Here is a 72,089-nt window from a genome sequence, read left to right on the forward strand (position 1 = left end):
GCCGATCTGGTCAGTGTATCTTCATTACACCCTCTGCTCTGCTCTGATCTGATAGTTCTCTTCCTTTCAAAGGCCTACATTTGAATCAGCTGTGGTCTACACTAACAATAGCCATTCTATTGTTATCCCTGTCAAATACATCACATCCCAGCAACAGTGTGTGCATGTTATTGTCTTCGGTTTCTTTTCTTGGCAGTCTGGCACCAGCTCTGCATATCATACCTGAATGAGACATTGCATCGTGTTTGCCACCAAGTAGGCCTGCAGCCGGTTGCAAGGAACCCCTTAGTAACAAATAGCCTATTATGGTTCTCTTTACTTAAAGCTGAAGGATGTAATTTCTGCACCACTAGTGCCACTAAACAGAATTGCAAAAATAACAATGTTTTCTGAATATGACCCCCACCTGCTTTTGATCGAACAAACAGACAGTTTGTTCAATTAAGTTACAAATTTCAGCTTTAAAGTGTTTCTTGCAACTGGACCCTGCACAATATAGCTAAACAAATTATATCTAATTATTTCAGCCTTTTATATATCTTAATAATTATATATTTGCTCTGAAATGGCTTAAAAGGCTGATTTTTTCCAATCAGATTTCACATTTCAACCATCAGCCATTCTTTTCAATTAGATCCAAAATGATCAATTTAAGAGGTAAAATTACATAAAATATTTAGTTCAAAATAGTCAAGCCACACTGTTTTTCACTACGATTTCATTTATACAGGCTTACACAAATATAACAATACTTAGTGGCATATTAAAACGATAGTTAACTAAATATGTTTTTACTGAATCATGTTGGTACGTTAACATGGTGAAATGCCACGCGGGTTTCCAGTTATGACGCAAACAAATAGTTGAATCAGACTTATGAGTCGATTCATCGTGGACAATTACTGAATCAAGGAAATTCTAACTTCTAATTAGTAGTAGTGTTTAGCTAGTGAAAAAATCGATGTGTTTGAACGAATCTTTTAACTGAACCGTTCTCGTTCATGTCCATTGTTTCTGCTGTGAACGACTCAACGCTTAACAAATCAGTTGAATGATTCAATGACTCTTTCATAAGACATAAAAGACACTCAGTTGTCGCCACCTACCGGCATAAATCCATTAATCAATGACCAATCTTTCTGGTGAACGGATTCAACAGACTGGATTCACTGAGATGAATCAAAATCCCCATCACTAATAGTTCGATTAGATAAATATAGCATTCTGTTGCAATTGATTACATTTTCAAGTGGCAAGAAACGCCTTTTCAAATGCTTTAATAGCCTTTAAAGAGGTCATGACATGCCCTTTTTATTATTTTAATTTGTTCCTTATGGTTCACTTATAATATAAGTAAAGGTTTTTGCACAAAAAACAGTCATATATTTGTAAAACATGATCATTTTCCACCCTAATTCTTTGTCTCTGTCAGAAACGCTCGGTTTTGGTGCTGTTTCTCCTTTAAGACTTGGCAACGCCCACTGTTCTGATTGGCTCTCTGCTCTTGACTGATTTTCTCTTTCTCCTTGCCATCTCACTGCTCACCTACTGGGTGGGCTACGGACTTGATAAGGTAAAGTAGGCGTTGATGTGTTGTGGAGGCAGTCAGATTCAAATGACTAATTTACGCTGTGATTGCGGTGGTAGAAAGCTTATTCTCGTTGGATACATACTGTATGTCAATAGATCACGGAAAATTTGAATCGTCATGTCATGACCCATTTACAGCCATACGCCTGATGAAAGTCTAGAGTGGGAAGATATTTAATTTCAATGACACTATGAGCTATGTCTGCTGTAATGCAGATGTTATGTCTTCTGGTATGAATACTGCAAGTGGGATGAATTAGGGTGAATTTAGGTAATGTTTTTACATTTACATAATGGTCAATAAGTAGCCCAATTTATCTTAATTCACCTTAATAATGAATATACTTAAAGTAAAACACAGTGCAGTCAAAAAGATCACAATGGAAAATACTTCCACAGCAAAAGGTTTTGTCTCTTGATATTTATTTTAATATGTCATAATATGTGGTTAAAACTGCTCAATTACACCTACAATTAAAGGAATATTCCATGTTCAATACAAGTTCAGCTCAATCGAAAGCATTTGTATCATAATGTTGATTACCACAAAACTTATTTTGATTTGCCCCTCCTTTTCTTTAGAAAAAGCAACAGTGAGGCACTTACCATGGAAGTAAATGAGGCCAAACTGTAGATGTTAAAATACTCACTGTTTCAAAAGCATAACCACAAGACGTAAACAATATGCGTGTTAACATGATTTAAGTGTGATAAAGTTTCTTACTAACCTTTTCTGTGTAAAGTTATAGCCAATTAAACCCTAAAACCCTAAAACAACCATAAAACAACTATTTAACTTTACAGCTGAAATAATACAGTTTTAACAGAAGAATGAATGTAAAGTGCTTTTATAAAATTATAAGCTTCAAATTTCTGCCTTTAAACCTTTAAGCTCTGAAGGTGTTTTAAAGTGTTTGGTATCATTGTAAAGAAAACTTTTCAGTTTTTTTAATGATATAGATTATGATACATTCTGAGACTCTCAGCCTAAGAAACTGCTGAAAAATCACAAAACATATTGAGCCATATTTATTTTTCTAATTTGACATTATATATCTCTGGGTGTAAATAAGGTGGCTTTTGTTTTGTTTCCAATCATGTCAGCTGTATCTGAGAAAAATGTTGTGTTGATATGACAACAAAATCAAAAGTCATAGCATTAAAAAATAATTAATCATAGTCTCCAAGTGTCCAAAAGCCTCTCCAAATAAATAAAACATAATAATTGTACATAAGAACTAATTACACATGCAAACACGACAATGACTAAAAGTTTGCATAGCATGCAGACATGATTTTAGTAATGAGATTTCACAGAATGAGTTTCATTCTGTGCCATTTGAGTCATCATTGAGACTGTGTCATTTACTTGGTGCCATCTTCTGGTGACCATATGTCACATTGTGCTTCGTGTGGAATATCTAAAGATCTATGCATTTGATTACCTTGTGTGTGGGCTCGTTATAAGCGAAAACACGGCATATAAGCAACACCAACATAATGATCAAAGACATATACTTAGCTATTACTCGCTATATTTTTGTCTGTGAGTAAAACAAATAGGCTTGTTGTGTTCTACTCTTTGAGAGCTTTCCAGCGATATATGACACTATATGGCTATTTGATCAGTTTGATGTTTTTACTGATTGCAATAATATGTACAGTGCCAATATTTTTAATAAATTATCAAAACAGATAACTTCTGATTTTCTGTAAATTTCAAAGCACTTGTTCAGTTTTTGGTCATAATGTCTGCATGCATTGGAAAGTAAGAATTTCTAAGCTTTCAAACGATACCCATTTTGTGTTGGTCAAGACTGTAGTTGTTAATATTTTGACGATATGGGCCCATCTGAGCTTAAATTAAACATTTCAAAAATTGGCCCCATTCACTTCCATTGTAAGTGCTTCACTGTAACCTCGATTTTTGCTTTTTTTAAAGACAGGGAGGGACGAGTCTAAATTATTATTTGTTGTTATTAATATTATGCCACAAATGCTTTCGATTAAGATTAACTTGTACTGAACCCAGAATATTCCTTTAAATGAGCCGCACATTGCTAATCTTTGTCATTATTAAAGTTTTATGTATTTTTAGCTATTTACAGTGTTGCGCTTGTCAGTTTCGTTACAGCGACATACTAAAGATCATCTCTTAAACTTAAAAAGAGTAAAGTTGGAGTTGGGGTTATCTCCAGTGCACCTACAGAATTAGGTGGTAATACATAAATCCCAGTTACATTGCTGTCAATCAAACCAAGAGCGAATGCTCTTCCTGGAATGTGTGTGTGCGTTTACACTTTTCAAACTATAGCTGCCTAAGTTTATGAGACTTTGATGTTGTCATGAGCTTGTGTATTTTCGTCCCTCATCAACGAAGCTTTATAATACTGGAAGAAAATATGTTTGGCTGACCCTGGGAAGTAGCATGCGCTTACACAGCTGTTGTACTGCTTAATACACTAATAAACTAACTACAGGTCTTGAGACTTAATGCTATACAGTATTCTGCAGAATATATCCACTATATATGAAGTTATAAACCTTCAGCATACTATACTTTGCATACTTAAGCCCCATTATACCATACATGAGTGCTATAATGAGCTGTCAACATTGGGACAATATTACATACTGTACATGCAGAAAATATAACGAATATATATGCCAATATGAGCTTTATAGGTCAACCCTGTTTTGCAGGTATTAAAATAATATATATATATATATATATATATATACGTAGGTTGATCTTTGCCTGAAACTTTATGTGTAATACTGAATAATCAGTAACTACTGAAATAATGTCATGAATGATGGGAATGTTGTTTATGTGTCAACATGTCAGGAATGTACGCTCTGTTGTGACCATACATTATAACACAGTGCTGTTATCCAGATTAAGTTTAGTAGTGTTAAAAGTTATAAATACTTCTATATTTAAATGCAAAATAATGTATTTATGGAAAGTTCCTGCTCATGAATCATTTGACATTTGTGTTAAATACAGTAGGATTTTGTACAGTTTTTCCTTCAAACCTAACCCTTATTCCTTTGCTTTAAATTCAGTTCTCAGAGCAAAGTAAATGTCATATTATGTAGTCAAAGGGGAAATTCTAAAACTATTTTAAACAGAATTTTGCTAACTCTTTTGAAATTATTATGCGTGCTTTTTATGACTTAATATTAACTGAGAATATTTGTACTTTTAAAAATGTACTGTATTTGCCACACCGCAGGACCATTTAAAAGGAGTGTTGGGTGTAATGCATTACTAAGTAATTAATTACTGTGATTAAATTACTTTTTCATTGAAAAGTAAAGTAAGGGATTACTCTTGATCACTCTTGATCATTTAATTACAGTTACTTCTGATGTAATTGTGTTAAATACTTTATAGACTATAGAACAATTCTATATATATAAAAATAGCGTATGTAAAATAGAAATTTAACGTAAAATGTTAAAATATGTTTTCTAATTTAACGCCGCCCCCTTAAATTCTTTGGCCAGTTCATGAATAATTTATTTGATTTTATATGATTTATTTAACAGTTTCATGTCTATCCTTGTATTTTTCATCCAGTCAAGGTTGATAAGGGTTTATAAAGTAATTAGTAATAAGTAATGCAATTACTTTTCAGACGGAGTCATTAGTACAGTATTCTAATTACACTGTAGAAGATGTAATTAGTAGTTAGTAATGAATTACTTTTTAGAGTAACTTACCCAACACTGTTTAAAAGTAAAGAGACAAAAATGCTTATTACAAATTGGTGAAAAATATTTAAAATAACTAATATTACTTATATGACATTTTCATAATCCAAACATTTTATGGCTTGCTACTATCAAAACAATAAAAATGTACATGCGCTAAACAGGCAAAATAGAATTAAGACCGTATATGGTCACGTTTAAGAACGACGATTACGTAGCCAGAGTGGGGGCGTGTCTGGATAAACCAACGTGGAACAAAAGGGGGTTTCATAGTCATCTTAGTTGATTAATTAATGGGACCTCATGAGAAAAGTATAGATATTACATCATATTTTTTCTCACTTAAATCTCTTACGGTGTGCTGTTTGTTACGGTTGATTTTTGCCAATCTTTATCTTTCCCCTGTGACCCCCTCACTTGTGAAATGGTCTGGTCCGAGTAGGCTTGCGGAAGCGCCGCTGATATCCGGAAGTTTGGGCGGTGGTTGAACACGGTGGAGGATTCAGCTGTCGATCTCGTTTGTTAGGTGAGACGTTTATTCTTATATGATTTAATCTATATGGGCTGTTTTCACGCAGGTTGTTTCATTTCATTATTAAGTACAATTTATTTTTATATAGTTACGGAAAACACATGCGCGCAGAGTGAATAGTCGAGTTAAACAAAACCTTTTTATTTTTTGTTTATTTAAGCATGTTATCCAGTTGCAGTATTTATTGAAGGAACGCTCTTAAAATATGTATTCATCATGTTATTCATTGTGACAGTCTCTTGATTCCTGTGTTATTACTCTAAACATGATACCTGCTTTAGGCCCTAGGATTGGGATCTGCCCTCATTAAATTAAATGTGCTATAAATAAATCAAATGGGTCGCAGATGTAGGCTATGATTGATTCAGAGAGCATCAGTGTAATGGATTATTGGTCACTGGTCAAATGTTTGTGTTTGTACTTTTGAAATTAAGCCCTTGTACCTGTTTGATTTTTATGTTGCAACTTTACAAGGCTCATCAGTAAGGATTTTATCTTCTGAATATTGCCTGTAGTTTAGAATTATTATTTTTTTAAATCTATTTTTCCATTAAATGTTAAGTTCTTTGCAACAAAATATAAGGTTTCGTAATTTGTAATAATAGCTGGAATTTGTACTGCTATAACGCCACAACAGCTATGCATTCATAAACAAACTTTTGCTAAAAAGTTCTCCAAATTTCGAATTGTTAATCCGCTTGATATTTTTATTGTGACAAATTTAAATCCGCAGAATTTCACATAAAACCTAATTAAGTTTGCAGCGCTTTAAAGCACAGGTACAAGATCAGTGCGGGATAAGTAAACTAAATATAACTAAGTAAACCAAGGGGCCGTTTACACGACAACGTTTTCAACTACAAACAGAAAACTTTTTATGCATTTTGGCTGTTCGTTTACACGACAGTGGCGTTTTGGGGCCTGAAATCGCAAACTTTTGAAAACGGGTTTCAAAGTGCACGTTTTTGAAAACGATGCCATTATCATCTCCGTGTAAACATACAAAAACGTGAATTTGTGAAACGATGAGGTCATGCGCACACGTATTACTCGTTCTGTCTGTAGGCATGCGCGCGAGTACTTCAAAACTACAATGGCGGACTACAGGACTGTGTTTATGCTGCTCAAGATTTTGTCCAGACAAATTGCTCGATGCTTTCGCCATCTTCATTGTTTGTATTCAACGCTCTGTGGAAGAATGCTTATGTGCGCAGGCGCGTAGTGTTTCTTTACCAAGTGACATCACCAACTACTGGCCTGGCATGCATAATGCAGTGCTTTTAGTCGTTTTCGTGGATCCGTGTGAACGGGGATCGTTTTGACAACGTTGTCGTCTGTACGCGAACCTTTTCAAAAACGCAAAGGAAAAACGTTTCAGTTTTAGTACATCGTTGTCGTGTAAACGTACCCTAAGTATACTTAGGTTGTCCGCACAGTTTGGTGACGCAACTTCAATCATCTGCGTGGACTGTCTGCGTGCGGCTCAGATTTTCTCGACAAGTGGACATGCATTGTCAATGAATCCTTCGGTTGTCTGCGTTGCTGATCAGAACACACATCGTATTCATGATGTAAATTTCGTCATCAGCACAGTCTGCTCGGCCCAGATTTTCACGACACATGGATAATCCATGTCTGTGCGTGACGTTGGCGCATGCACCTGCCGTTGACTGTACAAAGAGATTATCACAAAACAGTCATTGTACGCATGCTTTAGAACGTGTTCGTATTTGCTCGCAGTCAAAAGACTATACTTTGAAAGGCAACACAGTCGACCGGGCATGATACAATCCAAAGTGCAGAAAAGCAAAGTATATTTGGGCCTTTAAGGCTAAAGTATTCTTTGGTTGTCTGTGTTGCTGATCAGAACGCACACCGTATGCGTGATGCAAATTTCGTCATTAGCACAGAGTGCGCAGACTGTCTGCGTAGCCCAGATCTTCTGGAAATGCAAATAGTCTTCGTATGTGCACATCGTCGAACACGTTTGTATTCGCTCGCAGTCAAAAGAGTATACTTCGAAAGGCAGCGCAGTCGACTGGGCAAGATTCGATCTGCAACACAAAGAAACAAAGTGAACCCGAGCCTTTAAGGCCAAATATATTTCGCTTGTCTATTTTGCTGATCAGAACGCACCCTGTATGCGTGATGCAAATTTCGTCATCAGCACAGTCTGTGTGGACTCTGTGTGCGACCCAGACAGTCCTCGTCTGTGCGCATCGTCGCCGCATGCGCTTGCCGTTGACTGTACTATGAGTATCACAAAGTAGTGTGCATGCGTTGAATGCGTTCGTATTCACGTACGTTCAAATTCGAGTATACTTTGAAATTCAACGCAGTTGACCGGGCAAGAATCAATCCATAGCACAGAAAAACTAAGTGAACCCGGGCCTTTAAGTCCAAAATATACTTCGGTTGTCTGCGTTTCTGATTAGAACGTGCACAGTATGCATGATGCAAATTTCATCATCAGCAGAGTCTGCGCAGACTGTCCGCTGGGCCGTTTTCTCGACACGTAAGGGTGCCTGGGTAGCTCGGTGGTAAAGACACTGGCTACCACCCCTGAAGTTCGCAAGTTCGAATCCCAGGGCGTGCTGAGTGACTCCAGCCAGGTCTCCTAAGCAACCAAATTGGCCCGGTTGCTAGGGAGGGTAGAGTCAAACGGGGTAACCTCCGCGTGATCGCTATGATGTGGTTCGCTTTCGGTGGGGCGCGTGGTGAGTCTTGCGTAGATGCCACGGTGGATGGCGTGGGCCTCCACATGCGCTATGTCTCTGTGGTAACGCGCTCAACGAGCCACGTGATAAGATGCGTGGGTTGACGGTCTCAGATGCAGAGGCAGCTGAGATTCGTCCTCCGCCACCCGGATTGAGGTGAGTCACTACACTACTTAGAGCAAATTGGGAATTGGGCATTCCAAATTTGGAGAAAAAGGGGAGAAAATTCTCGACACGTGGATAGTCCTCGTCTGTGCCAGTGTCAGTGCATGCCATTGACTGTACTAAAAGAATATCACAAAGCAGTCGTAGTGTGCATGCATCAAACCTGTTAGTGTTCTCTTGCGGTATAATTAGTATACTTTGAAAGGCAATGGGGTCGAATGGCCGGAATTCAATCCAGAATGCAAAAAAGCAAAGTTACCTGGGCCTTGAAGGCCAATGTATCCTTTTGTTGTAAGTGTTGCTGGTCAGAATGGGCACCGTATGCGTGATGCATATATCGTCATCAGCACAGTCTGCGTGGCCCAGATTTTCTCGAAACGTGGATAGTCCTTGTCTGTGCGTATCGTCTACAAAAAATGTATCACAAAGCAGTCGTAGTGCACATGCATTGAACGCGTTCGTATTCACTCGCGGTCAAAACAGTATATACTTTGAAATGCTGACTGCTCGACCGTGTGCTAGGCAATCTGGAACATGGAAAAACAAAGTGCCTTTATTTGGATTACGTTAAGGGGTGGTCACACTAGGCCTTAAGCACGCAATTTTTTTTTCCCGGACAACGCAAAGGGCCGGTATGTGATGTCATGAGGGACGGCTTCTGGTGCAAGTAAATAATACATCACAAAAAACAGGTTATTTAAAATGTTAAAATATATTGTCTACTCACTTTCCTGCAACAATAAAACATGCAGCTTTGAAATATATATTCTTTGTATTGATCCAAGGGGTCAGCATGTGACTTCTCTATGTTCTATTCGTTACGTGTCCTCTTGTCATCCAAAACTTTAACTCTTGTACACATCGGAGCTTATGTTTCCGGTCTCCTGCTTTCAGATGTGTTGGAATGGGAGTGAATGGAGCGCGATGTGTAGTGTGACCACTCTTTTATACTGGAAGACTTGCTATATATAATAGACACCAGCAAATACCATTCTTGCTACTCTTTAGTGCTAGCTGGCGCTGAAAGATTATAACTGTTGCTTGCTGATGTGAGGCATCTTGCTTTTAGGGAAGAAATGTTTCTTCGTTATCTTTAAAATATTGTTTTTTCTTCATATGACTAGTTTTCTCTTGCCCTTGTTAAGATTTTACATTCTTTACCAGAGTTATGATCCTATGCAAACGTTTGCTTTTACCATTGGATTCCATGTCTTTTATATTTTGTTTGTTTGTTGCTAAATGCAAAATTCAGACAAAACTCTGGAGTTCTGTAAATGTAGGAATTCATTAGCATTTGAGCTTGCATGTGATATTTACCTTGTTTGTTTATCTTGCAGCTAAAGCGCAACTCAGCCGAAATGTCGAGCAAATATCGTGCCAAGGGAAAGGCCCCCAAGAAGCGCCCCCAGCGCGCGACTTCCAATGTCTTTGCTATGTTCGACCAGTCACAGATTCAGGAATTTAAAGAAGCGTTCAACATGATTGACCAGAACCGTGATGGCTTTGTAGATAAGGAGGATCTGCACGACATGCTGGCGTCTCTCGGTAAGGTTTCACTGGCTGTCAAGACCACTATCTGTTGCCTTTAAGGGACATTTCACCCAAAAATGACAATTCTCTTATCATTTACTCACCCCCATTCCATACCGGATGTGTTTGGCTTTCTGTTGAACACAAATGAAGATTTTTGGAAGAATATCTCATCTCTGTATGTCCTACAGAGCTGAGGTATTCTTCTAAAAGTTTTAATTTAATTTTAGGATGATCTTAAACTGGGGAATGTGTGGCGTAGTGGGCTAAAGCACATAGGTGGTAACCAGAAGGTTGCTGGTTCGATCCCCACAGTCACCACCATTGTGTCCTTGAGCAAGGCACTTAACTCCAGGTTGCTCCAGGGGGATTGTCCCTGTAATAAGTACACTGTAAGTCGCTTTGGATAAAAGCGTCTGCTAAATGCATAAATGTAAATCTTACCCTTTAAGTATTGGGCATTAGTTATAAATAAAAAAAAATAAAAATTTCTCTCAGGATGATTAAATTCATATTTTTTTCACTCTCTTTCAGGTAAGAACCCAGCAGATGATTATTTGGAGGCGATGATGACAGAAGCTCCTGGGCCAATAAACTTCACCATGTTTCTCACTATGTTTGGAGAGAAGCTCAATGGCACCGACCCCGAGGAAGTCATTCGTAATGCTTTTGCTTGCTTCGACGAGGAAGGAACAGGTAAAAACTTGTCTTCAATCCATGTGGGTCGTTGACAAATAAGGTTGTTGGAGATAATAAAATCTTTTTAAAAATCTAGTCTAATCGTGTCCATTTTGGTTTCACTCGTGAAAAACATTCAAGCATACCTAAAAAAAAAATGATTTAATTACTTTAAAATGTCAAGTGGTGTAACCATTAAATAAAAGGTATTACAATATGTTCCTTGCTCCTTAAAAAACACGTGAGTGTACACAATGTAAATATTCATTTCTAAAAAAGTTTTTAAATGTATTTTTCAAGGTAAAAATATCATACATTTGAGTCACGAATATCAAGATTAAAATGTGTCTATAAAAATGTCAAAATGTTTAATACTTAAAAAAAAAAAAAATCCACAAAGTTATGATAAAGTCTTAACGGTTTTGTTGTATTCCGGTCATTTTTACCCAGACGAAAAAAAATGAATCCAATTGGAATAAAATTCCTTGACATTGTTCACACATGGTATCTGAAAACACGCAAAAAATTGGACAATTTTCTATCACTCAACAACAGAATGGCTACCTGCATGTTGGTTACACCACCTGACTTTGATTTGGTGTGCAACAGTTTTTGAAACATAAATAATGCTAATATCAATACTACTTAAGCCAACATTTCTCATTCAAGAATTTCAGCTTCTAATGAGACTTTTATTCCCTTTTTTTAATGTCTCTGGATGGTTACACTGCTTAGATCTGTTTTACTTTAACGAAAAAATATCAAAAGGACTTTGAAAAAATCAATTGAAATCATGACAATTACAGTGCATCTGGAAAGTATTCACAGCGCTTCACTTTTTCCACATTTTGTTATGTTACAGCCTTATTCCAAAATGGATTAAATTCAATATTTTCCTCAAAATTCTACAAACAATACCCCATAATGACAACGTGAAAGAAGTTTGTTTGAAATCTTTGCAAATTTATTAAAAATAAAAAACCAAAAAAACATCACATGTACATAAGTATTCACAACCTTTGCTCAATACTTTGTTGAAGCACCTTTGGCACCAATTACAGCCTCAAGTCTTTTTGAGTATGATGCTACAAGCTTGGCACACCTATTTTTGGGCAGTTTCTCCCATTCTTCTTTGCAGGACCTCTCAAGCTCCATCAGGTTGGATGGGGAGCGTCGGTGCACATCCATTTTCAGATCTCTCCGGAGATGTTCAATCGGGTTCAAGTCTGGGCTCTGGCTGGGCCACTCAAGGACATTCACAGAGTTGTCCCGGAGCCACTCCTTTGTTATCTTGGCTGTGTGATTAGGGTCGTTGTCCTGTTGGAAGATGAACCTTTGCCCCAGTCTGAGGTCCAGAACGCTCTGGAGCAGGTTTTCATCTTTCCCTCGATCCTGACTAGTCTCCCAGTTCCTGCCGCTGAAAAACATCCCCACAGCATGATGCTGCCACCACCATGCTTCACTGTAGGGATGGTATTGGCCAGGTGATGAGCGGTGCCTGGTTTCCTCCAGACATGACGCTTGCCATTCAGGCCAAAGAGAACAATCTTTGTTTCTCATGGTCTGAGAGTCCTTCAGGTGCCTTTTGGCAAACTCCAGGCGGGCTGTCATGTGCCTTTTACTGAGGAGTGGCTTCCGTCTGGCCACTCTACCATACAGGCCTGATTGGTGGAGTGCTGCAGAGATGGTTGTTCTTCTGGAAGGTTCTCCTCTCTCCACAGAGAAATGCTGGAGCTCTGTCAGAGTGACCATCGGGTTCTCGGTCACCTCCCTGACTAAGGCCCTTCTCCCCCGATCGCTCAGTTTGGCCGGGCGGCCAGCTCTAGGAAGAGTCCTGGTGGTTCCAAACTTCTTCCATTTACGGATGATGGAGGCCACTGTGCTCATTGGGACCTTCAATGCTGCAGACATTTTTCTGTACCCTTTCCCAGATCTGTGCCTCGATACAATCCTGTCTCGGAGGTCTACAGACAATTCCTTGGACTTCATGGCTTGGTTTGTGCTCTGACATGCACTGTTAACTGTGGGACCTTATATAGACAGGTGTGTGCCTTTCCAAATCATGTCCAATCAACAGAATTTACCACAGGTGGACTCCAATCAAGTTGTAGAAACATCTCAAAGATGATCAGTGGAAACAGGATGCACCTGAGCTCAATTTTGAGTGTCATGGCAAAGGCTGTGAATACTTATGTACATGTGATTTTTTTTATTTTTAATAAATTTGCAAAGATTTCAAACAAACTTCTTTCACGTTGTCATTATGGGGTATTGTTTGTAGAATTTTGAGGAAAATAATGAATTTAATCCATTTTGGAATAAGGCTGTAAAATGTGGAAAAAGTGAAGCGCTGTGAATACTTTCTAGATGCACTGTATAGTAGAGGTGTATTCATTTAATTGTGTGAATTGCATTTTTTGAATAACTTGACAATAAAATAGCACCCATTGCATCACTGAATCTACTTGCGATTTATCACCAAATATAACAGCAATCTCCTGTAACAATACATCGAAATAATTAATCAGCCTTTTGATGATATTTGATGTATATCTCGATCAGCGTTTATTTATGGAACATTGATTCTTTCTCTCCTAAGGCTTCATACAGGAGGACTACTTGCGAGAACTTCTGACCACTATGGGTGATCGCTTCACAGAGGAAGAAGTTGATGAGCTCTTCAGAGAAGCACCCATCGATAAAAAGAGCAACTTCAACTATGTGGAGTTCACCCGTATTCTCAAACATGGAGCCAAAGACAAGGATGACTAAACAGAAAACAAGCCCCTGTCTTCTTCCTTTTAAAATCCCCTTTTAGGCTAGAGGAATTCTGTGCTGTCCCTTGGGAACCTGACCTGAGCTCTATTATTGCATGTATGTGAGAATGAAAAGTGCACTCTGTAAAAATCTCTTTAGAATAAGACCTAATATATGAATGGGTTGTGATGTAGTATCACAAAAAATGTTGTCACCTTATTACTAAAATCAAAATCCAACACGTGACTGCGCATGATAAAGTTATTCTCTTTGTGGTGTTTGAATTTGGTTCGTGCAACGTTGAGGTTTCAGTGTTTATTATTTTTTCATATATGCCAGTTTTAACAAATTACACTAAGGTTTATGCTTAATAGGTGAAGGTGTTTCTAGGTTTATGGGTCTGAGCGATCATAACTTTTTCATATATTTTGTCCATGTCTAGACTTTTTATAATGGAGTGGTACTTCTAGTTTACTTAAAGTTAGTCGGTAAGTTGTACAATCTCAAACCTCTAAGACAGTGTCTCATTTCTCTTTAAAACTGGAAAAAATAAAAACAAATGTGACAGTGTTACATTTTAGCTGCATTTGAGCTTTTCATGGCCTGAGCTAACTGTGTTTTTACATTTTATAATATAAAATATTTTGAATAAATGACTCCTAAAACAGTGTTTATTGTGGGGTTTCACTTTTGGATGTTGTTAAAATTGTTAATCTTGATGTGAACTTGATCAAATTATGAAAAATTACCTTTGAATGATATCACCAGGTGTTTAGTGTATGCTGGAAGATGCAACTGAACTTTCATCTGGTAAAAAAGCACATCTTCAGAGGGAATGTTAATGCAGCAAAAAGCAACGCCATTTACGCCCGATTGAAAAACTCAAAACTTGCAACACTTGTCCAGTCAGATTTTTAACACGCACACGCTTTCAATGCTGATACTAAATCTCTCATTTTGTCTTTTCTTTTTAGCACGCCTTTTAAAATCATGCCTTTCCTGGTATGAACATTGAACTGTCAGGAAAAAAAAAGTGGAAATATTCTTTATTTGTTGGTGTCGTGACCCCTGACTGAACACCTGTACTATAAAGGCTATATAAACTTGGGCATAAATAATGCTGAACAATTTCTTCACCAGAGCTTGAAATAGGTGTGCATCATGTCTGCCATGATTAATGCAACAACGCTGTAGTTAACAATAACATGAATATTTATTAACAGTAATATATTAATTATTAGCATTAGTTGGTCATAAAATGTGATCTCATCAAAGTTACAAGTATAGACAAACACAATGTGCTTAAGATAACAACACACACAATTATAATCTTTCATGTCTGTATTGAAAACATCCCATTAAGCATTCACAGTGCTGTGGAAAAAGTAAGTGAACCCTTGGATTTAATAACTGGTCGATCCTCCTCTGGCAGTGATAACATCAACCAAGCGTTTCCGTTAGCTGCGGATTAGACCTGCACAACGTTCAGGAGGAGTTTTGGACCATTCTTCCTTACAGAACTGCTTCAGCTCAGACATAATCATAACATGTCTGGTGTCTCTCTTGAGGTCATTCCACAGCATCTCTATTGTTTGTTTTTTTGTGTGTGTTTTTTTTTTAAGCCATTCTGCAGTGGATCTACTTCGATGTTTAGGGTCATTGTCCTGCGGCATCACCCAACTTCTACTGAGCTTCAGCTGGCACACAGCCACTCTGACATTATCCTGTAGGATATCTTGTCATACTTGGGAATTAATTTTTCACTCGATGATGGCAAGCGGTCCAGGCCCCGAAGCAGCAAAGCAGCCCCAAATCATGATGCTCCCTCCACCGTACTTCACCGTTGGGATGATGTTTTCATGTTGGTATGTGGTGGACCTTTTTACACCATACGAAGTGCTGCGTGATCTTCTCAAACAATTCAACCTTAGTTTCATCAGTCTACAAAACATTTTTCCAAACTTGGCAAACTTCAGGCGCACAGCAATGTTTTTATTTGTCAAGAAGTGGCTTCCTTCGTGCCTGTTTAGTGTTTTCCGTATAGTAAATGCATGAACAGAGATGTTAACCAGTTCCAATGATTCCTTCAAGTTTTCAGCTATCACTCTAGGGTTTTTTTTTTTTTTTTACCTCAATGAGCATTCTGTGGTGTGCCCTTTGAGTCATCTTGGCTGGACGGCCACTTCTAGTGAGAGTACCCACAGTACTAAATCGTCTCCATTTATAGACAGTGTGTCTAACTGTGGACAGATGAATATCTCAGCTCTTCAAGATAACTTTGTAACCCTTTCCAGCTTTATACAAGCAACAATTCTTGCTCGTATGTCTTCCGAAATTTATTTTTTGCGAGGCATGGTCCACGTCAGCAGATGCTGCTTGTGAATAGCAAACACAAAATGTTTGAGTGCTTTTTATAAGTCAAAGTAGCTCTAACCCACACCTCCAATCTCATTTCATTAATTGGATGTAAGGTTTGCCAAATCCTGACTCAAATTAGCTTTAGGGGTTCACTTACTTTTTCCACATCACTGTGAAAGTTTAATGGGATGTTTTCAATAAAGACATGAAAGATTATACATGTTTGTGTGTTGTTATCTTAAGCACATTGTGTTTGTCTATACTTGTGACTTTGATGAAGATAAGATCACATTTTATGACCAATTAATGCAGAAAACCAGATAATTCCAAAAGGTTCACATACTTTGTTTTGTCACTGTATGTTCATATTATAATATACAACTAACAACAATAATAATATAATTATAAATATGTTAGTAATTGAATAAATGATCAATACCTTTATTATTACTAAATTATTTTTATTTATTTTATATATATATAATTAAAAGTACATGATTTATAACATAATCTAAATCCATGAATATGAAATATAAAACATATATAATATAAATATAAAATGTGTTCTTATCTCAGACTGTTTAATACAGAGTATTATGCAAATATCGTAAATCTGAAACATTTGCTTCACATAAAAAAAAATAAAAAATCCAATTCTTGAAAAAGTAAAAACAAAAACAATAACGAGGGCGGAGTCTCGCCACACTCTTTCCCCGCCCACAAAAACGTAATGACCAATCAGAATTCAGCTTTCAGAGTTCATGCGCAGTAGTTACAGGACCATGCCGGGTTTGTGTGATCTGCACTTCGCTGGTGTTTCCGAGGTAACTGTGTTTATTTGATTACATTGTTCAGTATTTGTGTATTACATCATGAAACGATTACTGTGTTCCTTTGTTGTATCGTTGAATGGTCACTGTGGTTTATTCTCGATTTCACGCGAACACTGCTCTATAACACGACTTCCGCATGAGGTACAAGGGCAAAGCGTGTTTCATGGAGCTTTCATGTAGTTAGAAATAATGATAATTTTCCACTTTGTAATTTTTTTAAGATTTGTTGGCACAGCGTAACCTCACTACTATTTCTCAAGATTCATATGAACAAACACGAAGAACTCGTGCATTAAAGTGAAGATTTATTAAATGCTGGTACTTAAATCCCCCCAAATTTTTCAGGACATGGTTATTTAATATTTCACTCCTAATTTAAAAGAAAATGATATGTTGCGTAAAGAAAATAAGCTTGTTTTAAGGACCATTTTTGTATTGTTTTCATGACAATTAAGCACCCGCACATGTCTTTACTGTAATGGGAACAATTAGATTTTATTTATATAGACAGTACACGGTAGCAGTTGTTGTTCTGCCTGTAATTTATTAAAGTAATATATCTAATGAGTAAAGTAATCAAAAGTAAAACATCAACTTGCATTATAATAATGAGTATTGGGAGGGAGTGCTTAATTGCCATTAAATATATATATATATATATATATATATATATATATATATATATATATATACAGTTGTGGGCAAAAATATTGGCACCCTTGGTAAATATGTAAAAAGAAGGCTTTGAAAAAAATCTGCATTGTTTATCCTTTTGATCTTTCATTCCAAAAAAATCACAAAAATCTAACATTTAATTGAAGTAAAACAATTCAGATTTCTCATTATTAAATAAATATTTTTCTCCTAAACACATTGGCTACAATTATTGGCACCCTTTTATTCAATACTTTATGCAACCTCCCTTTGCCAAGATAAAAGCTCAGAGTCTTCTCCTATAATGCCTAATGAATTTGGAGAACACATGGCAAGGGATCCGAGACCATTCGTCCATACAGAATCTCTACAGATCCTTCAAATTCAGAGGTCCATGTTGGTGGACTCTCCTCTTCAGTTTAGCCCACAGACTTTCTATGGGGTTCAGGTCAGGGGACTGGGATGGCCATGGCAGAACCTTGATTTTGTGGTCAGTGAACCATTTTTGTGTTGATTTTGATCCAACCAGGGCCTATTTTAAGCTTTCTGGCAGAGACAGTCAGGTTTTGATGTTTTATTTGTTGGTATATGATAGAGTCCGTGACGCCATGTATCCGAACAAGATGTCCAGGACCTCTGGCATAAAAACAGCCCCACAACATTAAAGATCCACCACCATATTTAACCGTGGGCATGAGGTGCTTTTCCATATGGCTACCTCTCTGTGTGCACCAAACTAATCTCTGGTGTTTGCTGCCAAAAAGCTCTATTTTTGCTTCATCTGACCATAGAACCCGGTCCCATTTGTAGTTCCAGTAGTGTCTGGCGAACTGAAGATGCTTGAGTTTGTTGTTGGATGAGAGCAGAGGCTTTTTTTCTTGAAACCCTCCCAAACAACTTGTGATGATGTAGGTGATGTCAGATTTTTATTTATTTATTTTTGTTTTACTTTCTGACCCAAAGACCCAACTAATTTTTGCAGTTCTCCAGCTGTGATCCTTGGAGATTCTTTGGCCACTTGAACCATCCTCCTCACCGTGCGTGGAGACAATATAGACACACGTCCTTTTTCAGGCCGATTCTTAAGATCTCCAGTTGATTGGAACTTCTTAATTATTGCCCTGATGGTGGAAATGGGCATTTTAAATACTTTGGCTATTTTCTTATAGCCACTTCCCATTTTGTGAAGCTCAACAACCTTTTGCTGCACATCAGAACTATATTCTTTAATCTAACCCATTGTGATGGATGACTAAGGGAATTTGGCCTGTGTGTTACCTCATATTTATACTCCTGTGAAACAGGAAGTCATGGCTGAACAATTTCATGTTCCTAATCACCCAGGTGTAATAAAAATGTAAAATATGAATGGGAATATACTTCCCCCAGATATATTTTACTCATAAGAATTTCTAGGGGTGCCAATAATTGTGGCCAATGTGTTTTGGAGAAAAATATTTATTTAATAATGAGATGTTTCCCCTCTTTCAATTGTTTTACTTAAATTAAACATTAGATTTTTGAGAATTTTTGAATGAAAGATCAAAAGGATAAACAATGCAGATTTTATTTTCACAGCCTTTTTTGCTCATATTTACCAAGGGTACCAATATTTTTGGCCACTACTGTATATATTAAAATCTAAATGTCTTAAATAGGCTTTATTCTTTTTGCCAATAATAATAATTCTTCTTCTTTTGTCTTTATGGTCAAAGGTTATTATTACAGTTTCAATGTTAATTCAGTCAATCATGCAGCATTAATGGATATCATACCAGTATCTCAGAAGTCAAAGTCTGCTGGTTTCAGAGTGTTTTAGATGGTTTCCCTCATCATGTAACCTATGGGTAAGTGCCATTTTCACAACCGGCACGTCCATTTTAGCCATTTTGTTCCACATTAACATAAGATCAAGAAAGAATAAGAATTAAATATAACATGTTCTTAAGTGTGCCAACCCTTCTACATATTGTGGCTATTATTATAGCTTATATATATATATATATATATATATATATAATATAAGAAATACAATTTGTTATTAATTATAAATAAAAACCATTGGTTTTTCATATTGCCGTTTTCATGCTTATTACTGATATGCTGATGGTTTTAATTTGGTCAATAATTGGCTGATAAATATTGGCAGCTGATGCATCGGTGCATCCCTAGTTAATTTTGTTATACATTTTTCCAGGGCTTTGCAGATGTGCATTTCTGAAAACTTCCAAAAACTAGATATAGGTATTGCACTAAACGAAAAGCCAAGTGTCGCTTATTTTTTTTTAATTAGTATTATTATTGTTTTTATGTCAATAAATAAAGGTACATTTCTAGTTTCAACATTATTTGTACTTAAGATCTTTTTTTTTTTGGACAAGAAAAAATAGGTTTTGACCCACATTTGGTTTTCAGCCGTTAAAAATGGGTAAAATGTAACAATTTACAGATCGCTGGTATTTAACCTTAAAAATGAACATACTTCGGAAAAACAACTAAAAAGTGTTTACTTCCCATTTGTGTACTCACATAATTGGCATATAATGCAACAAGGGGTGCTGAAGTCAACTAATTTTAGTAAAAGACCTACTAATCTCTGTGTTAAAATAAAATAATGATGCTGCCACCTTTCTTAGGTTATTTTTTTAACCTGTAGTTTTGCTCCAAAATCATTAGCGAAAATGGTCATTTTGACTCCCCTCTACAAAATAATGGATTACTCTGTAAATATTGATCCATTGCATTTAAAATTTTAGCTTTCATTATCATTTATGTTTATCATTTATAACCTCTGGTTGAGTTGACCCATAATAAACATGTTCTGTCTTTTGTTGTGACTGTAGATTGAGGATGTTGTAGCACTTTTTCAATGGCCAAAACACTGGCACTGAGGTGGCATTTGCTTAGGCATTTGGGAGCCCAAGTCCTTCAATCGTTGGTGGTGTTTCCGGGTAAGCATCTATGCTCTCCCTGTCTTCGGACGTCCAGTGTGTATTCTCTCAGTCAAAGAGGTGTATGCACCACAACACGAGATCCACTCTTCCTTGTCGCTGGACCTGTTCGTCCTTATCAAGAGCTTCTTGTGAGTGGAAATGGTCTATCGTGGTTGCACCACCTGACTTCTGATGAGGATCACACATTTACAAACCGCTTGTCTTCCTGTACAACATCTCAGGAAGTTCTACGTCTCCTGCGATCTCACCCTGAGCTCTCGGGTGCAGCATCAGCTTCCGTCCTTCACCGATTGGCTGACTTGGAGAAGGATGGTGCCGGTGGTCTTCAGAACCCACAAGTCCTGCTGTCAGATGTGGTCTTGAACAAACTTTGTCAAAGACTGGTGCAAGAGTCCGCTGTGTTGGAGGATGACGTGGTGATTCGAGCTCTAGTGGGATGCACACGGCTCTACCTTGACCCTTGGAGTCGCCTGGTGGTAAGGCTGGTGTCCGAGAGTCAGAAGAGGCTGGACTCAGGACGGTTAAGTGTTGAAGCACTCTGTGGGTTAGCGAGGGCTTTATTTGCGTTGGAAGGGCCTGATTGTGGAATGCTAAAACAGGCCATGACGCAGCTCCAAAATAAAGACCCGGCCCGATGTAGTGCAACAGACCTAGTGGCAGTTTACCGTACGCTAGCATCTGGTTTGGGTGAGGATGGACGCTACCTGGAGCTTCTGAATGAAATGAATGCTCAAGCACTTCGATTAGCGCACCGAATGGACCCAGTTGTGGTTAGTGAGGTTTTAGGCGCTCTAGTCACACTGGGACAGACGCAAGCATTGCCACTAGTTATTGCGCTCTGCAAGCAAGCTGTCCGTCATGTGCAAAACTTCGCAGATGCAGAACTGACAGTGGTGTTGTCAGCACTTATGCACTATGGACACAGTGATCACTTTCTTGTTGAAGCTCTTGAGCGCCACGTGCCTAAGATCGCCTTCAGTGCTCATGCAGAAACCATAACCAAAGTGATGCAATATTTTGGGCAACGACGCATTCTTTCTCCGCCTGTTTTTAATGCGGTGGCTGAGAGTTTTGTATACCGTGCAGAGGAGTACTCCACGTGGCAGGTGTCACAGCAGATAGTCGCGCTGGGAGTTTTGGGATACGTGCCGCCTGATGCGGGGAGATTGTTCCGAAAGGTGGAGTTGGTATTGAATGCCCGATTTTCACAATTTCACCCCAAAGCTCTTCTAGATCTACTGCACGCCTGTACACTGCTACAGAGGTACCCGCTGAACTTCGTCTCAAAAGTCTTCAGCCCTTACTTTATGCAGCAGCTACAGGGTAAGAAAGCAACATGTCTTTGTTTATACAGTACCATTTCGTAAAAATTGTTTCAATAATGTCTTTCAACTTCTTTGCAAAGCTGAGGAGGACAGCGGAATGGATCGCACAGTGCTCGCTCAACTCACCCAGCTCTACATGACTGTGAAGCTGGAGTGTCCATTCTATGATGTGAGTGAAACTGCATTGTTTAGAATAAAGGGGCATTCACACTGGACTTTAAAGTGATTGTTCACCCAAATCGTTCACCAAAACATTGGACACAGCAAACATGAACCTGCCTAGAATATGCTTGCATTTCCGCTCTCGCACATTCACATGCATATGAATATAAGTATATGGAAGTCAATTTAAGGGGTCCTGGGTTGCTCAGTGAGTAAAGATGCTGACTAGAACACCCTGGAGTCACAAGTTCGAATCCAGGGTGTGTTGAGTGACTCCAGCCAGGCGTTCTTGGCAACCAATTGGACTGGTTGCCAGGGTGGGTAGAGTCACATGGGTTACCTTCCTCGTGGTCGCTATATGGTGGTTCTCGCTCTCGGTGGGGCACATGGTGAGCCTTGCGTGGATGCTATGGTGAATGGCATGAGCCTTTATATGCGCTAAGTCTCCGCGGTAACACGCTCAGCAAGGCACGTGATAAGATGCGAGATGTGTGACTGAGATTCGTCCTCCATCACCCGACTGAGGCGAGTAACTGCGCCACCAAGAGGAATCAAAGAGCTTTGGGAATTGGGCATGCCAAATTGGGGATTAAAGGGGCTAAAAACAAAAAACAAAGTCACTTTAAGGCCCCAAACATATTCTACGCAAGAACGCAAATGCTCCTTGTGTCAATGCATTCCGAAATGTGTCAGAACACAATTCATCACGCAATACAGAGTCATGTTGCATTCTCAACACACCCACTATAGCGGAGTGCCTACTTTTTCAGCCATTGTGGTTCCGAAAGTATTTTTTCCATTTAATGTTTTCCCACAAGGATGCATATTATGTACAACCAATAACACACTTGCAGTGTGTTGGCTGAACATTTGTGTCTGCATTTGCATACTTGTGTAGATTATGTTTCTGGCCATTATATATTTGTGTTGCTTGTCTATTCACAACCAACAATTTGTGTTTGAAGGGTCTACGGCTGTCGCCCAAGTTTCGTGTTAAGTCATTTTTGGCCCCAAGACAGTCACTGGAAACTCAGGTTGAACCTCAACTCTACAACGCTGTGAAATATGGACTAGTGGATCTGCTGGGAGCTCGATCCTACTTCGCTTCTAGAGTACTCACTCCATATTGCTATACACTAGGTATATATCACACATCCTGGAAGTAAAGTTTGGTTATAAATGTCTATTACAGAACTGCTCACACTAAAGGCCCATATATACTTCATACAAAATAGAACAATGGATGGGTAAGACGTAATTTAGAACAAAACATGGCCAAAAAGAAGGTGTTTTGCTTTAGTTTCGGTGGTTCAGAACAGCTCACATGAGCAACTTTTAGGAAAACTTCTAACCAGCTGCTAAACATCTTGATGCCTTTGGTCCACATCATTGGTAGGTGTGACCTGAGGCTCCACCTACTACTTTGTTTATGTTTTTCAGTCAGTATTCAATGTGCAAACACTGGCTTGCAAGACCATGTCATGCATTTTTTTTTCTTCGTTCAATTAGTCTACAAAAGGAATCAAATCTACTCAAATACTCTCAAGTGCCCATTAACTCATGTGCCATCTGCAAAAGGTTTTTAAATTCATAAGAAACAAATTAACTCCCGTTGTGTCCAAACGTTTGACTGGTACTGTATCTCTGTGATTATATATGCTGTGAATCGTCTGTCTCTCTTCAGATGTTGAGATAAAACTAGATGAGGAAGGATATGTCCTGCCTGCTTGCCATATAGATGAAGTCCACAAAAGGTAATGCATGTCTTGCTATTTGCATTTTAAGCATATTTGTGAGAATGCGTGCATGCATGCACTAAACCTAGTGCACACATTTGTGAATTATCAGAATCGCCGTCTGTATTGATGGGCCAAAGCGCTTCGCTGAAAATGCAAAAGAGCTTCTGGGCAAGGAATCTATCAAGCAACGACATCTGAGGATTCTGGGATATGATGTTGTTCAGGTAAAACATTCATTAATTGTTGACTTGTTTGAAAAAGAGCTGCATCAAGATTCTTTAAAAACAAATCTACTTTGGGGGCCTGGGTAGCTCAGTGGTAAAGACGCTGGCTACCACCCCTGGAGTTCGCTAGTTCAACTCCAGCCAGGTCTCCTAAGCAACCAAATTGGTCTGGTTGCTAGGGAGGGTAGATGGTCACATGGGGTAACCTCCTCGTGGTCGCTATAATGTGGTTCGTTCTCAGTGAGTTGAGCGTGGATGCCGCGATGGATGGCGTGAAGCCTCCACATGTGCCATGTCTCCGTTGCAACATGCTCATCAAGCCACGTGATAAGATGCGCGGGTTGATGGTCTCAGACGCAGAGGCAGCTGGGATTTGTCCTCCGCCACCCGGAGTGAGGCGAATCACTACGTGACCACAAGGACTTAAAAGCACATTGGGAATTGGCCATTCAAAATTGGGAGAAAAGGGGGGAAAAAATTAAATAAAATCTACTTATTGTTTCACAGAAAAAAAAAGAAAAGAAAAGCATATAGGTTTGTAACAACATGAGGATATAATAGCAGAATTTTCATTTTTGGGTGAACTATTCTTTGAAGTGTATTTGTACTATTTTCCCAAAAATCATCATTCATCACCAACAATTAGTCTGTTTAGTTAGTAGGATCCAAACCAGTACGTTTGCCACTATGGACTTACAGTGCATTCAGAAAGTATTCAGAGCCCTTCATTTTTTTTTCCACATTTTGTTTGTTATGGACTTGAGGCTGTAATTGCTACCAAAGGTGCTTCAACTATGTACTGAGTTAAGGCTCTGAATACTTATGTCAGTGTGATATTTCAGTTTTTTCTTTTTAATACATTTGCAAAGTTATCAAATATCTGTTTTTTGCTGTGCCATTATGGGGTATGGAGTGTAGATTGATGTGAAGTTTAAAGCATTTTAGCATAACAAAATGTGGGGGAAAATGAAGGGGTCTGCATACGTTCTGAATGCACTGTAGTTTTTTTTCTCTTTCTTTCAACAGATTCCATATTATGAGTTTGAGAAACTTAAGGACAGAAAAGACGTCGTGGAATATCTTCACAAGAAGATCTTCCCTCACAGCTACAGACTCAGCTGGTGAATGCTGGCTCACCAAATCCCTCATCTAACTCATATTTCTCAGTCAACATTCAATGCACTTAGTGGACATATTGGGTAGACAATTTGTCCCCCACATACAGAAACATTTGTTGTATTTTTGATTTATTTTTAGCTTTTTAAATTCTAAGTCAATTGCACAGTTTGTGTAAAGTGCTATGTAATTTATTATAATAAAAGAGCTACAAGATTTTGATATGTTGGTTCTTCAGTCAACATTTCTACTTTGTCCCTCAGACTTTTCGTTGTTGCCAAACGTGAACCATATTGCTGCATTATGGAACAATAATGCACAATATTTCATTGAAAATGTATGAAATATATAATAATTTATTATATTTGCTTTCAGTAGGCAACACTGTATTGCATTACAAAGTAAACCAACTACAGGTGTCTATCTTTTAGAAAACAGGATAGATCATGGCAACAGTATCCCAATAGAAAATAATGAAACTCAGAGCCCAAAGATTAATTATGAAAGCAGACTATGAAGGACACATTCCTTATGAAGCAATAAAAGGTTAGAGTCAAGACTGAGATTGAAGGCAGGACTGTTTTAGTCTTGACACTGAAGTTGTTAATCTTTGTCCTGGTGTTTCATTGTAAAGTACGTGTGTGTGTGTGTGTGTGTGTGTGTGTGTAAATATTTGTCCAAGTCTTTTGAGGGTTTGGGGTTGTGTAGTGTTGTCATTCCATTATGAGGCTGAAATCTGAGGAAGGCCAAATTCGTCCACCAGAACTCCATCCTGTTTGTACAAAAAAAACAAAATAAAAACATATTAGTTACCCAAAATCGGTTCTTTGTGTGAAAAGTTAAATGGCCATTTTCAATTGGTTTTTTTTTTGCATCACGATTCCATTAAAAGCTATATATCGTTACTGACCCAAATTTTGGAAATACTGTGGTATCATTTTTGCTTATAATCGCCAACCCCCAAAAAAATTCTAGTGTGCCATTCTGAACAAACTGATAGTTTCAGCATGTACCTTCCATTAAGTGCACTTACCCGGTGGGTGCTTTTGTCTCCTGGTACTCCCACGGGTATAGATGGAGCTGAGGAGGCCTCGTCCAGATATGAGTTGTCATCGTCCAATAGGAGATCATCACCAAGTGCATTCAGCTCTAATGGTGCAAATAAAATACATATTTGAAACCTTTACACATTACAACTGAATTTTAAACTTTTTACCAGACCCTCATCATTTATTTTTGAAAATTATTACAATCAATTTTTCAAAACTTACGACGTCATTTCCACCATACTAAATAAACTACATTGCCCCTAATAATGTTTAAAAAAAATTAGTGTACTTGTTAACCAAGTCGGCAAAAGTGTCAGTGCAGAGCATGTCGGAGATTAAATATGAGACAAGTGATGTTTGAAGAAAACAAAGAAAATTCAATGTAAATATCACTTGTGAGCAGAATATTTTTTTTTTGGCCATCATTTCCAGTCAAGCTGTAATTTAGCCAAATTATTCAAAAAGTGTAAAAATATTATATAATTGTGTGTATTTAGGACTTTTAAAATGTTAGCTATGAAATTAGCCATCAGCAAGACATTTCCACCACAGAATTCTATTAAACACAATAGAGAATCTGAGATGTGCTGGAAATGTTCATGACTTCATGAATCTTTTAAGGAAACATTACTTTCCAGAAGTCTGCAGTGCTAAAAGTGCCCGGAGTAAAAAAAACACCGACATATGGTTTATACAAAGTATGAAATGTACAGAATAATACAATGTGCAAAATGAGAAGACCAAGATGTTCAGCGTCTCACCAGGTTTTGCAAATATAACTCACTGGCTAGACTGCTCAACTGAGAAAAACAAAACATACTTCCTCCAGGCTTGTTTTAACTAACCTGCTTCCAGGTCGTCTTCATCGATGTCTGGCGTCCCATAGCTGCGGCTCATAGCCTCCTGCACCTCATTGGCATCTTCCATCATGTCCTCCAACTGATCCTGCAGATCCTGCAGAATAAACAGCAAAGCAATTTCTACGATCAATATGTGCAACTGTGTTTTACATCACAAAATGTTCGGAGGGAGTGAGACTTTCTATATCAGCATGTCAGTACTTTCACATAAACAGAAATCTGGGCTGAAAAGAATCTTACCTCAATCTGATCAATTTTAACATTCTTGTACGCTTTCTTCATTTCTTTGGCTCCAATTTTCATTGCATCTACCTGTTTTAAACACATTAACCAGCATACAAACAATTATTTTTCATGCATAGGCCTATAGTAATGTTGATTACGAAATAAGGTTGAAAGCGTTCTTTGGTAACACTTAACAATAAGGTTGTAAACAATAACATTAGTTAACATAAAATAATGAAAAATACTTTTATGGCATTTATTCATCTTGGTTAATGATCATTTCAATCTATAAAGTTATAATGTAATGTTATATAAGTTACAAGGTATACGTTAAAATAAGTGTCTACATTATGAACTAACAATACAGTACGAAGGTATATTTTTGAGCATTATATATAACATTAAGCAAGATAAAAGAATTCTGAAATTATATACTAATATATATATATATATATATATACACACACACACACACACACATATTATATATATATATATGTGTGTGTGTGTGTGTGTATATATGTATATATATACAGGTGCATCTCAATAAATTAGAATGTTGTGGAAAAGTTCATTTATTTCAGTAATTCAACTCAAATTGTGAAACCCGTGTATTAAATAAATTCAATGCACACAGACTGAAGTAGTTTAAGTCTTTGGTCCTTTTAATTGTGATGATTTTGGCTCACATTTAACAAAAACCCACCAATTCACTATCTCAAAAAATTAGAATATGGTGACATGCCAATCAGCTAATCAGCTCAAAACACCTGCAAAGGTTTCCTGAGCATTCAAAATGGTCTCTCAGTCTGGTTCACTAGGCTACACAATCATGGGGAAGACTGCTGATCTGACAGTTGTCCAGAAGACAATCACTGACACCCTTCACAAGGAGGGTAAGCCACAAACATTCATTGCCAAAGAAGCTGGCTGTTCACAGAGTGCTGTATCCAAGCATGTTAACAGAAGGTTGAGTGGAAGGAAAAAGTGTGGAAGAAAAAGATGCACAACCAACTGAGAGAACCGCAGCCTTATGATTGTCAAGCAAAATCGATTCAAGAATTTGGGTGAACTTCACAAGGAATGGACTGAGGCTGGGGTCAAGGCATCAAGAGCCACCACACACAGACGTATCAAGGAATTTGGCTACAGTTGTCGTATTCCTCTTGTTAAGCCACTCCTGAACCACAGACAACATCAGAGGCGTCTTACCTGGGCTAAGGAGAAGAAGAACTGGACTGTTGCCCAGTGGTCCAAAGTCCTCTTTTCAGATGAGAGCAAGTTTTGTATTTCATTTGGAAACCAAGGTCCTAGAGTCTGGAGGAAGGGTGGAGAAGCTCATAGCCCAAGTTGCTTGAAGTCCAGTGTTAAGTTTCCACAGTCTGTGATGATTTGGGGTGCAATGTCATCTGCTGGTGTTGGTCCATTGTGTTTTTTGAAAACCAAAGTCACTGCACCCGTTTACCAAGAAATTTTGAAGCACTTCATGCTTCCTTCTGCTGACCAGCTTTTTAAAGATGCTGATTTCATTTTCCAGCAGGATTTGGCACCTGCCCACACTGCCAAAAGCACCAAAAGTTGGTTAAATGACCATGGTGTTGGTGTGCTTGACTGGCCAGCAAACTCACCAGACCTGAACCCCATAGAGAATCTATGGGGTATTGTCAAGAGGAAAATGAGAAACAAGAGACCAAAAAATGCAGATGAGCTGAAGGCCACTGTCAAAGAATCCTGGGCTTCCATACCACCTCAGCAGTGCCACAAACTGATCACCTCCATGTGTGAGATGCACCTGTATATATATATATGTATGTGTGTGTGTGTGTGTGTGTGTGTGTGTGTGTATATATATATATATTTTATTTATATGAGTATACTGTATTCTTACAGTTGTTTTGGTGTCTTTAAGGGACTGGATGGTGTAGTTCGCCTGCTCCATGTTGAATGACTGCTGCATCAACTGATCTCTCTGCCCTTCATACCTGAATACGAGAATAATCTTTAATATTTTACAGTAATATTAAAAAGATTCAGTCACAGATAAATTTACAGCACTTTTTAACAAGCTTTGGAACACAATTAGACCAATCAGATTTCCTCTGTGTAGAGCACTTAGTGAATACAATACTACAAGTATTTTATTTAGGATTTTAGAGCTTTGTAGGGTCGAATCACAACCTTAAATGGATAAATGAGAATTATATCATCATTTAATCACCTTAATGTTGTTCCAAACCCATATGACAGCTTCAGTCACCATTCACTTTCATTGCATCTTTTTTCCATACAATGAAAGTGAAAGGTGACTAACATCTGAGGTTCTGCCTAACATCTCCTATTTTGCTTGGTACCACATGAGGGTGAGTAAATGATGGCCGAATTTTCATTTGGGGGTTACATTTTTCATTTAAGCATAGATATTTAAGTGCACTTACTAGAGGTTGACTGATATATCGGCGCCAATAGTTGTTTTTTGGTGCAATCGGTTATCGGCAAAAATCAAAGCCGATAGTTGTCAATAGTTTTTTTTATATTACTATAAATTTTTTATACGCTTAGAGATACGTTAATAGTAGTGGTCAACCTATATTGCACAGGCCGTTAAATCGGCCGATATTTGTTATTTTTTAATTATCGGCATCGGGCGATACATTTTCCCCATTGGCCGATTTGTTTCTTGAGGGCGCAGAAGATCGCCTGCTTGCATGTGAAGCGACTGAGACGTAAACGACCAATCACAGTTAGTTTTTTTGTTACGTGCCATCGTGTTACTACAATAATAGACCGGTGTGCAATACAGTCTCTTTAAACGGTCCGCATATCAGACGCGTTTGAGCTCATAATGTAAAGTGCTCGCCTGTTTCATTCTCCCTCTCTCTCCTCAACAGTTCCCTGTAACTTTTAACTGTCTTGTCTAATGATAAAAAGGCAAATATCATACTTCTATCATGTACCCTCTGCAATATGTGGATGTCTCGTTTAATCAGATGTAATTCACGAACCTCACGAAAATCCAGCCGGTTCTTACTGTCGTGCGCTCATCTAATAATATCTTCCTCTGAAGCGTGTATTCCATCAGCCAGCATCAAAACTTCAGGATCAGGATCAAAAGTTCCTCTGATTCACAAATCATGACAGTCAGTCCGTGACAATCCAAGCAGCTGATTCAGCCCATTTAAACTGTTTTTAAAACTGATTGAGGCTTTCGCTAGATCTGAATGAGCGCGTTGGTGCAACTTCAAAATAAAAGCGCTTCATGTGAGCTATGAGTAAATGTCATATTCACTGTGCACTGTTTGTGCAATTGGTTTGATTCTGTATTCTGTGAGAAAATGCAATTACTAATGGGCACATGCCATCCATGCTGTAAAGTTATTTCCTTTCTAATATACAAACAATTTCTTCATGTGCAAATACATTACAAAAATGTGATGACTAAACAGAAATCAGAAGAAACTGCGATCTCCCATTTAAAATACCATCTTTTTTAATCAATCTTTATTTTTTTTTGCAAAGGTAAAGTTTTATGTGAAATTGAGTAAATGTAGGGCTAAATAAGAAACTTTATATTTATGTTATTTACTATATTTAACTGTGTGATATATCAGCCTATCGGCCACCCCGCTCTCTGGATATCGGCACCAGCCATTAAAGAAACAATATCAGTCGACAGCTAGTTAATAGATAAACGTTTGACTGACAGTGTCCCAAGAGAAAATAGAAAAGGTCTATTTTTATTACCGGATCACCGATGATCTACTGATGATGAATGATAATCTACTGTTGAGGAATTACTGCTTATACTAGGCCTGTCGCGATTGATAAATAATCATCTGATCGCGGTTATTTGAGATAACGGCGATTATTGTGCACTTCAAATTCCAATTACTATTTTAAGCAAGTATATAAATGCCATCAACTGCACGTCTGTGTGTCATTCAGTTGAAATCAGAGAGTCACTGAACCGCACCACGGATGTCAACCAGGACAGCTCCTGCCCGAAAGAGTGCCTGAAGCGCTTCTCAAGCTGCGCCAAACTCCCGCGAAAATATAAATGAACAAAAACTTAGCGCTCCGGCTTCACTTTACACGGTTCATACACACAGTGTTAATGACACCCAGCGACAGAGGAGAGACGCACGCTAACTCTATTTCTGTGGAGGTATAAAATGATGAATCTAAATCTCAAAGGTTTAGCTTCATGAGAAATAAGGGCTTGTGGGTTTAATGAAAGAGCATGTGAAAGTGGGAGAAATTAGGACAGAAATATGTTACTATTGCGTAATATAATGTATTATAATATAATAAAAATACATGAAACATTTATATTGTACTTTTTATTAAAAAAAAAAAAAAACTATTATAAAATGAGTTCCATAAACAACAGTGTAAATGTAAAATTGACCAAAACTAATGTTGACTAAAAAGAGAGTATTAAGAAATATTTTAATATTTAAAACATTATTTTTCATGTCATTCAATAGTTTTTTTAAGCCTTAAAAGGAAATCACATATCCCTATTTTATTATTTGCTTTATATATTTGAAGTTAAATATGTAAAAATGACTTCTTAAGGTGTATGAAGCACACATGCACCTTAAGAAATATAAGAATTTATACAACAATTAATCATGAAAGCCCTAAAAACAGACACTTATCGTCGTAATCGCAATTATTTGTTTGCCAATTAATTGTCAGCCAAGTTGCATAATCGTGACAGCCCTTATACACTTAGAGTTAAAAGTTATGGACCAAATATTATTTTTAAATTGCAAAATAAACGGCATCTCGGATTTTATTCGTTTTTGGACTCTTGTAGACTTTTATGTCTGTGCCTGTCACCATAAGGAAAGATTTCATTAACCTTCAATAAATCAATTTTAAAAACTATCACTTAAATAATCAGTTATCAGCCTTTTCTACCAGCATAATTATCGGTCGACCTCTACCACTTACATTCTCTTCTGTTTGAGGACTCGCATGGCTTTCTGTTTCACCATGTTCTAGAAAAGAAGCAGAGAAAACAACTATATGAGAAGACAATGTGATGAAGTCCCTGGCCTAAATCCTCAACGCTGTGTCACACGGTTGCATAAGGAAGGATTTTTGCATTTAGTTCTGATTTAATAAAAGCTCATATTTCAAAGAAAAAAAAAACATTATAATATTTGAGGTGTAGCCATCTTTTGAGCAGGTGTCTAAGCCAAATTTTACCTTTGATGGTCCATCCCTCATTTTCTTCATCTGATCTTTGTACTTCATCAGTTCTGCATCGAGTCTGGCTATCTTCTTATCGACAGACTCTGCTCGTGTGTCGACCTGCAGTTCAGTAAGGGAAGGAAGGGCATTATAGAAGACATTTAACAGTCATAAATAATACATACACAGGATTGGGCAATAATAATGGAGGCCAATGTGATAGAGACAGTCCATGAACGTCAATGGTCCGATATCTAAAAAAACCTCACATTTATTGATCTTGTGCATGTGTTTCCATGCCTTGTAAACTTAAATTGGTATTCTGTGACGTACTGAAGATGTTGTTGTGAACTCTGCGGATTAAAGTATGTCACCAAGATAAAGTCATCAAATTGGCTAAAGAGGTTTTGTTAAAAAAAGAACAAATTGCCCTCATGGTGGGCAATAAAGGTTAAGTAAATAAATCACTGTATTCCACTGTTATCCAGAAGAAGTGTGTTTATGAATTTATAGCTGTCACGGATTTACCATATGATGGTAGAATATCCAGATATTATTATGGATTAGAAACACATTACTTGTTTTAACTTGTTAAGAGAATAGAATGCTTATATATGTATATATATATATATATATACACACACTATATGGACAAAAGTATTGGGACAGCTACACATTACACTTACAGGAGCTTTTATGACATCCCATTCTAAATCCATAGGCATTAATATCGAGTTGGTCCGCCCTTTGCAGCTGTAACAGCTTCCACTCTTCTGGGAAGGCTTTCTACAAGATTTTGGAGTGTGTCTGTTGGAATTGGAAGCATAGAATTTTCCTAAATGTCTTGGTAAGCTGAGGCATTAACATTTCAGAAAAATCTATGCTTCCAACTTTGTGGAAACAGGTTGAGGAAGCCCTTTTCTGTTCCAGCATGACTGTGCCCCAGTGCACAAAACAAGGTCCATAAAGGCATGGTTGGATGAGTTTGGTGTGGAAGAACTTGACTGGCCTGCACAGAGCCCTGACCTCAAGCCTATCGAACACCTTTGGGATGAACTAGAATGGAGATTGCGAGCCAGGCCCTCTCATCCAACATCAGTGTCTGACCTCACAAATGCTCTTCTGGAAGAATGGGCAAACAAATCCAACAGACACACTCCAAAATCTTGTAGAAAGCCTTCCCAGAAGAGTGGAAGCTGTTACAGCTGCAAAGGGCGGACCAACTCGATATTAATGCCTATGGATTTAGAATGGGATGTCATAAAAGCTCCTGTAAGTGTAATGTCTAGGTGTCCCGATACTTTTGTCCATATAGTATATATACATACAGCTCCTAGAAAAAAAATTAAGAGACTGCAAAATGATCAGTTTCTCTGTATTTACTATTTATAGGTATGTGTTTGAGTAAAATTATCATTTTTGTTTTATTCTATAAAGTACTGACAACATTTCTCCCAAATTCCAAATAAAAATATTGTCATTTAGAGCATTTATTTGCAGAAAATAACAATTGGTCGATTTAACAAAACAGATGCAGTGTTTTCAGACCTCGAATAATCCAAAGAAAACAAGTTCATATTCATTTTTAAACAACACAATACTAGAGTTCAGACATCAATATTTGGTGGAGTAACCCTGATTTTCAATCTCAGCTTTCATGCGTCTTGGCATGCTCTCTACCAGTCTTTCACATTGCTGTTGGGTGATTTATGCCACTCCTGGCGCAAACATTCAAACAGCTCGGCTTTGTTTGATGGCTTGTGGCCATCCATCTTCCTCTTGATCACATTCCAGAGGTTTTCAATGGGGTTCAGGTCTGGAGATTGGGCTGACCATGACAGGGTCTTGATCCAGTGGTCCTCCATCCACACCTAGATTGACCTGTCTGTGTGGCATGTAGCATTGTCCTGCTGGAGAAACCAATCCTCAGAGTTGGGGAACATTGTCAGAGCAGAAGGAAGCAAGTTTTCTTCCAGGATAACCTTGTACGTGGTTTGATTCATGCGTCCTTCACAAAGACGAATCTGCCCAATTCCATTCTTGCTGAAGCACCCCCAGATCATCACCGATCCTCCACCTGTTCGTCTAATGGTTAGACGGAGACCTGGAGAGGCCTTCAAGCCACAGTGTCTCGCACCCACTGTGAAATTTGGTGGAGGATCGTTGATGATCTGGGGGTGCTTCAGCAAGGCTGGAATCGGGCAGATTCGTCTTTGTGAAGGACGCATGAATCAAGCCACGTACAAGGTTATCCTGGAAGAAAACTTGCTTCCTTCTGCTCTGACAACGTTCCCCAACTCTGAGGATTGGTTTTTCCAGCAGGACAATGCTCCATACCACACAGACAGGTCAATCAAGGTGTGGATGGAGGACCACCGGATCAAGACCCTGTAATGGTTAGCCCAATCTCCAGACCTGAACCCCATTGAAAATTATTCGAGGTCTGAAAACACCGCATCTGTTTTGTTATTTTGACCAATTGTTATTTTCTGCAAATAAATGCTCTAAATGACAATATTTTTATTTGGAATTTGGGAGAAATGTTGTCAGTACTTTATAGAATAAAACAAAAATGATAATTTTACTCAAACACATACCTATAAATAGTAAATCCAGATAATCTGATCATTTTTGCAGTGGTCACTTAATTTTTTCCAGAGCTGTATATATACACTACTGGTCAAGTTTTGAAACACTTACTCATTCTTTATTATATTTTTTTCTTTCTTCACATTTTAGAATAATAGTGAAGTCATCAAAACTATGGAATAATAGAAATGGAACTATGGGAATTATGTTGTGACCAAACAAAATCCAAAATAAATCAAAACCATTTGTCACCCTTTGCCTAGAATTTGCAGACATGTACTCTTGACATTTTCTCAACCAACTTCTTGAGGTATCACCCTGGGATGCTTTTTAAACAGTATTGAAGGAGTTCCCATCTATGTTGGGCACTTACTGGCTGCTTTTCTTTATTATTTGGTCCAAGTCATCAATTTAAAAAAAAAACAAAACAAAAAAATTATTACATTTTAGTTTTATAATGAAATAAATTAATATGGTGGCACAATTATATTTTTGTCTACAAAACTAATTTTAAACATTTAAGCATACGCCTTCAGATCAAAAGATGTTTAAGATCACGAGAAACATTTCAGTCAAGTGTTTCAAAACTTTTGACCAGTAGTGTGTAATATATATATATATATATATATATATATATATATATATATATATATATATATATAGTACTGTGCAAAATTTTTAGGCAGTTGTGAAAAATGTTGCATAGTGAGGATGTCTTCAAAAATAATGCCATAAATAGTTTTCTTTTATCAGTTAACATCATCTAAAGTCCAGTAAACATAAAAAAGTTAAATCAATATTTGGTGTGACCACCTTTGCCTTTAAAACAGCCCCAATTCTCCTAGATACACCTGGTCACAGTTTTTCTTGGTTGTTGGCAGATAGGATGTTCCAAGCTTCTTGGAGAATTCACCACAGTTCTTCTGTCTATTTAGGCTGTCTCAATTGCTTCTGTCTCTTTATGTAATCTCAGACTGACACGATGTTCAGTGGGGGCCATGACATCTGTTGCAGGGCTCCCTGTTCTTCTATTCTAATCTTTTCTATTTGTAAAAGTAATGTTTGTGAGTCTAACATTTATATTTCCTATTGACACACTAAAGCTGAAGATATAAATGACCATCTTAAGACAAATGCTTTTGTGAAACATCTTATGTGTCTAAGACTTTTGCTCAGTACTGATATATATATATATAAGTGTATATATTTTTATAATTTTTTTGTTGTTTTTACACATCAACGTATGTTGCTATAATAAAATGTATATTTCTGTGATGTGAAAATATTGACCGGGCATGTCAGAAGAAAACAAAATCCTTAGTTGAGTCCTGAACAACATACAATGTAAAACTTAAATAATTAACACAAAAAAGTGGAGTAGATAAAACCCCTAATTATCTTGATAATATAAATACTGAAAAAAAACTGTTAAGTCACTGATATGTAAAAACCAGCAGGACTGGTTCACAATCACACACCCACAACATAAGCCTCCCTCCTTTCCCAGAAACAACTTTTACATCAAATGCCAATAAAAACACAAGCATGTCACTTCTCTAACATAAGCAAACCAATGTGCAACACAATGACAACCATAAAACAACAACAACAACAACAACAACAACAACAACAACAACAACAACAACAACAACAACAACAACAAAGCATCCTCGTAATGTTTATCTATATGGACAACATTTGTTTTGACGTCATGACACAGTAGAACGTGTTTAAATGAATCCTCATCGTTGTCAAAATGAGAAGAAATAGAATTGATCATCTTTAGTCTAATCACATGAAGAAACTGTCCTGTGAATGAGAGACTGAAGCAACAATGACGTCAGAACAAAGTTCCTTTGTTTGTCCGTCTTGACTGTCTATAAAGTTGAAAATAACAAATACATACAGTTGAAATGCAGTCCGTGAGGTTCGGAGGTGGTGCTTTGGGGGTTCCTCGTCCAAAAATACGATTCATCTCGACACTTTTCAGCAATAAACACGTTTAAACAAAGAATAAGAATAAGACAGCCGACTGAGCTGTTTCCACCTGAAAAATACCGGAAGCACTGACGTCATGACGTAACACGGCTGTCACGCGCTCATACGCGTCATTACCGTGATTTGGGCGTTCATTCATTCGGGAAACAATCGGTTTTGGGTGTATCGTGTTATAATTTGCGACTGTCACTATTCTAACGCAAAAGACGCAGTTTAGCCGGATCTTTTTGGAGTAACTTCCTCCTGTGTTCTGCGGCTGTTTTTCTCTATGGAAGCCCAAAAAGTGCTTTTGTAAATCAAAATCATGTGACACGAAGTCATAATTTGGAGATAAAAAGTCATAATTATGATATACTAAATCATAATAATTAGATATAATTATGATTAAGCATCTCATATTTTGTGAGTAAATAAATAATAATTATTAGATATTAAATCAGAAATATTAGATGCTGAGTCATAATTTTGAGATAATAAATCAGTTATGTTTTACTACATTATAATTATGAGATTAAATCATAATTATGAGATATTAAATCAATTTTGAGATGCTAAGTCATAATTTTGAGATAATAAATGTTATGTTTTACTACATTATAATTATGAGATTAAATCATAATTATGAGATATTAAATCAATTATGAGATGCTAAGTCATAATTTTTAGATACTTGATCATAATTTTGATCATAATTATGAGATATTAAGTCATAATTCTGAGATGCTAAATCATAACTATGAGATGCTAAATCATAAATATGAGATATTAAATCATAATTATGAGATGCTAAATCATAACTATGAGATGCTAAATCATAAATATGAGATATTAAATCATAATTATGAGATGTTAAATCATAACCATGAGATGCTAAATCATAAATATGAGATATTAAATCATAATTATGAGATGCTAAATCATAACTATGAGATGCTAAATCATAAATATGAGATATTAAATCATAATTATGAGATGCTAAATCATAACTATGAGATGCTAAATCATAAATATGAGATATTAAATCATAATTATGAGATGCTAAATCATAACTATGAGATGCTAAATCATAAATATGAGATATTAAATCATAATTATGAGATGCTAAATCATAACTATGAGATGCTAAATCATAAATATGAGATATTAAATCATAATTATGAGATGCTAAATCATAACTATGAGATGCTAAATCATAAATATGAGATATTAAATCATAATTATGAGATACTAAATCATAACTATGAGATATTAAATCATAATTATGAGATGCTAAATCATAACTATGAGATGCTAAATCATAAATATGAGATATTAAATCATAATTATGAGATACTAAATCATAACTATGAGATATTAAATCATAATTATGAAATATTAAGTCATAATTGAATTAATAAGTCATAATTATGAGATATTAAATCATAATTGAATTAATAAGTCATAATTATTAGATATTAAATCAAAATAATTAGATGCTAAGTCATAATTCTGAGATACCTGATCATAATTATGACATTCTAAAGCATAATTATAAATTACTAAATCATAATTATGAGTAACAATAAAATTTGAGGTACTAAATCATAATTATGAGATACTAAATCACAATTATGAGAGACTTTTTATCTCATAACTATGACTTTTAATCACAAAATAGATTATATATATATATATATATATATATATATATATATATATATATATATTAATTATGACTTTTTATTTAATAATTTTGCATTTTTATCTTAAAATTACGATTTCTTTTATCATATTTTTGACTTTTTTATCTCATACTTGTGACTTTTTTATCTTATAATTATGACTAAGCATGTCATATTTTTGAGTTTTATCTCATACTTGACTTTTTATCTCATCATTATGACATTTTTATCTCATAATTATGACTTTACAAATCATGATTTTATTTGTATTTTATTTTAATTTTTATGTTGTGGAAATGGGCTTCCATCGATTTCAAACGAATTTTTGCGGGGGGGTTAAACAAAAATACAAAATTAAGTTAACTTCAGCCAAAGCTAAAGTTAAACTAAAGTTCAGCTAAATGTTTCACAGTCCCTCCCACATTAATATGTAATGTCAAATTAAAATCAAGAAATGCACAAGTTCAACTAGTAGACAAATTACAATCCACATTTACAGTAATTCATGCTTTATATCAACTTAACAATTTTAATAGCAGAGCACTCACTCATAGAGATTTACAAAGTATATACAGAAGAGTGGCAAAACCAAAGTCATTTCTCATTACAGCACAGAGAAATCAGGTACACAATCATTCACACTGATACAGAAACACTTTTTAGTTCAAGTGCACACTATTGCATGCCCTTACAACAACTTAGAATAGTCATTCATTTATAGAACTAATGTAATTATTTCTGAATTTAATAATTACGTTGGTTCCAGTTCTTCATTACATTAGAATCGGTGGTGATTTAAGGCTTACAACACAGACAGCAAAGAATACAAATGATAATAATAATGATATTCTTCTTATATTGTGAGCAACTGTTTACATTAAGGCTATAAGAAATACAACAGGAAATGCTGAGTACAAAATATTCTGTACACCAAAGAAACAAATGTTATATACATTTACATGAAAATATATTTAACAGTAGCTCATGTAATTTACATGCAGTGAAACATCTGCAAACATTTTAATATCAGCAAAAGCAAGACTTTTAATGTACAGAAACTGTGCGTCATGTTAACTCAAGGGTGAGTTGAGTTTCTGTGATGGCAGAAAGGTCATCACAATGTCTACAACCTCAAAGTATGCAACTTAGTAGAAACAATGCACTGGCATTTATAGTCAGTCTATTGTATATGTAAAGAGTAGTCTACATATTCACAGTGATTTTGCACAGAAGTCAGGTGTTAATAATTTAGAAAAGTTAGGGTTTTGGAACATTTGGGTCCAGTATTTGCCAAATTCAATGGAGGAACAGATTATTAGCAGTTGTTGGTAACACTTTAGAATAATAGTCCAACATTAATAGGTAATTATGCAGGAATTAATACAGGATTAATGAGTAGTTCTACATTAACACTTTAGTTACTACAATTTACTAATATGGAAATATGATTAACTAATCAGAAAGAAATAGCGAACTGATAACTGAGGTAGTTCACTGTTAGTTAATCACTAATTACTGAATTTGATATCCCTCATTGAGAACTATCTACTAACTATGGCTAATTTAAAATAACTACTTATTAATTACTAATCAAAACATAAACAGTGTCTAAAATGTGAATAATTATGTTTTTATTGTGACCAAGATCATGAAATGCGCCTTCAGAGAAACATGCACCTCACGTGTGTTCTTTGTGGGAATTAATTTATGAATGTAACTGCTCACTAAATCATGGCAACAGTGTCTGGTAGAGTATCATAGTCAGCTTACAGATGTATGTGCCCAACATATGTATGGGATATCTCTTCTGTTCATTACAAATGATTAACTTCGGCAGGTTTGATATTGCTGGAGGTCTTTTTTTAAAATAATTCTGGTAACCCATAAGTAATGAGTCAAGTGTTACCACATAAACAGGAAGGAATTACTAATTATTTTAAAGCGAGGGTCATGGTAACACATTATTAATGAACACACTTGAATATTCACAACATTTTTTTTTTCAAAACATTTTTAAAATGATTTTACAAGAAGTGTTTAATTTTATGTAAAGTGCTTTTTTTCTGAGTAACTTTATGGATCCAATTAAAAAAAGAAAATAAAAGAATGAGTGTCACGTCCATCAAGCTTTTAATCCAATCAGGGTTTGCTTTGTTCAATGCTCACGCTGAAACTGAAAGAAGAGCAAGTGCGATTTTGCTCCGCCCTCCCGTGATGCGCTTGCATGCGGTAAACTTTAACATACATTCTGTTCTGTTCATACCAAACATAGGCAAAGGAGGAAATATGTCAAATTAATTTGATAAAAACTGTACGCATTTACATAGCGGGCTGTCTAGGGCGGAAGTACACATGTGGAATCGGACTCATGCTGCACACTGGTTTTCTCTTCGTTTTCTTGTGGAAATCAACACACTTGTCCTTTAGACACATAATTTTATTATTTTACTTGATAAGACTTTTAAAACATGTAGTAACCGTGAGCACCAGCAATTAAAAACATTATACTGCTAAAAGTCTGCAGCCTATGCAGTTATGTTCAGTTATTTCAATGAGTCATAATTCAATGGCAGAATATTTTTTGAATGTCTGTTAATATTTGTTAACTATCTATTTGATCAAATGAATCAAATGTAGGAACAAACACTTGAGTATTCATTACTAACTGACAAGTAACACCTCAGTTACTATTAGTGGTTTATAATGTGTTTTCACTTTAGAATAATGGTCCAGATAACCTTTAACTACCAAGGATGGAAACAGTAAGATCTCATTAATTAATAATATGTTACCATGACCCTCACTTTAGAATAATGGTCCAGATAACCTTTAACTCCCAAGGAAGGAAACAGTAAGATCTCATTAATTAATAATGCGTTACCATGACCCTCAATTTAGAATAATGGTCCAGATAACCTTTAACTCCCAAGGAAGGAAACAGTAAGATGTCATTAATTAATAATGTGTTACCATGACCCTCACTTTAGAATAATGGTCCAGATAACCTTTAACTACCAAGGATGGAAACAGTAAGATGTCATTAATTAATATTGTGTTACCACGTCCCTCACTTTAGAATAATGGTCCAGATAACCTTTAACTCCCAAGGAAGTAAACAGTAAGATCTCATTAATTAATAATGTGTTACCATGACCCTCACTTTAGAATAATGGTCCAGATAACCTTTAAATCCCAAGGAAGGAAACAGTAAGATGTCATTAATTAATAATGTGTTACCACGTCCCTCACTTTAGAATAATGGTCCAGATAACCTTTAACTCCCAAGGAAGGAAACAGTAAGATGTCATTAATTAATAATGTGTTACCATGACCCTCACTTTAGAATAATGGTCCAGATAACCTTTAACTACCAAGGATGGAAACAGTAAGATGTCATTAATTAATAATGCGTTACCACGTCCCTCACTTTAGAATAATGGTCCAGATAACCTTTAACTCCCAAGGAAGGAAACAGTAAGATGTCATTAATTAATAATGCGTTACCACGTCCCTCACTTTAGAATAATGGTCCAGATAACCTTTAACTCCCAAGGAAGGAAACAGTAAGATGTCATTAATTAATAATGCGTTATCATGACCTTCACTTTAGAATAATGGTCCAGATAACCTTTAACTCCCAAGGAAGGAAACAGTAAGATGTCATTAATTAATAATGTGTTACCATGACCCTCACTTTAGAATAATGGTCCAGATAACCTTTAACTCCCAAGGAAGGAAACAGTAAGATGTCATTAATTAATAATGCGTTACCACGTCCCTCACTTTAGAATAATGGTCCAGATAACCTTTAACTCCCAAGGAAGGAAACAGTAAGATCTCATTAATTAATAATGCGTTATCACGTCCCTCACTTTAGAATAATGGTCCAGATAACCTTTAACTCACAAGGAAGGAAACAGTAAGATCTCATAAATTAATAATGCATTACCATGACTCTCACTTTAGAATAATGGTCCAGACCATTAGTAATTCCTTCATACTTATGAGGTAACACTTGACTCATTACTTATGGGTTACCAGAATTATTTAAAAAAGACCTCCAGCAATATCAAACATGCAGAATTTAATAATTTTTTAATGAACAGATGAGATATCCCAAGGAATACACAGGTTGGGCACATACATCCCTATATTTCTGTAAGGTAAGCTAACTATGATCATGGCTGTAACCACCATAGACATTGAGGGGGATCAATATTTTATACATATAAAATGTGAGAAAGTATAGCTACCACGTTTTCTAATGACTGTTCACAGACACAAAAGATTGAAGATGGATACAGAATATTCTGTATTCAGAAAAGTTACATAAAGGGCAAAGAGCATTTTCAATATTAAAATTTAAACAACACCTTATTAGAAGAACATGTTTAATTTAAATGCTTGAAATGGGGTTCGTTTGCTTTTTAAGGGAACAGGAAATTTCAAATAAGTTGTTCTAAAATGCTTAATTGTGTTTTCAATAAATGTGTGATCTAAATTATTTCTCAAAATCTGATGGATGTTTCATCATTAAAGAACTATATGATGTATTGTATTGGTTGGAACACGTAGAAGGTGTCATTTCTAGCGACAACAAGCAGAATTAGAAAAAACAAACATGCCCAAACTGGGATGGGAGAAAGTATTTTAGCAATGCAAATGTTTAACACTTAAGATTTAAAATCACTTTTATACCAGACAGTACAGCATTTCTCACAGTATACAATTGTTTAGGACAATAAGCAAACCCCAATTTAAAAGAATACACATCTTTCCATTGCTATGTTTACTAAATATGTTTCTGTCATAAAATGTATGTATCACTTATTTCTAATGCTCTCCTCCATCATGCTCCATTCCTTCACCTAACACCTGTGATTACATCACTCTCAACTCTCCCTGGATTGGATAACAGATCACATTTCAGGTAAGTGTTTGAAATATGATTAATTTTCAATGATGAATAATTTTATCATAAATGTTTTAACAAACCACACAATTTAAGAATGCTCTTTTTTTTTTTTTTTATTACAAATTACATTATTTTAATCAAATAATTCCATAAAGCAAGTACCCAGTAAATTTCCGCTAAAAGAAACCACTAACTTTTACTGGATTTCACAAGGTTTCTTACAAGAGATTCAGTATTCTTATACCAGATCCTTGGATAAGGTGGAAATGTACAGACTGAACAGATACAATCCTTAATTTCATCCATAATTTACATCTGTAGGCCTGTAAATACAATAAAAATAATACAATTTTACTTCTTGTTTTTAGAAATTATTTGTGTCAACATAAAATCCAGTTTAAACAAGAAAGTTAGTGTATTTATTTAAACGTAATAAATAAATATTACTTCATTAAAAATCTCCCACTACAGAGGTTTATGAGAAATTTAAATCAAACATTCATATTTGTGTTGCATCCGGAATATGTCCCATTTTATTGAATTCACCCGCACTTGGCATCAACTTGAGAAATACATTTAGTTTTTATTGAGCTTTCCATAAACTGATTGAGCTAGACTAATAAATCGCTTGTTAATAAAACAAAGAGCATATGAATCAACACAGACACAAGATACTCAAATTGACTTTTTATTATTATTATTGTCATCGTATTCATTCACATACTGTGTATATTTGGTTAGACTGTTGAAGAACTCCAAAACAAACACTGCCTCCTTTCACATTAGTGAATTCTTAAATAACTGTCCACTAGAGGACAGAAAAGTTCAGACAGTAAGACCATACAGGACAGCTACACATCTGTAATCACAATGCAGATCACATTCACATCTGATCAGGAAACAGATGAGCAGATTTACTTTACAAAAACACAAAAAGTAATAATAATAATAAAGTAAAATAATAATAATAATGAATGAATGAATGTTACATTTATATAGCGCTTTTCTGACACTACACTCAAAGCACTTTACATAGTGAACACGGGACTCTCCTCAACCACCACCAGTGTGCAGCATCCACCTGGATGTTGTGACGGCAGCCATAGTGCGCCAGTATGCTCACCACACACCAGCTATTGGTGGAGAGGAGAGAGTAGAGTGATATAGCCAATTCATGGATGGGGATTATTAGGAGGCCATGATTGAGAAAGGCCAGTGAGGGGAATCTGGCCAGGACACCGGGGTTACACCCCTACTCTTTTCGAGAAGTGTCCTGGGATTTTTATTGACCACAGAGAGTCAGGATCTCAGTTTAACGTCTCAACCGAAGGACGGTGCCTTTTTACAGTATAGTGTCCCCATCACTATATTGGGTCATTAGGACCCACACAGACCACAGGGTGAGCACCTCTTGCTGGCATCACTAACACCTCTTATAAAAAATAAAAACAAAACTACAAGAAAATAAACCTGTGGTTAAATAATTTCTAAAATAAAAGAATAATTCAATGTTGTCGCACAACACTCAATATGGCACTGTGACTGAACCAGCTACATGTTTCTTGAATACAGTCTGATAAATCTACTTAGAGTATTAAAGTGTTTTCTGTGATTTTAGCTTTTGGAGAATGTTCTGGCCTCAAAACTAAACATGAACAAATCAAATCAAATCACTTTATTGTCACTCAATCATATACACAAGTGCAACAGTGGGTGAAATTCTTGGGTGCAGTTCTGAGTAACATAGCAGTCATGACAGTGATGAGACATATACCAATTTACAATAAACATCAGATTTACACATCACAATTTACATATCTAATATACACATAATTACACACAACACAAGATACAAATAATAACATACACTGTACAGTATACAATACACGCAATATATAATATACATTATACAATAAAGTAGTAATAGTATATATAAAATATACAAAATATACAGTAGGTTGTATCTAACATTAACCTGTTATGATCTATGCAGTGAGTAAGATTACTGTTCAGCAGGGTTATTGCAGAGTTTTTAAAACCAAATCAAGTAGTTTTTAAGATCTTTTTAAGACCCGAACAAATAAAAGTATGCATGAAATTGCAGTTCCGGCATGGCATGGCAAGTCAAGTAAATTTTTTATAGCACATTTCATACTCAGTGGTAATTCAAAGAAATGATAAAGAAAAGAAAATATACATAAAAGTCTAAGTAACAATAAAAAAGAGAAACATAAAAATTTTACCCTGAGTTCGGGGCACCCCTTATCTGAGTGGAAACTAACAGGTGCCCCGTGATATTAAAGCGGCCACTCCTGTGACCTTACCTGTGAAGATATACAACGAAAGCATATTTCACTGTTTATCAAAAACCAAATAAGATTTTCACTCTTCAGTTTCACAACTCAAGAGCAAGCTGATTTCTTATTTTTACTAAATTGATTTACATAGGAGGCAGAAATATGTTTTGTTATAGACGATGTCATTCAAATGTTGATGATGTAACAGTTAGAGGTGCACTGATACTACTCTGTAGTACTCACATCGGGTCGCTATGGTGGGGTGGTGTCTCGGATGTCAATAAGACATTCAGCAGATGTCTTTGAGACATTTATTATTCAGAATGTTTGTAAATATGATCTTTTTAAGATGTTTAGCAGATGTAAGATGCTTTCCAGATGAAAAGATCTAAAACAGACATCTCAGAGACATACGTGTGCTATCGACGATCTATACAAGAGAGAATCAACCCAGATACCCAGCACACGTACATCTCTGAGATGTCCTTTTTAGATCTGGAAAGTATCTTACATCAGCTAAACATCTTAAAAAGATCAGATTTACAAACATTCTAAATCATAAACATCTCAAAGACATCTGCTGAACGTCTTATTGACATCCAAGACAACACTTTTGACATACGTCATATAGATGTCTTCCAGATCTAAACACACACATCAAATAGACGTCTGGGTGATGTATGTGTGCTATCAGAGCAGCGTTAGCAGCTTTTTGACAGTTGAAAACACTATTGCTTCACTCTTTCTGCTGTATGGGCATACGCCATACCATGCATGAGAGAAAGAGCTCTGTGACTGCGAGAACAGACACTTTTAAATACAGAAATAATGCAAAGCCAACTAACGACGGATACAAAATAACCACAATGGAAATTTTCCTGTTCATATCCAACCGAGAGACAAATAATGCGTGTATTCGCAGTGCAACCTCTGACAGGAACGTGTATTCTGTACCACGCAGTGATGCTTTGCATAACCGTAACATAAACAATAGCCAAAAATGTTTAACAGCTGACCAGAGGTGTATAGTAACAAAATAAAAATACTTACTGTACTTAAGTACGTTTTTTGAATATTTCTACTTTAATCAAGTATGAATATTTTTGCTGACTTTCACTTTTACTTCACAGCATTTTACATAATAAATAAATACTTTTACTCCGATACTCTTTTACATTACTTTTGCAACTGAAAACCACAAATAACAGCTGCAAATGTAAACTGCACACAGATTGGTGATGGTGTGCTCCGATTGGCGAAATAATTGATTGAGTTGAAACTTTTGATCAGTTCGATCCTTTTGAAATCGTCAAACTGGATCAAAAAGTGGACTGAACTAATCATTTAGTGAATTGTTTGTGTAATATTTTGATCAATTGGATTCTTTTGAATCATTTAGAGAAATGATTTGTGAATGAATCATTTGAATCGAACCTTTTGATCGATGTGATTCTTTCGAATTGGTTTAAATCAGTTCAGAAAGTGGACTTAATTCAATTAGTGAATCGATTCACGAAATAATAATCAAATCTTTTGATCAATTTGATCCTTTGAATCGGCCAAACTGGTTCAAAAATTGGACTTAATTCATCTGGAACGTCCTAAAAAAAATACAAAAATCACAGACAGTAAAAAAGAGAATAACGTCTGATGCTACAGCTACACAAACCCAAAGACACAAAAGTTCAGTAAACATGATGAAAAACACAGAAACATTGCAAAATTAGCACAACATTCATCAATAAGAAAGTCGCTAAATTCATTTGGCGAATCGATTAGAGAAAGAATGATTTGAGTCGGATCGGATTCTTTTTAATCGGTCAAATCATTTCAGAAAGCAGAATGAACGATTCATTTAGCGAAGCGATTTGAATCTTTTGATCAATTTGATTCTTTAGAATTAGTCAAAGCTATATACTTATACTTTTGATATTTAAATACATTTGATAACGCTTACTTTAATACTTTTACTTAAGTATTTTTCTCATGAGCTACTTTAAGTAAAATATCTTTGTGTAAAATGACTCAAGTAAAAGTTAAAGGTGCACTCAGTAATTTTTTCCCCATTAAAAAAGTTTAACTCCTAAATACATGAATTGTAATTGTGCAATATATGTCAGAAATCATGAGCACTCACATTAAAATGAAGACTCCAGTCATATCAGTAACCTTATTAAAGCTGTTTTATTCTACATGGAGAGGGTCCACAAATGGGGGCGGCCATATTGGAATCACATGACCAGCCGAATACTACTTGCTTAATCTCAGTAACCGTCCTGGGCTGCGTTTCCCGATAACGATTGATCTTTGGTGGTTAAGAGTTTTCTACAAGCAATTTTGTGAACGTTCGTTATATTTTACATGCATTTTCCAAAACTGCACTTAACATGAATGTGCAAGGACACGCTTTAAGTGGTACTTAAGAGACGCTGTCCATAAACGTGAAGTGCTGAAATGTGACCGTATAGTGCTGCTCGTCATTGCAACTTCATTATATTTGTGTGTAACTTTAAAAACATTTGTAATTTACCTCGCTGGAAATATTTAAAAATATTTTCTTAAATGTACAACTTAATTCACTACATAATTGCATTTTGTTTGGCAATCGCTGTGTGCAGAACGATACATTTCTTTTACACAATCACTGCTTCATTTTAATAGCACTCGTTAACCTACGACCATTTTCAAGTACTACTTAAATTACGATGCTTTTGGAAAATGGGCCGCACAAGCGAGCTACTTGTCTGAAAGCACCATAAAACGAGATACTTTGTACTAGTAAGGTCTTCAAAAATGGGTGCATCTGTAGTGATTCACACTAGTGAGCGTGGTCTATCTCAAACAGAAGTCCCCAGCTGCTCATTCTCTCCATCAGCTACCCCATCATTCAACAAAGGATCCGACTCATTTACTCTGTCATGACCAGCTATATTTAGTGGAAGCATGTTGATCATTGTTGATTCATTCACACTGCCTGATCTGGAACGTCCTACAAAAATTAAAAAATTAATAAAAATCACAGACAGTAAAAAAGACAACATAATATCTGATGCTACAGCTACACAAACCTAAAGACACAAAAGTTCAGTAAACATGACGGAAAACACAGAAACATTGCAAAATTAGCACAACATTCTTCAGTAAAAAAGTTGTTTCAAATGTTTAGCACATGTGACAATGAAAGAAAAATCAAATATCTGAAACCATTGTGTAATTTGATATATATGCATTTTGTGTGTGTGTGTGTGTGTGTGTGTTTTTTGGATCACTTAATCATAATTAATATTTTTTTCTAAATATTTGTCGTTTTTATAAGAAATTTGCTGCCTCAAAAGGAGGTTCGCCCACAAATGTTCTCACATGACAACTTGTGTTGTTTTTAGCGATAAACAATGCAAGTTCCCGCGTGAACAAACGTCTCTCATGAACTTATACATATGCAACAAACATCAAGACTTGCCTACAGAAGACTTGACCCACAAGGACTACATTTATGACACATTTGGGTCCCTTTTCAGCTTTAAAGTGAGTCACTATCCACTGCTATTGTGTTGGAAAGACAGACATTTTTATTCAGCGGAAGAAAGAAAGTCATATAGTTTTTTATGAGGGTCAGTAAAAAGGGTGAACTATTGTAGTTAAAGGGTGAACTATCCCCTTTAACTTAAACAATATTTATATTAATCAAACTAAAGCATTATGTGGATGTTCAGATTTGAGGAAAAATGGCCTGAAAAGTTAACGTCATTTTAAATCATCTTTCACCTCTCTGTATTTCAGTATCATCAATGTTTAGAGTGACAGAATCTCCCCATCACTGACATTGAGATGCAGTGAGTGACAATATACTATGACTACTGGGCAAACGTAGTCCCGTGCAAGAACGTAACTCACTGATTAACTACTACGATGCATCGTTGGAGAAATTAACTAGCAAGTCTGGACTGTTTTCCCAAACCATAGTAATTATGTTGCATATCCGCCATTTGTACCACGTGCTCGGTGAGTGTATATACAGTATGGCATGAAAGATACACAGTAGAAGCCTTGGAAGTCAAATAACGTCCACATTAAAATTAACAAAAAAATATGCTTCTACCCATAGGTGGAGAGAGCTTGTAGTTCCAACCACAACTTTGCTATGCTGTTTGCAAATGTTTATTGGAACTATGGTTTCAGGAAACACAATATTGCTTAACTATGTTGGAAACGATAAAAACTTCTAACTATAGTTGGCTAAAGGCTATACTGCATTTTTGTCTGTATTCTGCCCATTAACACCCTTAATACACCCATCTTTGCAGTAACAGTGTCTTCATAAAGTGTAATAATCGGCTCATATTATGGCTGCAAACAGAGTGGGCCATGAATGCAGTATGTAGTATCTACGGCATATATATTTCTTTAAATCATCATCGAGTGGTTAAAACAGCTACTTTTACTGATCACATGTGAATTCTCCCCAAAGAGTGATGCATGAAGTCATTAACTAACTGATGCATGAACATCATGTTTACATGAATGTTCTTACACCGATTATACTTAATAATCTGACAAATTGTGGTCATGTTAACACAATATACGGCGTTTCTTTATCTGCTAAACGCCTCTGGTGTCTGAATGTTCGCAGACAGTTTGTCGTTGCTCAGCTGTTTAAAACTTCTTTTGAGCTCTGAGTTTCGCCGTGAGTCTACCGGGGCCTTGGCAATGCTTTTGGGAAACGCACCCCAGTGTTCCATCGCCCGTCATTCCAAGAATGTATCTTAACTTAAAATCAGCTTAATTTAATGCAAAGTTGAGGTAACTGCAGGGCATAAAACTGTGACGGAGTGCTTATTTTTATATGCAATCGCTACATTGAAAACTAAATTGAGCAACTCACCACATACAATAATGTTGAATCTCTTATGTATATTTGCTCTTCTGGTGTTGATCTTTAGGTCATATTCTCCAGAGTCTGTGATTCTGGTGTTTGTGATGGTGAGAGATCCAGTCTGTTTGTTCACCTTCAGTCTGCCTCTGAATCTCCCATCAAGAGCATCCTCATGTAATGAGATCTTTTTGTTCTCTTTGTTTTTGTTAGCTATGACAATGTCTTCAAATATCCACACTAATTCAGCATCTTCTTGTATTTCAGTATCAGTGTTTAGATTGACAAAATATCCCTCCATCTCTTGCTTTGTGATCACTTGTTCACCTGGAGAACACACAGTCACAGTTACTAAGACATAAAGTTATAAAACACTGTCAGTAACATCGGTAAACATTCAACGGAGATCACTGATCCACGTTACTTAGTTTACATTTAAACCACATTTTAAGTTGATTTTCTTGATAAAATCAAACAAGCACTAAACCTTAAATATGTTCCCTCTCTGAGTTTAAGTTTGATGCTTCAGAGTCAGACATAAAATCATCAATCCAAATAGGAAGAATGAATATACTGAAAATAAAATAATCAATACAACTATGAGCAACTGTAATAAATTATCAGGTGTAGTATTTGCTGAAATTATCTAAACTCAGCAAAAAAAGAAACGTCCCTTTTTCAGGACACTGTATTTTAAAGATAATTTTGTAAAAATCCAAATAACTTCACAGATCTTTATTGTAAAGGGTTTAAACAATGTTTTCCATGCTTGTTCAATGAACCATTAACAATTAATGAACATGCACCTGTGGAACGGTCGTTAAGACACTAACAGCTTACAGATGGTAGGCAATTAAGGTCACAGTTATAAAAACTTACTCCATTATTCTACTGACTCTGAAAAACACCAAAAGAAAGATGCCCAGGGTCCCTGCTCATCTGCATGAACGTGCCTTAGGCATGCTGCATGGAGGCATGAGGACTGCAGATGTGGCCAGGGCAATCAATTGCAATGTCCATACTGTGAGACGCCTAAACAGCGCTACAGGGAAGACATCCTCCTCCCTCATGTGTTACCCTTCCTGCAGGCTCATCCTGACATGACCCTCCAGCATGACAATGCCACCAACCATACTGCTCGTCCTGAGCGTGATTTCCTGCAAGACAGGAATGTCAGTGTTCTGCCATGGCCAGCGAAGAGCCTAGATCTCAATCCCATTGAGCACGTCTGGGACCTATTGGATCGGAGGGTGAGGGCTAGGGCCATTCCACAAAAATTTTTCTGGGAACTTGCAAGTGCCTTGGTGGAAGAGTGGGGTAACATCTCACAGCAAGAACTGGCAAATCTGGTACAGTCCATGAGGAGGAGATGCACTGCAGTACTTAATGCAGCTGGTGGTCACACCAGATACTGACTGTTACTTTTGATTTTGACTCTGAATCCAGAGTATTCATGGAACAGATAGCGAGATATACCCGGATGACCTACTTTTTCCGGTGAGAATTTAAATTGCGCAAAAACTGGACACTTCACGATCCCATAATGCCTCAGGTGCTGAGTCGTCACGTTCAAAACACTGGATTTAAAGGAACGGCAATGAACCGTGTGTCGGACGGCTCTTCTCAACTGTGAGTGCTGCGCTGGTCCTGAAGTATTTTCCGGTCGACTGTTAGTGCCCCCCGCTGTTGTTTTGAAAAAGATTGACAAAAAAATGAAACCCAAACAACCCAAATGTCACCTCCCAACCGACAATTGAAATGGTCTATATAGTAACAAATTGTTACTTGAGCAGATTATTTTTGGAATTGTTATTACAACATATATTGGGGTCACAAGTAAATACCCAATTCCCCGGATTGAAGTATGTCTGAAAAGTATTCATCCTACTTGCATGCATATCTATACAAATGTATTGTTTTAACTGTCGAGAAGTGCACCTTTTATCAAATACAGCACATACTGTGGTATATCTCGGGTTTTACACATAACGTACAGTCAACACATTGCATCTAAATCAAACTGCCCAGCAGCATCATAAACCATAAATATTAAACAGTCATGACACACACACATAGTGGAATCTATGGTGAGAGCACTGCACATGCATCCTGCACTGATGTGATCAGGAATTGTTCAACTTTAGTCGCTCTTTTCTTTTTTGGGATGCTTCAACAAAGGCCAGAGCAGAAACGCTGGTCTTCACAGCCGTGACATCTCACATCTTCCATGTTTGTGTACACACCAGATGAGATGTGGTTCTCTCAACCAGCTGCAGCAGTGGAATGGAGCCGAATGAGATGAGTTTGAATTAGTCAAACTTGTTCCGCACTTAAAAAGCAGCGCACATCGCCAAAAATGCACTAAAAGGGTCAATGATGTCCATCTAGTGCATGTTTACATTAATTCACAAATTAAAATAGCACAGCTGGGCGCAAGAACGCATCCAAGACACGTTTACATTTTAAAGAGCCAGACCAGCGCTGCAGAATGAAACAGAATGGGTGTCTCATTTTAAGAGTAATAACTCGACACAGCGTCTTTTAAAAGCAGCACAAAATGGTGGTAACGGTCAAAGACATTTGTCTAGTGCATGTTTTCATAGGAAAAATAATTGAAAGTCCAGATGGGCAAAAGTAGTATGTTTTCTTACTAGGGCATAGGGTGTGATGATATAAAAGTAGGTGTTGATGTCTTGCTGTGGTGGCGGTCAAGCATTAAGGAGTACCCTGTGTGATGTCAGAAATTTACAGAAGTAGAGAGCGAGGCGTTTTTGCAGCTTGGTTTCAGTAAATGCTTTTTATGCATCGAGGAGGATGTTTTTAATTCTGAAACTTACAGTATGTTTTTAAAGTGCAATCAGCACTTATATGTTAAAAGGTCAAGGAAAATTTGATTCCTCATGACATGACCCCTATAATATTTGTCGGTTGCTCAACCTCCTGAACAACCCACCAGACATGGCCTAGAGCAGAATGTGTCACTCCAGTGGACAGACCAAATTTAGACATGTGAATAAAGATTTTTGCAATTGCATATGAGAAAAACAACATTTAAACCTCTGATCAAAATATTGTAATTATTACAATAAAACAGTTAATTTACTCACCAATGACAGTAACAATTATTCTCTTATATGTGATCTCTTCATTGATGCTGCTTATCTTCAATTTATAAAGTCCATTGTTTTTGGTTCTTGTGTCTGTGATGATGAGAGATCCAGCAGTCTGATCCAGCTGCAGTCTGCCTAAGTATCTCATATCAACTGATGATATCTCTCCTTCTCTGATTTGAGCTATGGGAGTGTCTTCAAAATACACGTTCACATCATCACTCTGTATGCGAGTATCATCTGTGATTAGTGTGACAGGTTCTCCATTCATCACTAAAACTGTCATCGCATCTGTATCAACACCAGCTAGAAGAGAGAAATACAGGAGAGATGTTTGACATTAGCACAGGTGAATGTGTTCACAGCACTGAATACTGAACATGAGGAATATTTAAGTGCAAACAGAGCATCAGATATGTCGCCAACATTATAAATCCATGAGGCAACTTCAGGGCATTAAACTGTCGACAGAGAGGTCATCTAAATGTGATAATTACCACATAGAAAAACCTGAGCTACTCACCATGGACGGTAACATCAAATCTCTGGTGTACAGTTGCTCTTCTGCTGGTGATCTTTAGATCATACTCTCCAGAGTCTGTGATTCTGCTGTCAGTTATGATGAAAGATCCAGTCTGTTCGTTTACCTGCAGTCTGCCTTTAAATCTCCCATTAAGAACATCAACATCTTCTAATGAGATTTTTTTGTCCGTTTTGTTTTTATTAGCTATGGCAGTGTTTTCAAATCTCCACATTATCTCAGCATCTTCCGTTATTTCAGTAAATGTGAATAGAGTGACTGGACATCCCTTCGTCACTTGCTTTCTGATCACTTCTTCATCTGGAGAACAAAAAGTCACAGTTACTCAAACAAAGAGATCACTGGCCCTTGTGTCACTTGCAGTCAAATTTCTACAATATTTAGACTGCTATTCATATCTTGGTGTAAAGCCACATCTAAAATGTATTTCCTGAAAACACTGAACCTTAAAAACTATGTTCACTCTGAGATTCAGTTTGACGCTTCAGACACAAAATGCAAGCAATTGTAATTAAATATCTGGTCTAATAACAGGTTAAACTTTCTCAGTAAATATTTTGAACACTATCATGTTTTATGTCTAATTATGTTTTTTTTTTTACAGTAAATTATATTTTCACTCACAGAAATAAAAAAAAAAGCATATCATGAGGCTCACAGTTGTTTTGTTTTTTTTTCATGTGGAAACAGGCGACATAAATCCCTGGAAAGAGTGTCACACTGTGTCACTGTCGCTGAAAGTTCTTTTTATTTTTTCAGTTTCAGGGGCTGTTTTTTCTTTAAAAAAAATAAAATAATCTGTGCCTGTTTGTCAGTAAAAAGGTATCAGGGAAACATTTAGTCTTTTTTTATTTTATTTTATTTTATTTTATTTTTTTGTGACTCGACTCAAAAATCTGAGGGGCTCTGAGGGAGTGGTTTCAAATACAACCGATTAAAGATTATTTAATTATTGTCATTACTGCTGTACGGTAACACATAATAGCCAAAAATATTTATCATCATGAAGATGCTTCGAGTTCAGAATGGATGTTATCAGTGATCTGCATCGCAGACTGAAAGTGAACTGTACTCAGACCACCTTAAAGGTTTGTTTAGTGCATTCACATAAAGTTCACAATTCTGAAACAAATCAAGTGTGAAACCATTTTTAATTTCATAGCATAAAAATTGTTAACAGAGCTCTGATCTAAATATGATCATCACTAGATGAAACAAGTTGTTTACTCACCACTGACAGTAGCAAATAATCTCATGTATGTGATCTCTCTGCTGCTGCTGATGAGCTTCATTTCATAAATTCCAGTGTCTGTGCTTCTGCTGTCTGTTATAATGAGAAATCCATTCAGATCCAGCTGCAGCCTGTCTCTGAATCTCTCATCAACGCCATCAGATGAGACCTCTCCTCTTCTGATTTTAGCTAAAAGAGCGACTCCAAAATACACATTTACATCATCTCTCTGTATATGAGCATCATCAGCGTTTAGAGTGACAGGTTCTCCCTTCATCACTAAAGCTGTCTTCAGTTCATCTGTATCAACTCCACATAGAATAGAGAAATATAGGAGAAATGTAGACATTAGAACAGGTAAATGTGCACTGAATGCACTAAATCCTGAACATAAGGTATATTTAACATTAATAACATAATGATACGTAGAATTACAACAGTTGAAATCAAACATATTTTAATCAGAGAAACTGCTGTAAATTCAGAATTTTAAACAGACACTCTTATAGAGCTCACAGTATCAGTAGCTGATCAAGTTTTTCCTTCTTCGGGAGCTGAAGAAGAGCGTTTTCTTTTCTCTTTCTCTCCCGCTCGCTCCCCTCATCTCTCTTAGATTCACAGGAGCGGGGAGGACCATCGGATGGCGGAACGGCCAGAAGGGCAGCATTCGGATAGCATCTGGTTAGTACCCCGGCCTGAATCGGGTGGTGGAGTATGACGAGGAGGAGGGCGTGGCCGTGCCGTAAGGATGCACACCCGGCGCCGAGTTGTCTAATCAGCGGGATGGAGATAAGGGAAGAGCCAGGTATGCCAGAGAGCGAGAGAAGAGAGACGCACACGAAGCAGAGAGTGTGTGCGTCAGCGTTTTATGTTGACGTGTTTTCAGTTTGATGTTGTGTTGTAATTAAAGTTTGTTGAATATACTGTAGATTCGGCTCACGCTTCCTCCTTTCCCAGACGAACAGAGATTTTTTTACACACCATAACAACACTAGAAGATGCTCATTATTTGCATTAAGGTAGACAAAAATTAATGAGCTGGTTCTAATAGTGTCTCACACTGAGGAGGGTTGTAGCCAGTCAGCCATGTGCTTGCCATTATTGCCTCTGCAAACCAGAATCAGCAGAGTGGAGAAACTGGATGGGAAGCTCTTAAAGGATTTGTTCACCAAAAATGAAAATTCTCTTATTTTTGGAAGCCTTCTGAAGGAGCAGGATCTCGAAGGAGAAATCAAATGTTTGTTCTCATCTTTACAGTGGCCGACTGACTGTTAAGGCCAAGTGCTCCACTCTGCCTGTACCCTTCCTCAACACACTCACCACCTGAACTCCGGTCTCCAATGCAGGCATCCACAGCATTTCACCTTGGATCCCATGATTCTCATCTGCCTGCACTACTCATCACTTTTACCTCCGTCCCTTCGCCTCCTCTAAATTCAATAAAGAAAATTTTTAGGGTGTAAAGCATACTTGTTTGTCTTATGCCTCATTCAAAACCACACCACATTGGTGGAGAATGCGGGTTTCATTTGAGCTGAGACCAGATGAACTCACAATTGTTCTGTTCTTTTACCCACAGAAAGGAATCTGTCCCCCGAAATGGAGGACAATATATGGAATCTGGAGGAGGTCATCCTCAGACAGCAGCATATATCTGGACAGCTTGCCACCGGCCTGGATCAGACAGATCGTGTGGTATCTCATTTGCGAGCTGAGAGTGCTGGGTGCATAGCATTATCGAACACTCGCATGTCAATGCACCACATACTGACAAAGCTCACAGAGCAAGATGATATAGAGGCCTAGTTGCACACCTTCAAGGTTGTGGCCATCCATGAGGGTTGGGACCCAGAGGTGTGGGTGGTCATTTTTAACTGAGGAATTGCAGTGCACCCAGCGAATAATCAACCTGGGCTGCATTTCCCAAAAGCATCGTAATCTTAAGTAGATTGTAGAAACCAACTCCAAGTTTCTGGCCACCTGGCAAGGTCTATGCAGTCATTGAAAGGGTGAACTACTGTGTTTGGCACTGTTACACCCTTGGAAAGAGTCACTTCTCCTGAATGTCACCAAAGGGCTCCTTCACCCGAATTCTAAAACTGTCACACCTGTTTCTCCTTAGTTTAATCACCTGTGGACTATTTAAGCACTGAACGCTATAGGATCAGTGCAAAGTATTGTTCTGCCCTGGCAAGCATTCTGAGCGTTTATTATATGACTTATATCTTCTGTGTCAACGAGGATCATACCAGTGAGACGATTATTCCTTCCTCAGTCATGGTTGCTTCTGTTCGATGGGAGATCATGGAGGAGATTTCACGAGCCAATACCGCACACCCACCTCCAAACGATAGTCCTCCTCACAGAATTTATGTACCAGTGGTCTTACGACCTTGTGTGATACACTGGGTCCATTCTTCCCTGTTTTCTGGCCATCCTGGCATTCAGGCCACCATCAAACTTCTTCAAAATCAGTTCTGGTGGAACACTCTGGTGTAGGATACAAGTACCTTCGTCCGCAGTTGTGAGGTATGCGCTATCTCAAAATCATCTAAATCAGCACCTGCTGGACTGCTTCAACCTCTACCGATACCTCAATGCCCTTGGTCTCATATAGCTTTAGACTTTTTTACAGACCTAGCCATGTCTCAAGGAAACACCGTTATACTTACAGAGGTTGATCGTTTTTCCATGGCCTGCCACTTGATTCCCCTACCCAAGTTACCCACTGCTCTCGAAACTGCGGAATTATTATTCCAATTTGTATTCAGATTGTATGGACTACCTGAAGACATTGTTTCGGTCCGCGGTTCACAATGCACATCCCACTTATGGAAGGCTTTTTTCAAACAGTTAAATGTCAATGTGAGTCTCACTTCTGGGTATCACCCTCAGTCAAATGGTCAGTCAAAATTATAAAACAGATTACTCCAGTTTCCTTTAGACTTGAGCTCCCGGCTAATTATCGTATTTCTCCTACATTTCATGTGTCCTTGCTTAAACCTGCTGGTGGTCCGAGGGGAAACGACGTGACTCACGACCAGAGACCACTCCCCCTGATGATTGATGGCGAGGAGGCATTTAAAGTTCACAAGCATCTAGACTCGAGATGTCGGGGTTATGTTTTGCAATATCTGGTGGACTGGGAGGGTTATAGTTATGTGTTTTTGTATTTTATGATTTAATCACAGATGTACAGGGTATATATTAAGTGACCCAGCAGTTGCGCTCACAACGAACTGCTCTGCTCCTGAGCTGAAATGGTCTGAGGTCATTTACAGCATTCTCATAGATGATACTATTCTTGCAAGATTTTTCAGAAAACTGAAACAAAGAAACAGTGAGAACCCTTTACATATGTGTGTTCAATGAGACTGCACGCCTCTGAACAAACAGTTCGTCAGACATGCGCATAGACGGCTTTTCTTTCATCTGTTCTTAAAAATATAATAAAGTGTATTTCTTCAAGCACGTGTCTGTGTGTCTAACAGCATTTCATGTGTCATTCCAAATACGAGACGTCTTACAGTTACCCACCATGCACATTATATTCGATATCTGTAATTAAATGTCTTCTGTCAGTGCGCGTACTTTGCTGCCTGTGTAATTTGATACGTTGGTAAAGAACATATGGCTTTCAATGCGTTACTTAGGTTCATTTATCATGGGTCGCAAACTCTTCATTAGGCAACTATTCTTTATTTAAGGCTATTATATTTGTTAGGCTATTGTATTGATATTGGAAGTTCCATTCATAATGTTTCCCCCTTTTACAATCAAAAAGGTTGACTCAAGATGGCGCAGAGTATGGCTGCTGCGTTTCGAGCTCCGACACAACATTTTAGTTTTTTGTTTGTTTTGTTTACAATTCTTATGTTTTTTGTCTTGGATGTTGTCTGCCTTATTGTCTACGACAGACAAACACTTTTGGACATTGGTTCTGCAATTGCACACCATAAACCGGACATCAAATTCCTCAATGCCGACCCACTGTTTACAAACACGGCAGCAGAGCCCTTTGTCAGCAGAGCCCTTTGAAATACAGAAGGAAAAGGGGAAATAGAGCCGGCGTTCTCATCAGAGTAAGACGTCACACAAATCGACCCCCGCTACCCAGTATTCTACTGGCAAATATTCAGTCTCTGGACAACAAGCTCTGTGAGCTGAGAGCATGGATCTCTTTCCAACAAGAGACGAGGGACTGCTGCATTATCTGCCCTACAGAAACTTGGATGTCTGCGGAGATTTCAGACTCAGCCATCGAACCCGCGGGGTTCTCCATGCACCGAGCAGACAGAGCAAAAGACCTCTCAGGTAAAAGCAGAGGTGGTGGTGTATGTTTTATGATCAAGTCTTTCTGCTCTCCTGATCTGGAATTTCTCATACTTCTGTGTCGACCATTCTGGCTACTGAGGGAATTCACAGCGGTCATTATCACTGCTGTGTACATCCCGCCACAAGCCGACACAGACCGGGCACTCAAGGAACTGTATGGGATCATAAGCAAGCAGGAAACCGCGCACCCTAAGGCTGCATTCATTATGACCGGGGACTTTAATAAAGCCAACTTCAAGTCAATAGCACCGAAATACTACCAACACATCAGTTTTAACACACGAGGGGACTGGGTTTGTACCATTGCTACTCTCCCTTCCGGGATGGCTACAAATCCCTCCCCCGCCCACCATTTGGCAAATTGGACCACTCTTCCATTATGTTTCTGCCCGCTTACAGGCAGAAACTGAAACAGGAAGCACCCACCCTCAGAAGGATCCAGTGCTGGTCGGACCAGTCAGACTCTATGTTACAAGACTCTTTTGATCACGCGGACCGGGAGATGTTCCGGTCGCCTCTGATGACGACATCAAGCTTTACGCTGATAGTGTAACGTGTTTCATCAGAATGTGCGTAGAGGATGTTGTTCCAACCAAAACAATACGGATCTACCCCAACCAGAAACCTTGGATTAATAGCGATGTTGCTATGGCGCTTGATGCACGGACCTCCGCTTTTAATTCCAGGAATGTGGAGGAGCATAAACAAGCCAGTTATGCCCTCCGCAAATCTATCAGAGCAGCAAAACGCCAGTACAGGAACAAGATTGAAGGACAGTTTAACACCACTGACTCTAGAAGCATGTGGCAGGGAATTAATATCATCACGGACTTTAAAGGGAATAAAAACTCCACCATGAACACTGCTGCCTCTCTCCTGGATGAGCTAAATAATTTTATGCTCATTTCGAGGGAAATAACACCACCCTCTCAGAGAGAGCTCTCATGGCCGAAGCTACAGAGGTTAGTTCACTCTCCGTCTCTGTAGCAGATGTAACCCGAACCTTCCGCCAGGTGAATATCCGTAAAGCCGCGGGTCCAGACGGCATTCCGGGCTGCGTCATCAGAGCATGTGCGAACCAACTGGCTGGTGTTTTTACGGACATTTTCAAGTGTAGAGCCGAAGAGGGCGGGGCCGGGCTGGAATGAGACACACCCAGTCCCCAATCAGCCTGATGGGGTGCGCGAGGGATAAAGGCGGCCAGGGACGACAGTTCAAGAGAGAGAGAATTGCAGGCAGCTGTACTGTGTGTTTTTAGTTGTGTGTTTTGTTTAAATTGTTTATTAAATTATTATTTATATTATTAAGCCGGTTCTCGCCTCCTCCTTTCCACTGAACCCCCTTACATCAACCTTTCTCTCTCCTTGTCTGTGGTCCCCACATGCTTCAAAAAAGTCCACCATTGTGCCTGTACCAAAGCAATCCAAAATTACTTGCTTAAATGGCTGGTGTCCTGTTGCTCTGACCCCCATCATCAGCAAATGCTTTGAGAGACTAATCGGAGATTACATCTGCTCTGTGCTGCCTCCCTCACTGGACCGCCCACAACCGTAAAGCCCTGCAAAGGGTGGTGCGAACTGCCAGACACATCATCGGAGGTGAGCTTCCCTCCCTCCAGGACATATATACCCGAGCCATGGGCTGCTCTCACTGCTACAATCAGGCAGGCAGTATCGCAGCATCAGGACCAGCACCAGCCGACTTCATGACAGCATCTTCCCCCAAACAATTAGACTTTTGAACTCTTGTTCTCTCATGATCAATATACATCAGCACTGCACTTTATTAATCTTATTATCTCACACTGGCCTGTCATAAATTATATTCTCGCTTAACAACACACTGGCAACTATCAACTGACAGCCTGAATGTCAATACAGTACAATACAACCTACTGTACATTTTATATATACTATATATACTATTTTTTATTGTATAATGTGTATTCTATATTGTGTGTATTGTATACTGTACATTGTATGTTATTATTTTAAATTGTGTTGTGTAAATCTGATGTTTATTGTAAATTGGTATATATCTCATCACTGCATGACTGCTATTTTGCTCAGAACTGCACCCAAGAATTTCACACACTATTGCACTTGTGTATATGGTTGTGTGACAATAAAAGTGATTTGATTTGATTTTACCCAGTATAAAATTTCACACCGGTGTTGTCCCTTGTACAGAGTACAACCGGTAACACCGTACACCGTGGCAACCCTATTGGCTAGATATTATTCAATGCTTTATCCCCCACTTCTCCTCTTTAACCTGTCCCCTCACAGATCCAACCTGGAAAGGACAACTTGAGAGACAGCAGAGACAGCAGGAAAAGCCTTTGCAGCCCTGAAGGATGCCCTAACTTCTGAGCCGGTCTTCCATGACCCTGATTTCTCTCAGCAATTCATACTTTAAACTGATGCATCAGAGTTGGGGCTCTAAGCTGTCCTTTCCCAGAACTTCTAAGGAGAACAACATCTGATTGTTTACATCAGTCTGAAGCGGAACCCTGCAGAGGCTCTCTATGCAGCTGTCAAGAGGGAGGCCCTAGTGATCAAGTGGGCAGTCCTGGAGTTGTGATATTACCTTCTGGGATGGAGTTTCACCCTAATCACTGACTATGTACCTTTTTAATGGATGGTCCAGGTCAAAGATGCATTCTTTGCTCTCCAGAACTTCCAATTCTCCATAAAATATCAAGCCAGGAGAGTCAACAGAAATGTAGACGGTCTCTCCCACATGTTTCACGATAGGCCAGGGTCTGGAGAGAGAAAATCCCTCCCCCTCCCTCCATCCACTCATACCCTGGTCTTTCCACAGTTCCGGACTGTTGATTAATGGGGGGAAATGTGGCGAGCCAGCCATATGCTTGTCATAGTTGCTCTTGGCAACCATAATCAGGCAATTCCAATCCAGTGGAGACACTGGGTTGGCAGCACCTAAAGTCAATTACCCTCATCAAAGGAGAAGGATTTAAGGATTTAAAGATAATTGCAATTAAACAAAATGGCCAATGTTGAGGAACTCTAATTGTACTAATTACATATACAGTAGCTCTATGGACTCCTAAGGCAGAAGAACACAACATGAATAAACACTGCATGGGAGAGTTTTCAAAATTCTCAGTTCTGTACAATCAGACAGAGATTCAGCAATACAGTATATTAATGCCACTTACTGTAGCATGATATAGCATATTAGTTTTCTCTTGTCTTATCAGCTTTAGGTAATTCTTACTTATTTGTGTCTTTAGTTGAGAGATCCTGTGCTGATAATAAATAACAATAGCAATTGCAGCTATAAATAGTACCACAACACATATTCCTGCTACAGCACCTGAAGACAGACCCCCATCTGTAACGGTAAAGAGACACTGTTATTAGTGGAAATAATAGGATCCTTCGATATTTACAGCTGAAAGTGAAAGTGGGTCTAATAGCGAAAACTGACAGATTAATTTTTTTGTTCACTGGCCACAACCTTGATTATCAATGGATTAATGTCTTCATATAGAGAGGCAGAACATACAGTAATATTTAGTCTCTGTATTTATTCTGTTTCTGCTAACTAAAACTTAAACTCTTAAAGTGGTTCACTACCAATTAATGTTGCAAGACTAATCTACTGCCCATCTTTCTCCCAACGGAGTGCTTCATTGAGCATTGCACAGGTCCAATTATTTATTATATAATTTCATATTCTTTGAGTGTTTGTTTTCACTAAATAGCTCACTAATTTAAGATTTTCATGGTTTTATTTAATTGAATCTATTACAAACTCATTTTAAGATGCTAAATTATTCAGACTGCTAATCTAAATTAAATAATTGCTTCACTAAAAGTATTGAGCTACTCACCACTGACAGAAACACTGAATCTCCTGTATTTGGTCCCTATGTTATTGTAGATCTGTAGTTGATAAAGTCCAGTGTCTGTGGTCCTAGTGTCTGTGATGGTGAGAGATCCAGTCTGATCCAGCTGTAGTCTGCCATTGAATCTCCCATCCGTACCATCATATGAGATATTATTGTCCTCTATATCACATTTAGCTATGAGATGGCCTTCAGGTCCAAACCTCCACAGTATCAGCTCATCTCCATGTGTTTTAAAATCTGTGCTTAAAGTGGTAGAATCTCCAACTGTCACTGGCACAGACTTCAGGTCTTCTGTCTGTTCACGAGATACACGTGGAGAATCTACAAGAACAATTACACACACAGGTTAAGTTTACTAAACACTGATAGACTTTGTTCACATTGCAAGGGGAGGATCTTAAATCTGAAATATTAGATCAGGGATGGGCAACCTTGAAGGTGATGAGGGCCAACATTTTTCTCATTTTTACCAGGAGACCACAATACAAATCTGCACTCTCACATAATCTATGCACTACAAATGAAATGCACTTTTAAAAATCTTATTAACTATTTTAAAATTAGGGCTGTTGATTTAACCCATTAATTCAGTATGATTAATTATATAAAAAAGAACATGTTGAAAAAAATAAATGCAATTAATCATGCCCTGGACCATAACAAAGAATATTCCTACCACTGGAGCAATTTAAGATTGAAGTACCACCTGTTTTCAGCTGGGGACGATAAGCGAAACTCTAGCTGTATAGACAAGGTGCAGCTGTACTGAGAAGAAACCACACTCAGGCTTGCTTGACCAGTGTTGCCAGATTAGGTGGGTTCCTGCCCAACTGGGCTACTTTAAATAGATTTGTGCGGGGGAAATGTGCTTGGGCAGATGGTCAAAATTTGGGCTGCTTTGGAATGATTTTGGTGGGTTTTTAAAATGATAAAATTAAGAATTTCCATTGCCCATGCAACTAAAATAAAGAAAATGTCTCCGCACACAATCATTCAATCAAATAGCCAGAACACTGATTGACAGAAAATGTTTAATCCTGTACAGAGGAGCTACGAGTTGTCGCACTCACCAGTAAGGTCTGAATGTGCGCGATCTGCAGGTGTTGCTCGTTGATTTTTGTGAAAGAAATATTAACAATGACAAAGTGGTAAAAATTTAAGAGAACATACAGAAAATGGGTAAATGACCCTGATATCAAGTGGTGGTTAATGCCAGCATGTATCTGTGGAGTTTTCTTGGAGAAATTGCACCTTTGAGATTCTTCTATGACCGGGCCACTGATGCCTTTTGGCTAGAAGTTTAATACTGTTGAGAACACTGTGGGATATATCGTGTAGTTGGCACTCATGGTGATCATAGTAGTATCATAAAGTAACACAACTAAAGTTACTTTAGAATTTTTTTGCACTTTGACTCATGGATGTGCGCACAAGAACACAGAATGATTGAAAATCAGCTGCATTACATCGACGATGACAGCTGTCTAGGAACTTTGACTGTTCTGCATATAAGGCGAATTCACCTTACTTAAATGACTATAAAGATTTACAGTTTTCTTGGAATTTGGAATGAGCCATAACAGCGTAAAAAAGTAGGACATATTATATATATATATATATATATATATATATATATATATATATATATATATATATATACATACACTGGGGGCCAAAGGTTTGGAATAATGTACAGATTTTGCTGTTTTGGAAGGAAATTGGTACTTTAATTCACCAAAGTGGCATTCAACTGATCACAAAGTATAGTCAGGACATTACTGATGCTAAAAAAACAGCACCATCACTATTTGAAAAAAGTAATTTTTGATAAAATCTAGACAGCAGCCATCACTCCAACACCTTATCCTTGAGTAATCATGCTAAATTGATCATTTGGTACTAGAAAATCACTTGCCATTATATCAAACACAGCTGAAAGATATTTGGTTCATTAAATGAAGCTTAACATTGTCTTTGTGTTTGTTTTTGTGTTGCCACAGTATGCAATAGACTGGTGTGTTTTAAGGTCAATATTAGGTCAAAAATGGCAAAAAAGAAACAGCTTTCTCTAGAAGCTCATCAGTCAATCATTGTTTTGAGGAATGAAGGCTATACAATGCTTGAAATTGCCAAAAAACTGAAGATTTCATTCAAATGTGTACACTACAGTCTTCAAAGACAAAGGACAACTGGCTCTAACAAGGACAGAAAGAGATGTGGAAGTCCAGATGTACAACTAAACAAGAGGATAAGTACATCAGAGTATCTAGTTTGAGAAATAGACACCTCACATGTCCTCAGCTGACAGCTTCATTGAATTCTACCCGCTCAACACCAGTTTCATGTACAACAGTAAAGAGAAGACTCAGGGGTGCAGGCCTTATGGGAAGAATTGCAAAGAAAAAGCCACTTTTGAAACAGAAAAACAAAAAGAAAAGGTTAGAGTGGGCAAAGAAACACAGATAATTGGAAAAGAGTGTTATGGATCTTAACCCCATTGAGCTTTTGTGGGATCAGCTAGACAGTCACATCTATGGCAAGTGTTACAGGAAGTGTGGGGTGAAATGTCACCTGAGTATCTGGACAAACTGACAGCTAGAATGCCAAGGATCTGCAAAGCTGTCATTGCTGCACATGGAGGATTTTTTGATGAAAACTCTTTGAAGTAGTTTAAATTTTAAAATTTTTTCAATTTGTAATAGTAATTTTTTTTTACATTATTAATGTCCTGAATATACATTGTGATCAGTTGAATGCCACTTTGGTGAATAAAAGTACCAATTTCTTTCCATAAGATCACAGTCTGTACATTATTTGGCTTCTTGAAATCCCAGGGCAGCATATTTGTTCCCTTTCTGCGCGTGTGTTTGTTTATATGTGTGAATAAAGAAAAATGGGTAAATAGAAAGGTTTTGAAACTTTATCTTTACATCGCTTAATTGTATTGTCAAGGTTGTAAAGGCAATGCTGTAGTATTATGGTTAATGTGCATTTCATTTTCATATACACTATTTGGGAGGCATTTATGCATTTGGGCGGGTGCTTGACACTAGCAACTGACAGCACAACATGAGGACACGTATGTTCAAACTAAACGCCACATTAACACAGAGACCCAAAAAAGCTGTTTACAATGTGACGCAACCAAAGTGAAGTCTATGCTCCAAAAGTATCCTTCTGACACATGTGCGAATTGATGAGTCCTTAAAAAAGCCCTTATAATAAATCTATCTCAGACAGATTGATGAATTCAATAGCTAAATAGATTGCTGTGGACTGTAGGCCAGTGATAGGCATATGTTCAGTAATATGGAAATAAACAATGTTGCCTTCTAAAGCCACTTTTTAAATAATGGATTAAAAGAATATGTATACTCACCATGGACAATAATATTAAATGTCTGGTATGAAGTTGTTTTGCTGCTGATTATCTCTACTTTATATTGACCAGCGTGTTTGATTCTGATGTTCCTGATAGTGAGAGATCCAGTCTGATCCAGTTGCACTCTGTCTCTGAATATCTTATCATCCCCATATGAAACTTTATTGTCATCTCCATCTATTCGAGCTATATAAAAGCGTTGAGGTGCAAACCACTGTATCAGAATATACTGTATTCTAGAATAATCAATGTTTAGAGTGACAGAATCTCCCTCTATTACGGTCTTCATTACACCCGCCTCAACGCCAAACACACCTGAAAAACAAAGAGGAAAATTTAGATTAAATTTTGTCAGTACACAGATTTAACTGAGATCATGTGTCCTGTGTAATAAACCTCACAATACAGTCCTACATTTATTTCTACATTATGTTTGCTGGTATTTTGTACTTGAAGCCATTAGGATCCTCATGACCAATCACAGCGTGCTGGAGGAAAAATCTTGGTGAACGAGGCAATGTCAATTGTGGATTAAATATTGATTTCAATAATAATTTTTTCCTGATTGTCAATGACAAATCACTTGCTTTTCTTGTGTATATAGCGCACTATAGAAGAAATCTCATAGTGTATGTTTCTTCATGACTTAGAATTTGTATAGTAAATATTGTATTCGTATGTAAATCGAGCATACTGAGCCACAAAGCTCCAGAATTGACACGTGAACAAGCACTATGAAAATATTTTTGAAAGCAGCTCAGCTCGCATTGCAGTCTTTGTCTTTCCACCCAAGGCCGCACCTAAATGCACTTGGCCCATTTTTCAACTCAGAATAGAGTAGCAGCAACCAATGCAGCCCAAAAACATGGTCTGGCCCCTGAAATTTTTTAATGAATAGGCCCCCCCTTGTTAGTGATTGCCAGTTGGGGCACAGGGTCCCTGCAACCCCCTTCATCTGAGCAGATGAAGACATTTGTCAACGGCTTACAAGAACTTGTTTTAGATAAAAGAACTAGCCTCCTTTTGGGAACGAGGTGTACACAGGAACAAAAGCCTTTCAGTGATATCACAGAATTTAAATGCATTTGATAATGATGTGTGAATGGTAGCAAAATAGATAGAAGACTGGCAGATGTGGTACATCTACCAGAAAAGGCAATCTGGTAATTTTAGTGCAATTTAACAGGTTTCATGTGTGAAAAGGGCTATTATCTGTGCCGTTATGATGACAAAACGTTCTGTATTTGTATTGAGACAGAACAGATATACATAGGATCAAGCTCTTAGGCTGCAAAGTAGGCAGCCAAGCAAGCAGCTGAATTATCCAATGGGACCAAAATCTTCATTTTAAATCAAGCAGTTTGAAGGTTATTTGCATAGAACCATTTTTATAGCTTTTGAGCTGCCTTTGAGTAAATTCTAGAGACTGTTGTGTGTGAAAATTACAGAAATACACAAGCCAGCCCATCTGGCACCAACAGTCATGCCATGCTCCAAATCACTGAGATCACATTTTTTACCCATTCTGATGGTAGATGTGAACAATAACTGAAGCTCCTGACCCGTATCTGCATGATTTTATGCACTGCACTGCTGCCACACAATTGGCTGATTAGATAATCGCATGGATGATTGTTGGTGCCAGATGGGCTGGTTTGAGTATTTCTGTAACTGCTGATCTCCTGGGATTTTCACGCACAACAGTCTCTAGAATTTACTCCGAATGGTGCCAAAAACGAAAAACATCCAGTGAGCGGCCGTTCTGTGGATGGAAATACCTTGTTGATGAGAGAGGTCAACAGAGAATGGCTAGACTGGTTCAAACTGACAAAGTCTACAGTAACTCAGATAACCACTCTGTACAATTGTGAAGAGAAGAATATAATCTCAGAATGCGAGTTGGTGCTGTTTTGGCGGCACAAGGGGGGGGGGACCTACACTATAATAGACAGGTAGTTTTAATGTTGTAGCTGATCGGTGTAAGATTGCATGGGGGTCTGAATCGAGATCGCAATCTTTTAACGATTAATCATGCAGCTCATCTCAAGTTATCAAAAGTTTAGCCTGAAGTATTCAAAAGTCATAAACAAAAATAGTAATGTTCCAGATTTCTGCACCACTAGGTAGCACTGTGTCCTAACTGCTCAGGTACCCTCAGGGCATGAAGGTGATGACATCTACCCATTTTCCTTTTAATATGCCAAAGCTTTGCCATGATATAGCCACAGATCCTTTTAGGAGTCTATTCGTTGGTGCGTTATTCGAGAACCGATTGGTCTAAGCTTTTGATAACTTTTGTCATTAGTGTACCAAGATGATACAGGACATCTGTATCATGGGAATCATGGGAAACAATTATATTGTTTCTAGGCTTTATGGTTCAAAAGTTATTAGCTGACACGTGTATGAAAAGTTGAACTGTTGGTGGTACAAGCGGGTTTGAGTTAGAGTCCCCAAATTTGGATCACTTACATTTCATAGTGTCCTCTATCAGTGTGGAATTTCACAACTTTCCTATGGTTCTATGGGCTGACAGTAACAGGACAAAAGTCAGATACAAACACTCTCACATATACAGGTTCTTTACTGGACCATTAATTTTGCTTGGGCATCAGGTAACCAAGAAAATGCTTTACCACCTCATACTAGGTTCAGTAAAATATAACAATTTTATTTTTATACAAAAATCTTACATTTAAAACACTGAAGGGAGCAGCAGGTCAATAACCATCATAACAAATCATGCATGGGATATTGAAAGCTTTTTTAAATTGTTAGATGTTCAACAATAAATATGCAAGCTGTAAACTGTTAAAACTGTAAGCACATCAACACACAGATTAATATTCAGCCAAGGTTTCAAGGCCCTTTTGTCCCACATTCATTAAATTAATAACTCATATGAACCCCCAATACACAGCAAGTCAATACATATCCAACATACGAAGATTTATAAATGCCCTACAATAAATACACACCAAAAACAAAATATCAAAAGTACATACCATTGATACCAATCAAGCCAAATACAAAACTGCCGTCAATTAGCTACAGTAACAGGCATGTAAATGAGGAAAATAACTGCCCTCATACCTCCACTCGCTCACTCACTCACTCACACACAGATTACAAGTGCCGGGGATCACTAGTCATTAACACTCACAATTAGACCTTGCCTCCCAGCAAAAAGGAACCCAAACAAATCAAACACTTAATTCATAGACTTAAATACGGACTGATGGTCCACCCCAACCCCCCCCCCCCCCACCCAACACACACAGGAAACATACTGGCTGAAATCACTAAACAAATACATTTAAATTGAGCTAAAATACTTTCCTTTAGGTTCATGCACATAACATTACTCTAATAGTGGTTAGAATATGTACAAAACCTAATACAAAATAATTTTATAAAAAGTGACGATCAAGTATGATCAATGATGAATCAGGAGTGAATAAAAACAGACTGATCACACAACACACACATTTAGACAACTGAATAAACATAAAAGATGAGTTAAAAAAAAACATTTAAGAATTAATTGCTAATTACCTAATTAATACAAGCATTAAAACACAATGTAGCAATTCGAAGAACCAAGTTGTGGGCTCATTTTACAAATAAATAAATAAATAAAATAATTTTCAGAGAGACCATAATTGTTATTGAATATGACATGTGATTAAATGTTCATTTTCTGCTAAGTTTGTGGAAAGTGAAACCGAAAGTGTTAAAGAATCAAACAAATCAAACACTTACCATCCAAAAATACTGAGAAAAAACAGGTTAAAATAAGGCTGTACATTGTGCTGTAGAGCTGAATAAAATGAGATCATCAGTGGAGATTGTTCATATTAATCTGCTCTGTTCAGTCCATTAAGTGTTTGTCGTTTGAGAGCCACACCCATACAGACAGACCTACAGAAATATTTACCAGGAAAAACACTGACTACAGAGAGACTACCCACTGAGATTTACTGATGGCTCTTTTGATTATTTCTATGCCGCTAAAAATGATCCAGTAAATTTAGATTGACGAGTGTTGTCCAAATCTGAACACTTTTACAAAGGAAGGGGAGCCTAAAAAATTAACACAGCATTGCATAACGCAACAGGACCTTTATACCATTGGCTTAGAAGAGTCACATTAATAATGTATTTGGAATGCATTATGTGTGTCCTAGTTAAAAAACAAATCTGTCGAGCACAACAAATTTAAAAAAAAGTTGACGATAGTTAGTAAGGAAAGCGTAAAAGAATTTCTTTTTAACATTCTATAAATAAATTTTAAGAACTATTGGCCGATTAAACGTTATCGGCCTTTACCACCACCTTAGTTATCGGTATTGACAAAATCCACAATTGGTTGACCTTTAGTATGTTCCCGTCATAATAAAGAAAAATGTAAGCAGTTATCGGCTTTTGCCGCCACCTTAGTTATCGAAAATCCACAACCGGTTGACATTTAGTATGTATCCGTCATAGTAAAGAAAGATTACATTTTTTTTAACATTCTATAAACTGATTTAAGAAACTATCGGCCGATTAATCGGTTATTGGCTTTTACCACCACCTTAGTTATCGGCATTAACAAAATCCACAACCGGTTGACATTTAGTATGTATCCGTCATAGTAAAGAAAGATTATGATTTTTTTTTAAACATTCTATAAATTGATTTTAGAAACTATCGGCCGATTAATCGGTTATCGGCTTTTACCACCATCTTAGTTATCAGTATCAACAAAATCCACAACTGGTTGACATTTAGTATGTATCCATCATAGTAAAGAAAGATTACGAATTTTTATTACATTCTATAAATTGATTTTAGAAACTATCGGCCGATTAATCGGTTATCGGCTTTTACCACCACCTTAGTTATCAGTATCAA

The 72,089-nt window shown here is 37.2% G+C and overlaps 4 protein-coding genes across 5 annotated transcripts; 2 read left to right on the plus strand and 2 right to left on the minus strand.

The window, feature by feature from the left end:
* The first annotated feature begins 5,738 nt into the window (after positions 1 to 5,738).
* Positions 5,739 to 14,359, plus strand: LOC127454324 (myosin regulatory light chain 2, smooth muscle minor isoform-like). Its single transcript, XM_051721442.1, has 4 exons — positions 5,739 to 5,836; positions 10,062 to 10,269; positions 10,789 to 10,950; positions 13,532 to 14,359. The coding sequence occupies exons 2-4, from the start codon at positions 10,083 to 10,085 to the stop codon at positions 13,702 to 13,704; spliced, it is 522 nt and encodes a 173-aa protein (XP_051577402.1). The 5' UTR covers positions 5,739 to 5,836; positions 10,062 to 10,082; the 3' UTR covers positions 13,705 to 14,359.
* Positions 14,360 to 16,814: 2,455 nt separating this feature from the next.
* Positions 16,815 to 25,809, plus strand: LOC127454064 (FAST kinase domain-containing protein 3, mitochondrial-like). 2 transcript variants are annotated; one of them, XM_051721014.1, is made up of 8 exons: positions 16,815 to 16,871; positions 19,250 to 19,381; positions 20,378 to 21,811; positions 21,894 to 21,982; positions 22,941 to 23,115; positions 23,660 to 23,729; positions 23,824 to 23,938; positions 24,965 to 25,809. In XM_051721014.1, the coding sequence occupies exons 3-8, from the start codon at positions 20,404 to 20,406 to the stop codon at positions 25,061 to 25,063; spliced, it is 1,956 nt and encodes a 651-aa protein (XP_051576974.1). In that variant the 5' UTR covers positions 16,815 to 16,871; positions 19,250 to 19,381; positions 20,378 to 20,403; the 3' UTR covers positions 25,064 to 25,809. The 2 variants fall into 2 exon arrangements, with proteins under 2 accessions (XP_051576974.1, XP_051576982.1); XM_051721022.1 differs by lacking the exons at positions 16,815 to 16,871; positions 19,250 to 19,381 and having other exon boundaries at positions 19,568 to 21,811.
* Positions 25,395 to 37,039, minus strand: LOC127454262 (charged multivesicular body protein 5-like). Its single transcript, XM_051721351.1, has 8 exons — positions 36,883 to 37,039; positions 32,403 to 32,507; positions 32,145 to 32,191; positions 29,077 to 29,170; positions 27,204 to 27,275; positions 26,949 to 27,057; positions 26,088 to 26,203; positions 25,395 to 25,826 (listed from the first exon to the last, which is right to left on the minus strand). The coding sequence occupies exons 1-8, from the start codon at positions 36,949 to 36,951 to the stop codon at positions 25,776 to 25,778; spliced, it is 663 nt and encodes a 220-aa protein (XP_051577311.1). The 5' UTR covers positions 36,952 to 37,039; the 3' UTR covers positions 25,395 to 25,775.
* An 8,171-nt stretch (positions 37,040 to 45,210) lies between these two features.
* On the minus strand, positions 45,211 to 71,083 carry LOC127454052 (uncharacterized). The gene is made up of 9 exons (XM_051720992.1): positions 70,956 to 71,083; positions 67,191 to 67,508; positions 63,794 to 64,132; positions 63,175 to 63,291; positions 55,600 to 55,908; positions 54,351 to 54,668; positions 53,825 to 54,133; positions 50,730 to 51,044; positions 45,211 to 48,836 (listed from the first exon to the last, which is right to left on the minus strand). The coding sequence occupies exons 1-9, from the start codon at positions 70,999 to 71,001 to the stop codon at positions 48,685 to 48,687; spliced, it is 2,223 nt and encodes a 740-aa protein (XP_051576952.1). The 5' UTR covers positions 71,002 to 71,083; the 3' UTR covers positions 45,211 to 48,684.
* Between the last annotated feature and the right edge of the window lie 1,006 nt (positions 71,084 to 72,089).

This window comes from Myxocyprinus asiaticus, chromosome 2 (genome assembly GCF_019703515.2).
Source record: "Myxocyprinus asiaticus isolate MX2 ecotype Aquarium Trade chromosome 2, UBuf_Myxa_2, whole genome shotgun sequence".
Classification (NCBI taxonomy): Eukaryota; Metazoa; Chordata; class Actinopteri; order Cypriniformes; family Catostomidae; genus Myxocyprinus; species Myxocyprinus asiaticus.

Bases quoted from the DNA above. Each gene is read 5' to 3' on its own strand.
- LOC127454324 (XM_051721442.1), top strand. From the start codon at position 10,083: ATGTCGAGCAAATATCGTGCCAAGGGAAAGGCCCCCAAGAAGCGCCCC. The intron at 10,270-10,788 runs GTAAGGTTTCAC...ACTCTCTTTCAG, and splicing joins CGACATGCTGGCGTCTCTCG to GTAAGAACCCAGCAGATGAT. The intron at 10,951-13,531 runs GTAAAAACTTGT...TTCTCTCCTAAG, and splicing joins CTTCGACGAGGAAGGAACAG to GCTTCATACAGGAGGACTAC.
- LOC127454064 (XM_051721014.1), top strand. From the start codon at position 20,404: ATGGCCAAAACACTGGCACTGAGGTGGCATTTGCTTAGGCATTTGGGA. The intron at 21,812-21,893 runs GTAAGAAAGCAA...TTCTTTGCAAAG, and splicing joins CTTTATGCAGCAGCTACAGG to CTGAGGAGGACAGCGGAATG. The intron at 23,730-23,823 runs GTAATGCATGTC...GTGAATTATCAG, and splicing joins ATAGATGAAGTCCACAAAAG to AATCGCCGTCTGTATTGATG.
- LOC127454262 (XM_051721351.1), bottom strand. From the start codon at position 36,951: ATGAATCGTATTTTTGGACGAGGAACCCCCAAAGCACCACCTCCGAAC. The intron at 26,204-26,948 runs GTTAGTTAAAAC...TTGCACCATTAG, and splicing joins TGAAGACGACCTGGAAGCAG to AGCTGAATGCACTTGGTGAT. The intron at 25,827-26,087 runs GTAAGTGCACTT...TTGTACAAACAG, and splicing joins GAGACAAAAGCACCCACCGG to GATGGAGTTCTGGTGGACGA.
- LOC127454052 (XM_051720992.1), bottom strand. From the start codon at position 71,001: ATGTACAGCCTTATTTTAACCTGTTTTTTCTCAGTATTTTTGGATG. The intron at 55,909-63,174 runs GTAAGAATTACC...TTCTATGTGGAG, and splicing joins TCAACTAAAGACACAAATAA to TTGATACAGATGAACTGAAG. The intron at 54,669-55,599 runs GTGAGTAAACAA...TTTGTTCTCCAG, and splicing joins ATTATTTGCTACTGTCAGTG to ATGAAGAAGTGATCAGAAAG.